The sequence below is a fragment of the Microplitis mediator genome, chromosome 6 (assembly GCF_029852145.1).
Source record: "Microplitis mediator isolate UGA2020A chromosome 6, iyMicMedi2.1, whole genome shotgun sequence".
Taxonomy (NCBI): Eukaryota; Metazoa; Arthropoda; class Insecta; order Hymenoptera; family Braconidae; genus Microplitis; species Microplitis mediator.
In genome coordinates, this window is record NC_079974.1 from 6,745,361 (window position 1) to 6,817,449 (window position 72,089).

The following is a 72,089-nucleotide window of genomic DNA, read 5'->3' on the forward strand; positions in this document are numbered from 1 at the left end:
TCCGAGTGCGACTTAGTGCATCAAGACCCGCTATAGAACGTGTATATGATGCACATGCTATCAATCACGATCAAACCGCTTACTTTGGAGGTGCGCACAAGACCAACTTGCCGAAGATTAAGCTGCCAACGTTCCAAGGCAATTATGACGAATGGGATTCGTTCAAAGATCTATTCACGTCGCTTGTCATCAGTGAAAATTCGCTAACTGGGTCACAAAAAATGCATTATTTGAAGACTCAAGTAAAAGGTGAAGCCGCTTCGCTACTCGCCAATTTACAGGTAACTGATGACGCCTTCCAACCTGCATGGGAATTACTGAATACTCGCTACACAAATCCACGTCGATTGCTCGACATGCACATCGATGATTTGCTGGATCGTCAACCGCTGACTAGTCGCTCCGCTGCTGAACTGGACGCTCTGTTGCTAGCCAACAAGAAGTCGCTGGACGCTATCGCTAGCTTAGGAATACCAATTGGTGAGTTGGATTCGTTTTTAATTCGCTTAACAGTACGTTGTCTGCCATCAGAGCTCAGAATCAAGTGGATGACGTCACTTGGTTTATCAAACGAATTTCCAACGTACAAACAGTTGCACGACATGCTTAAGGCAACAGTACGTGCTTGGGAAAACGCTGAGATTGGCGCAAGAGTGTCTTACGCTCGGTCAGCCGCTACCAATCGCTAAATTGTGTGTGCCACCAGCTCACTCTCCAGAGGACAATCCTGTCGACACCGTCGCCAGCGCTGGGGAGAATGTTCAGTCACGAGCTTAATCATTTTGAAAAGCTTCGTGTACTTTCGCTACGTACGGGAGCAGCCGAACTCGCTACTGACTTGAATGTCAGAATAGTGCCGGGTCACTCGCTATCTGGGCCCGACACCTGCAATTTCTTACTCATGACCGTGCCACGTCGTCATGAGAACCCGCTACCAGCCGGCCAATCAGAGAAATTGGCGGCTAACTATTTCCTGTTGGCGCGCTTTTAAGCCAATGGGAAAATTCGTTACTGCAGCCATGCTGCCACGTCACCACCGAGCAGCCACGAAGGAAGAAGACGACGTCTATTTCCAATCTACATCGATCAGTACGAATACAGCTTTCCATCTAACCGCTTCGATCAATATATCACTAGTGTGATATAAGTCTGAACCGCTCCGCTAAATCTCCGCTTTACTATTCTCAATAATTAGCTAGTATATCAAGGCTACTAATTATTGAGTATATATTGAATTGTTGCTCGCGTGTTATTAATTATAAATTAATTATCGCGTCATTAACCGCTCTCGACCACGTGTCGAAACTATACGCGTATTCTTTTACAGTCGCATTCGCTATCGCGTATTGGTAGTTGCATTCGCTATTTTTCTCATAGTTTTAGTGTACATATTGTTTAATAAAGATCTATTCTTTTATCTGTAATTTGTGTTAATTGTTAGTTATTGAATTAACCACACCTACACCAGAATCCCACAGAGCATTCGCTCATTTTACAAAATAAAAGAATATATTGCAATAAAGAGAAAAATAAGAATCAATAAATATTGATTTATGAATTCGACTCCAATGCTTTATGCGTGTTGCTAACTGCATTGGAAGTCATGAAAAATATATATATATAAATAATAATTATAAAAAAAATATTGATTCAATTATGACCAATGAAATAATTGGTATAATTAAATAATTATTGGAAGGGATGTTACTACCTGGTAACAGCTCTTCTGGAAATCGAAAAAGATTTCAGTTTCCTAAGTGAGCTCATTCGTCATTGACGAAATTTTAATTATTTAAAGGCAAAGTCCTTAATTTTATTAAATCATTAATAATGGTGATTTAATTGTTTGTAAACTGAATTATTAAGATATAATTCAGAAGTTTTTATAAAATAATTGTTGAATTATTCAAAAGTAGTAATTCATTTAATTAATAAATAATTTTGATAAACATTCCATCGATTATCAAATCTAATTTGAATTATTTAAATATAATTCATTTAATAAATAAAATTTAATATTGATAAAATTACATCAATTATCAAGGGTTGAGAAGGAAGAATAATAAATAATAAATCAAATAAATAATTATTGATAATAATAATAATCATCAAATAAATCAAGGTAACAATTTAATTAAATAAATAATTAATAATAAATTTAAATAATAAATTGATTGTTTAAATAAATTAAATAACAAGTGAAATCGAGAGCTAAATCATTTTATAAAGCGTTAAAAATTGTAAACCGCATTTAATTGTCTAAATCAAATTTAATTTTGTTTTGTAATAATTTTTAAATAATTGTTTTGATTTAAATAAATTTGGAAGTTGTTTTAATTTTGCTTCTATTATTTTACTAAATTAATTAAATTTTATTTTACTTAATTTTTAATAATTTTAATTATCTCTTAGACAACGAACCGTAAGTATTTTTATTTTGATTTTATTTATAATAAACAGTCATCCTTATAGCTCCGTCCCAGTTATTTCGCTCGGCGAAGGCTAAACAGGAGCACTACTCTTAATATGTGTTATTTTGACGTAACACTAATTTTGCACATATAAATGTGATGTAACTGAAGTTGCGACCGGTCAATTGAACGCCAATATACATAATAAGAAAAATAGTAAAAAGAGACTAAAAAGTTGTGAGTGACATTTATCCTCAGAACAAAACATAATAATTGTGTAAAGAAGCCCTAGGTAATCGTATCCCATTAATTTCACAGCCATCGAGTGTCCCCGTATGAAAAAACAATATATGGTTAAAATATATAAAATCATATATTTTTGCAACAAAAAATATATGATATATTATATTGTTCAGTATAACAAATCATTTAGAGATTTTCGTCGATTTAATATAAAATTATAAATGTATATTATATGTTTTTTATATTGAGCTATATATACATCTGCATTTACCTTATAATATATTGTATCGATATATTTTTTGTTATATTCAAAAAATATAAAATTTTTATATGAAATGACATGTATGGTAGCATATAATTTATATTATATATGGCACCATATATTTTCTTTGTTATATTTAAGCATATATTTTACTCGGTATATGCATATGTATATGGGTATATATTATAACACAAAAACTAGACGCTAATCTCTGCGCTATAACTTCGTTCTCTGCCTTTAGCCTCCAGTCTCAATACGAATAGGGCGCCAGGTAATTTTTATCACTGGAATCACCAAACCAGTAAATCATGAAATTTTGGATAATTTTTGATCTGTGGAATTATCACCGAAACCACGCAGAAGCAAAACCAAAACTAAAACTTAACAAAATGCTCAGAACTTATTAGCAAAACAAAACGGAGACTGGAAAACTAAAAACAGAGTTACGGTATGCCATGGTGTCGCTCAGCGTGTAGGTTTATGGAGAGAGGGAGTGGTCCGGGTTACATCATTCCAAAGTCATGTAGATTCATTTTTGAATTTGCAACTTTTATTTAACAACAATAATCTCAAAACTCTATTTAACAATAAATAAAATACGGTAGCTCAGTACAAATAATATTTTTCTCTATAACGAATGCTGAATATAATAAAATTAATCTTAACAGAAGGTAAATTGACATCTAAATAACACGTATCGATATTTTATAAATAAATTAATTAATTAACTAGGACTAAATGATAATCAAACAATATTCGGTAAACTAGAACAATAATTATGGGTTCGATACTCTAGAACGTTCTCTTTAGCCAAAATCGTAAAACTAACGTACATGGGTCTCACTTCGATGTTAATTAGACAATAATTGATTCAACAATCAAACATGTTTCTTATAGCTCTTTTTTAAAATAATATTAACAATAAAACGTGATCGTGACTCTAAAATGTAACACTAATCTCATAATTCTCTCAGATATTAAATCTTTTCTTCAATTAAATCAGGAGCATAATACCTCAAGACTTTTGACTCGAACTCGATTAATTATTTATAATAATTATTTCATACCTGATGTCTGGTGAATAAATATCAAGTAACGTCTTACACCGTTTTTAAATAATACTTCTGTAGCAATAATCTCAATCTATAGCTTTCCACAATGCCTTGAACTGTAGCGCCATTACTGCACACGTCTACTCGCTTCAAGCGACTAGAGTCCAATGCTCACGTCCATACTCCTCGAAGGTTTCCCTTCGACTCCTCTCTCTCAATTCTCAATTCTAAAACCCAAACTCAATCCTATCGTTATCAATAACTGACCTCTATATTTTAAATTCTTAAATCCAACTCATTCTTTACTATAACGGTAACTGGAGGCTCAAGTCCTCACCAAACGTACTCACTAAACCCATTCTGAGTATGGATATCCTTGGCAGTTGCTCTCCTGGAACAGACTTCAGCTGGGATCATAAAACTTATAAACTAAGTGACCTATGACTTCCTCAGCGGTACAAGTGGTCATGACTTGTCCTCTGAGGCCTGTCAGACTAATAATTTAAAAATGACCAAACGGCTTCCACAACAGCAACGGTCACAAAATTACTGTTGAGGCCTGCCAAACCAAACCTCCAAAACTGACCCCATTCTGCATCCGTCAAATTCCTTATATACTGAAGCACTAGCATCTCAGCTAGACCTCTGCAATCAACCAAGAAGTCTCAGAGGGATAGAACTAGGTTCTATCATCAGATGACGCCGGGTGACTAATTTAGGTCCCGCTCTACGGTAACACTGACTCGTCCACATACTCAAAATACTAAAAATCCAAAACTCAAACAATCATTTTCCCAAACTTTAATCTCAAATCATATCCCACAATAATTTTCCATAATTCTGATTGTAAAGTGAGCGAATGCGCAAAAAGGATCTGGTTTAGGTGTGATGGAATTTTAACAATTAAAAATTACACCGATTTTATCAATAAATAATTAGGTTATTTATTTACACTTTATACAGTTAAATATGGTGAGAATTAACATTAGATAGCGAATACGACAAGATAGATAAGCGATAGTAAATGCGACAAGTAAAGCAGTTAAAAACGCGTGGTGGTTAGTAAGACTGCACGATGTAGATTAGATATTGAGACGGCGTCTTCTTCCTTCGTGGCTGTTCGGTGGTGACATGGCAGCATGGCTGCAGTAACGAATTTTCCCATTGGCTTAAAAGAGCGCCAACAGGAAAGAGTTAGCCGCCAATTTCTCTGATTGGCCGGCTGGTAGCGGGTTCTCATGCCGCCGTGGCACGGTCATGAGCAAGAAATTGTATGTGTCGGGCCCAAATAGCGAGTGACCCGGCACTATACTGACACTCAAGTCAGTAGCGAGTTCGGCTACTCCCGATCATAGCGGAAATGCATGAAGCTTTTCAAATTTCCTAAGCTCGTGACTGAACACTGATTCTAATTCTTATTTTCTTTATCCAAAAATCCATAACTGTAGCCAAACGTTACTCCATAATCAATTCTTAAACTTTAACTTGATCAAAAATCTGTAGAAAAATCGGAAATTACTATAAGCTAAATTATAAGTCTTGAGTTACCATGCTCGTAAATACAATAAAATTCGTTGATGTTTGTGACGTTCACTTTGATTTGACCCCCATACGAAAAATAACGTCACAATATATATATATATATATATATATATATATATATTAGGGTGGCTCATTTGAAACGACTATTTTTTTTTTTTTGTCCATTGACAGAATATTGTTCTAGACATAAAAAAAAAAATTTCCACAAAATTTGAGCCCTTAATTTTAATTTTAAAAACTCGCTAATTGAATTTGAAATTTTCCCATTCATTTAGCAGGTAAAGTGGAGGTTTTTTTTTTTAATTATCTATAGCTCTGCTGCATTTCACGTTTTTTTACTGTCCATAGGCAGAAGTTGTAGGCAAACCTTTATACTTCAAAAGTTCCTACAGTAAAATTTATGTGACAGGAACGGGGTCAGAGTTAAAAAATGTAAAAGTCGATTTTTATCGATTTTTGCGTATTTTTTGAGTTTTTCGTAGAAAATATTGTAGTTACCGAAAAAAGGTAAATGACAAAATTGTAGGAAATCAAATTTGCTACAAAAAAGGTCCTGTAAGCCAAGGCTGTAAAATCTGTTGTTTCTGAAATAAATTGAATTATACATATGAAAATTCAAGATATCTTTGCAGTATATGGTTTGTTAAATTAATAATTTAATTTTCATTTATTAAATGTTTTTTTTGAACATCATATTACTTTTTCATGAAAATATAACTTAAAAAAAATTTATCTATATGGGGCATTCCACGCCAAATCGGACGGTGTCAGAAATTGATTTTTCCGATTTTCTTCGATTTTTGGTATTTTTTAGTACCCCTCAAAAGAGGCTTCCCGGTAAATTTTGAGATCTTTTTGATTAATGGTTCAAAAAATATCGAATTTTCAAAAAAACCGCTCATTTTATGGTTTTTTGATCATAACTTTCGTAAGAATGGTCGAAATTCAATGTTTTTTTATTCAAAATTTTCGTTTTGAGTTGGCCTTTACAGACAAAAATGCATAACAAATATACGAAATGTTTTTTATCGAGATTTTTGAATTTTAAGTTTTCAACCGTGTTCCAAAATTTTATATAATTATTTGAAAAAGCGACGAAGCTATATTCACTAAGGAGTCCTCTAGTTCATAAAACAATCGTTAATGTAAAATTTTCGAACGAACACGGAAATAATTAAAAACGTTTGTGATACAGTTTTGTCGCTTTTCCGAATAATTATATGAAATTTTGGAGCTCCTGTAATGATCTTAGCTGTATTGTATAGCAAATCTAATGTTTCTTTTGCTTCGAAATAGTTGCTTTTTAAAAAATAAAAGTACTTATTATAACAGCTTATAAATAGCATTAACTTTTACTTACTGCTTTTAAATCCCTACTGAGAACGAAAAAATATCGGAATCAATTTATAATATTCAAGAAAAACAAGTGTACAATGTCAAAAATCGGTACTGATAATAATTTATAGCAAAAAAAAAATTTTTTTAATTTCGAAAAATCGAAAAAAAATAGTAATTATGGAAGGCCCACTACTGAACCGGGCTTAAAAGTTGCAGAATGGATAGAAGTTTGAGATAGGAAATTTTCAAGAAAATCGAAGGATACACCCTTTTTTAAAAACACGGTTGAAAACTTAAAATTCAAAAATCTCGATCAAAAACATTTTGTATATTTGTTATGCATTTTTGTCTGAAAAGGCCAACTCAAAACGAAAATTTTGAATAAAAAAACATTGAATTTCGACCATTATTACGAAAGTTATGATCAAAAAACCATAAAAAGAGCGGTTTTTTTGAAAATTCGATATTTTTTGAACCATTAATCAATAAGATCTCAAAATTTACCGGGAAGCCTCTTTTGAGGGGTACTAAAAAATACCAAAAATCGAAGAAAATCGGAAAAATTAATTTTTGAAACCATCCGATTTGGCGTGGAATGCCCCATATAGATAAATTTTTTTTAAGTTATATTTTCATGAAAAAGTAATATGATGTTCAAAAAAAACATTTAATAAATGAAAATTAAATTATTAATTTAACAAACCATATACTGCAAAGATATCTTGAATTTTCATATGCATAATTCAATTTATTTCAGAAACAACAGATTTTACAGCCTTGGCTTACAGGACCTTTTTTGTAGCAAATTTGATTTCCTACAATTTTGTCATTTGCCTTTTTTCGGTAACTACAATATTTTCTACGAAAAACTCAAAAAATACGCAAAAAATCGATAAAAATCGACCTTTACATTTTTTAACTCTGACCCTGTTCCTGTCACATAAATTTTACTGTAGGAACTTTTGAAGTATAAAGGTTTGCCTACAACTTCTGCCTATGGACAGTAAAAAAACGTGAAATGCAGCAGAGCTATAGATAATTAAAAAAAAAAACCTCCACTTTACATGCTAAATGAATGGGAAAATTTCAAATTCAATTAGCGAGTTCTTAAAATTAAAATTAAGGGCTCAAATTTTGTGAAATTTTTTTTTTTTTTATATCTAGAACAATATTCCGTCAATGGACCAAAAAAAAAAAAATAGTCGTTTCAAATGAGCCACCCTAATATATATATATATATATGGGGCATTTCATACCAAATCGGCCACTTTTGGAGGTCACCCCCTCCGATATTTTTGAAAAATTTATATGTTTTGGAGGCTGATAAAAAACGCTCTCATGAATTTTTTCAAATTTTTTTGACTACTCGTTTCTGAGATACCGATTTTTTTCAAAATACGAGGTTTGTTTTTTGAAACGGTTATAACTTCGCGAAAAGTACACCAATCGGATCGTTTTTTTTTCAAATCTTCGTTTTTGAATGTTCTTTCTAGAAAAAAACACGTTTTTATTCTTAATCAATTCCTTCATTGTTTATTTTAAGTTTGAAGCAAAAAAAATGTTTTTTGGAAATGTATGCCCCCTCCGATTTTTTTGAAAAAATTCTCAAAAAAAACTTGGATGAATTTAGAAAATTTTGAGGCCAATCCGATCGTGGGCAATCAATTCGTTTTATTTTTTTTCTTAATTCGAAAAAATTTTTTTTCCCTAAATATTATTTTTCGACTTAATTTGACCAATGAACATTCTCAGATCGGTCTATTTAGATGCTATGATTTTTTCTTAAATACTGTGCCGTTCGGAGTATACTATTTTTGGAAGTTTTTCTACTCATTCAATAAATGAATTTTAAAAATCAACTAAGAACTACTTATGAGTTATCTTTATGACCTAGGAGAAATGGTACGTGGTATTTGGTATCACGAAATGAAGTTTAATGGAATAGCAACTACAAAAGGACTTCAAAAACTTCATTGTGTGATACAAATTGACAATGGAAGTTAACTTGTGAAACAATACTCAAATTCAACTGAATTTGAAATTCACAAATTGTTTAAGCGTCAAAAAAAATAAACTTCGTTCATTACTTAGGGGTTTAAATTCGGATCAATTTCATTTACTATCCTTTCCTGGATTTTTCTTGTTCCTTATTGGCTATCGTCCCAATAAGGCCACGTACCACTTCTCCTGGGTCATAAAGATAACTCATAAGTAGTTCTTAGTTGATTTTTAAAATTCATTTATTGAATGAGTAGAAAAACTTCCAAAAATAGTATACTCCGAACGGCACAGTATTTAAAAAAAAATTATAGCATCTAAATAGACCGATCTGAGAATGTTCATTGGTCAAATTAAGTCGAAAAATAATATTTAGGGAAAAAAAATTTTTTCGAGTTAAGAAAAAAAATAAAACGAATTGATTGCCCACGATCGGATTGGCCTCAAAATTTTCTAAATTCATCCAAGTTTTTTTTGAGAATTTTTTCGAAAAAATCGGAGGGGGCATACATTTCCAAAAAACATTTTTTTTGCTTCAAACTTAAAATAAACAATAAAGGAATTGATTAAGAATAAAAACGTGTTTTTTTCTAGAAAGAACATTCAAAAACGAAGATTTGAAAAAAAAAAACGATCCGATTGGTGTACTTTTCGCGAAGTTATAACCGTTTCAAAAAACAAACCTCGTATTTTGAAAAAAATCGGTATCTCAGAAACGAGTAGTCAAAAAAATTTGAAAAAATTCATGAGAGCGTTTTTTATCAGCCTCCAAAACATATAAATTTTTCAAAAATATCGGAGGGGGTGACCTCAAAAAGTGGCCGATTTGGTATGAAATGCCCCATATATAATGCATGAAAAATATAAATGTAATGAAAAGTGCATCATAACTTACAGAAAAAGTTCCATCTACGTAAATTTCACGTGCTTCAGACAAAGCGTTCAAAAGAAATGGTGTTGAAAATATCAAGGCGATACCACCATCCTCAGTGGTAACGATTCCTTGATAGAAATTTTAAGTGGGCGCGTATGTAATTAAAGGAATCGCAAGTTCATTTAATGTATTAGGAAGCGGAGGTAAAGTTCGATTTCTTTCTTGTGCGAGAGTCGACCTAATACGATGAAAAGACAATAATCCGCCTATTTGAGGATCTCTAAATGCATATTAATAAAGATAAAGATAAAATTTTGAATAACTGCAATAATCCTGATTATAAAATCTCATCAATAAAATAGATTCTCATAAATTTCCATAGAGATTTTTTAAAAATGCATGAGTTCTATGAGAAGTGCTGTAGTTAACTAGAGGCATTATACATACAAGTATAAGAATCTGTCAGATTTTTTTAGCAGTAAGTATAACGAAATAATTTTAAGACGATTTATTATATTTGGCACTTACGTTCGGCACACATCATCAAATAACTGTTTAATCGGAACCGTAGTCTCTCTACATCGTCTTTTCATTTCATCAATTAATCTCAGTTTCTGAAGATAATTAAAATCAGGAAGATGGTCATCATGATAACCATCGACTCGGATACCATCTTCAGTATCATATAAAATCACACGGCAGCCTAATGACCGCAGACAATTTCAACGATAGATGTAGCGATTTCTTGGGTCAATATTGTAGCAATAACCCCGATAATAATACTTTTTAGTATCATTATGTCGTCCGGGAATTTCAATGATATCTTCTCTACGAATATCCCTTTAGAAAAACTTTAAATTGAAGACGAATCAAATAATCGCAACAGATTGATTAAAAAAATATGTTTGTTAATCAAGCTTTCTTCTGTTAAAAAAAAAAAAATGAAACGCAATCAACTTATTTTAAGTGTAACTTCATTAACTTCAGTGTTTTTTTACAGGTGATCTATACGCAATTCAAAAATTTTTTGTGCATGTTGTAATCGTAAAGTTTAAAATCTATCTATCTGAACAACTTTCAGTAATTTAAAAGTGCGTTGAGATCTCAATTTATTTCGGAAAAACGCCGTTCAGAAAAATTCTACATTTTTACAATCAGTTCCTTTATAATGTTACATTAATTATTTGCATGTGGGAAATAAAAATGTTGCAAGTTGTATTCTCGAACTTTCTTTAGTAAACGAAAAATTGATTTGAAAAAAAATTCTATTTTTACTACGCACTTTTGTATTTTAAACTTGATTCAAATGATTTTGATGGCTTGCAGGCAAATCGTCAAAAGTGATGATTTCAGAAGTATACCAACTTCAGAAACTCACAGTTACGAAGGTAAAAAATAAAGATGGTTCATAATTCAGAATGAAAAATTATCACCTTGTCAAAAACATCGAATCTCTAATCTTCATATCAACACATACTCAGAATTTACAATATTCATTCTTTCGTAATGAAGAATTAACAATATTTAGAATGACAATATTTCAGAAATCCAATACTTCCGAAATATTCGAACTACGAACGCCAATTCTTCAGATTTACATTTTATACGAAAGACCATTTTAGTAAAATTTTCTAAGCTTTGCCGACAGTCGGTATTACAGACTTTCCATATGAATTTACCATTATCATGTGAGTGCTTTGGCGGATTGATTGAGTTTAAAAAATTTGTATGACTCGTTATGTAATAATTATATATGAATTTAACGAGTTTAATTTGTATGAAACGATTAAATTGAATGTACTTAATTAAGATAGAAGTGCTATTTGTGGCCAGCATTTCATTTTTAGACCTTTAATATTTAATTTTAATAAATGGAGAAGTATAAAAAAAAAAAAATTCATTCTAATACAGTTAAAAAAATTCCCTCTGAATGAATTAAAAAAAATTAATTATGTCATTACGTACCTTGCGTATTATTTTATTAAAATTTTTGAAGTAACCAAAACTGGGACTGAAGTGGCCAAAAATGGTACTTCTATCCTATATGAATTATAAAATAAAATTCAAATAAGATATTAAAAATAATACACAAATCAATGTCAAATAGAATAAATTAATTATTCTTGAATTATATTTATTATTTAAGATATTGGACCTAATAAAACATAAACATATATGTTCATTATTAATTTATAAATAAAAAATACATCTGGATTTGATTTAGGCTGTTTTTTTATTCATCACACAAGCATTAATAATAATTAAGTTACAATAATAATTTAAGTTTCATAATATAATCGTAAAATTAGTCACATAATTTTTTAAACACATGTTAATAAACAATATAATGTTATGTGTTTAAAAATAGTTTATAGATTTTGAATATTATCAATTTAAATAAACTAAATTTTAATCGAAACTAATCTTGATATATATACGTATGTAAACACTTTAATTAAGAATTATTTATGGGTATATATTAGATATATTATTTATAATAATTGAGATACAATAATAATTAAGTTCTAATAACTGTCTAAACATGAATAAGTGAAAATAAGTGAACATTTACTAATTCCAAGTGTAAACTGAACCACTCATTTCAAAAAGTGGTTCGGTTGGCACTCAGAATTAGTGAATATTGACTTATTCATGTTTAAAGAATAGTTGAGTTATAATTATTTAAGCTTCAACATAAAATCGTAAAATTAGTCACATAATTTTATTAACACATACTAATGAACAATATAATCTCATCTGTTTAAAAATAGTTTAAAGATTTTAAATATTATCAATTTAAATAACCTAAATTTTAATCGAAACTAATCTTGATGTGTATCAGTATATACCCTGTCCAAAAATTCTTTTAGAATCCACTCAACTGCGACAAAAACCGCATAGAATCCTATAGACTGTATTGGTTTCAATGCCGTTTTTGTCGCATGTGATTGGATTCTATGGGAATTTTTGGATTATTATTATTGTAACTTAATTATTATTAATGCTTGTGTGATGAATAAAAAAACAGCCTAAATCAAATCCAGATGTATTTTTTATTTATAAATTAATAATGAACATATATGTTTATGTTTTATTAGGTCCAATATTTTAAATAATAATTATAATTCAAGAATAATTAATTTATTCTATTGGACATTGATCCGTGTATTATTTTTAATATCTTATTTGAATTTTATTTTATAATTCATATAGGGAAGAAGTACCATTTTTGGCCACTTCAGTCCCAGTTTTGGTTACTTCAAAAATTTGAATAAAATAATACGCAAGGTACGTAATGATATAATTAATTTTTTTTAATTCATTCAAAGGGAATTTTTTTAACTGTATTAGAATGAATTTTTTTTTTTTATACTTCTCCATTTATTAAAATGAAATATTAAAGGTCTAAAAATAAAACACTGGCCACAAATAGCACTTCTATCTTAATTAAGTACATTCAATTTAATCGTTTCATACAAATTAAACTCGTTAAATTCATATATAATTATTACATAACGAGTCATACAAATTTTTTAAACCCAATCAATCCGCCAAAGCACTCACATGATGATGGAAAATTCATAGGGAAAGTCTGTAATACCTACTGTCAGCAAAGCTTAGAAAATTTTACTAAAATGGTCTTTTGTATAAAATGTAAATCTGAAGAATTGGCGTTCGTAGTTTGAATATTTCGGAAGTATTGGATTTCTGAAATATTGTCATTCTAAATATTGTTAATTCTTCATTACGAAAGAATGAATATTGTAAATTCTGAGTATGTGTTGATATGAAGATTAGAGATTCGATGTTTTTGACAATGTGATAATTTGTCATTCTGAATTATGAACCATCTTTATTTTTTACATTCGTAACTGTGAGTTTCTGGAGTTGGTATACTTCTGAAATTTTTACTTTTGACGGTTTGCCTGCAAGCCACTTTGATGAGTAACGATATGGTTGAATGTTTATCTTTCAATATCAGAGCTATTCTGAACAAATATTCGCAACCTAGTTATGTCAAATTGGTTGTTCATTCATTAAATAATTTTATTACAGTTGAACATAAAATCATGTTGATTTCCCAATAATTGTAGTTGAATAATACAAATAAGTGACGTAGATGTAGCTAATCTACAATTTTATTTTGATCGATAAGATTGACACTACTGTTTAATTAATAATTTTGCCGCTGGTGGCGTTTGCTGTCACTGGTACAAGACTGAATTACCGACGTCTCACTGTCCTACAGCTTCTTAAATATCTTTGTCTTCTAGCTCGGTCTGATTTAATTTTAGCAGCTGTAATTCTTTTATCAACATTCCTTTGCGGTGTTTGAGCATTATCATCCGAAATAGATGGTGTTGCGGGGACATTACTAATATTTTGAAGGCAAGTCGTTTCCTACGCTTTCTTGCTTTCTTCTTCCATCCCTTGCGTGCCTTACGTTGGTCTATAGGAGTCATTTGGTCGACAGATTTGTCACAATATTTGAATATCGCGGCAGTTTTACATCAGGTCGGTGGGCAACAGATGGCAGCACACGCTGCTCCCACGTCTCACCTTCCATTGTTGTTATTATTGTTTTATTTACATTTACTATTTTCTTTTAATTACTGTGTCTATATTACATAACATATTTCTTAGGTATAAATTACTGCAGAACCAGAAAAATTTACTGATTACGTTAAATATATAATTGGATCATTGTAATGCTGTCATAAATAATTGCGCATTTTATTTATATGCTTATGATTATTTAGGCCGGTTGACGCATGCGCGGTGGCGCAACAGTTGGCAGTAATGAATTTATTTATTTTAAATAAATTTAGATACTTTATGCATAAATCACAGCCTGATTTATTATTAACTCGTACTAATAATTAATTATGAAATGGACAATTGGTCAGTTAGCGTCGAGAATGGGTTAAATAGCACGGCTCAAAGCTGGCATTATGTTGGTGATTCTGGAAAAATAACATGCGACAGGTATATATCCCCATTGGTTAAAGGGAGATAGAAAATAAAATGGCGTCGGCCGGGGTGCCGGCGTGAAACTCACGTGCTGCCGTGGTCAGACGTGGATAAACTGTTGTAAGGGTAGCGTGTGTGCCTTTGCTGTTAAAGAAAAATTATTATTAACGTTGTTTGTCGCCATTTGGTATCGTGACATATTATGATTTGATCGCCATTTGGGCAATTTGTTTAACTAATAAACTAATTAATCACCTAAGGTGAATTAAATTGAGATGTCGTCCAGACAATAGAGGCCTGTTCGTGCTTTGTTCTACAACGACGAATTTAAGTACCTTTAAGCTGAATTCATTGGCGTGTAATTTTCTTGCTCCCGCGTTGGTGACCAATTGTTAGCTCTATAGGCGTGAGTGAGACAGACGGTGGCCAAGGGCCAGGATAGTGATAATCGTAAAATCAAATGCGTAATTGTTAAATTCAGCGGGTATTAATTTAACAATTTTAATTATCTGTGATTATACTTGATGAATAATTGATTGTCATCTATTATTGTGTGCGATTATTAAGTGTTATTAGTTGAGAATTATTAATTATTATTTTATATTACCAAGTAGTATTTTTTTTTGCGGTAAATATTTAAGTATTCACAATTATTATTTATATTACACGAGATAAATACTATTTATAACTATTTATTTTTTTTGCGATAAATACTGGCGTATTTACAATTATTATTTGAAACACGCGAAATAATTGCTAGATACGATTATTTATTATTATGCGGTAAATATTTAAGTATTTAAAATTATTATTATACTACACGAGATAATTATCATTTACAAGTATTGATTATTTTGCGATAAATACTGGTGTATTCACAATTATTATTTATATTACACGAAATAATTATTATTGACAGTTATTTATTATTTTTGCGATAATTACTTGCGTATTTACACGTTTCATTTATAGTACACGAAATAATTATTCTTTACAACTATTTCTTCTTTGGCGGTAATTAATTTATTACTTACAAGTATTATTTATATTACACGAAACAATTGTTATCTGTTATTATTTGATGTTACAGTGGGATTAGTATGTTATATTATATAGTTATCACTTATTGTTGCAAGAAATAATTATAAAGTTGAAACTATAATTTGTTATTTATGATTCAAATATACTTAAGCCATAATTGGTCACCAACCCGGTATTTTCTTCTATAAATTTATTTAATTACTATCTCTTTCTTGTTATCCCTTTTCTTACTCTGAAACTGCTCTCTGATCATTTTATTATTTCATTTTATTTTCATTTTCATTTCATTTGAGTTAATTTTGTTCGTAAGGGTACACGAACTGGCGCCCAATTCGGTTTCTAACCCAGCCTGAGTCGAGCTGAGTGTCCAGTGGAGATTTTGGGTCATCTCCAAAGGAAATTTGTCGTGTTTATTATTTTATTTTTAGTTTTTCACCATCGGAGGGCCATAACGGCTATTTTGAACCAACCGCACTCCGCCGTGGGTCATTTAAAATAAGAGAGAACGTTATAGATTTTATGTCTTTTTGCTTTCTTCTTTAATTATTTGTCCTTTTCTTTTTGTTAATGTATTTCATGTTTTTCTGGATCATTGTTAATTTTTTGATAACGTAACCTCTCTGCTTGACGCTTTTTCTCTAATTGTTCTTCACGTGGTTTTTTGCTCGGTGCCATGTACTGTAACAATTTTATAGCCAGTAATAAAATAACAATATATCATTAAAATCAGATAATAAACAAAGAAATAAGCCGCGCAGACACATTAAAAAACATCCCAGATTAAAAAAAGGAATTGAAAACAACTTAGAATGAACTGAAACGAATTTACTCAACGCAATCTGTAAATCCATATACTCCATGATATGCAGATGTACAGTAATAATTTTTAATTCTATTACTTTTAATAGAAGTTGAGAACGTTAATTATACCCGAAATAGAACGTTATTTATATCTGAATTAATTTGTACAAGCATCTAATGACCCTCATTACCTCCCCTGGTTAATGAGTATTTCCCCTGGTAAATATCTTGCCCCTGGTAAATACAGCAGGGGAGAGATGTTTTCTTCACTAACTTAATTTTTTTGAGTGACATTGTTGGAGAAATGCAACGATACAAAGTGAGTGGAGTTACCGAAGGTAGGTTTTTATGACCCTTTTGTGTGCCCTCTGAACTCAGAGGCCCAGCAGAGAGACCCGAACTCATCAGTGTCCTTCCGACAATTGTGACGACCACTACTCCAATATACAGTGTTCATAATAATCATTCAGATACAGTACATTAGTTATATCTTTTGTCATATTGTAAACCTCTATTTAATTACTGCATATTATTAATAAAGTGACTGATTACTTAATAGTTAATAAACTAAAACCTTAATATCCTATATTCTCTGTTCCACATATTCCTGATTCCAACAGGTTATGGGCCCAGACCCTCAGAGAATATAGTTATATTAGCATAAAAGGTTTTGAAGTGTTAAGTGTTAAGTGGTGAGACTTTAGTGAATCAAGAACTAGGACAATATCAATAAACAAAATGTCTGAAAAGTTTTTCGTTAGTAAGTTAACTAATGACAATTATGATACGTGGAAGTATCGGATGGAATTATTGTTAATGAAAAATAAAGTGTGGTGCGTTATCAGGGATGATCCTTCGACACCCGTCACCGCGGCGTGGACTGAAAAGGATGATGAAGTACGTGCGCTAATTGGACTTTCAACATACGATAGTCAACTATCGCACATTTGAGGTGAGGCAACAGCGAGGGGTGCTTGGAATGCTCTTAAGAGCTATCATCAAAAGGCATCGTTATCAACTAAGGTATTCTTGTTAAAAAGAATTTGCAGGATGACGGTAGCGGAAGATATCAACGTTGAGATGCATATATCGCAAATGCAAGATCTTGTCGAAAGATTAGCAGCACTAGGAGAGACACTCAAGGACAACATGGTAGCAACAATGATGCTGAGCAGTTTGCCGGACTCGTATGGAACTCTAATTACAAGTTTAGAGAGTAGACCAGAAGCTGATCTTACATTAAGTCTCGTCAAAGGAAAAATTATCGATGAGTACAAGAGACGTAGAAATATTGGGATCAGTAGTATGGAAAATGTTGAGACGGCAATGAAAATCAAGGAGAAGAAATTTTACAAGAAGGATATTACTTGTTTTTTCTGTAAAAAATCAGGACACATGAAAAGAAATTGTACTAAGTTTCTTCGGTGGAAAGAAAATCAAGGAAGATCCAAGGCTAATCAAGCCACAGACGATTTATGCTTAATGATTCGTGCATATACGGGGCTGTCGCATAAAACTGAAGATAGTTGCTTCAAGGTTAAAAATGAGAAAAAGGAGCAATCTTGGTTTTTGGATTCAGGGGCGACCAGTCATATGGCGTGCACAAAGGATAATTTCGTATCGCTTGATTATAACAAGAAAGGTTTCGTAAGTCTAGCAGATGAGGAAGTTAAAAGAGAAGTACAAGGGGCTGGAAACTGCATCATAAAGTGCCTTTTAGGCGATGGGAAAGTTCAAGAAATCACACTCAAAGATGTGTTGTACGTACCACGGCTTAGTTCAAATCTTATTTCAATGAAAAAACTGGCAAAGGGTGGCCATAAAATTATACTTGAAGATATGAGTTGTAATATTTACAAGGACGGAGTACTTAAAGCTAGCGTGAGACCTCATGGTGAGTTATATGAGTTGCTAACAGCTGAAAAGGCTCTGATAACAACGACTTCAAGCAAAAGATGCAGTGACAACTGTATTCATTTATGGCACAGACGGTTTGGCCATCGAAATTAAAGTGCAATAAAAAGCTTAGCCGAGGAAAGGCTAGCAACCGAAATAACAATTAAAAATTGTGGTGAAACTACAGATGTTTGTGAGTGTTGTGTGAAAGGAAAAATGTCAAGAAAAACATTTCCGAAGGAATCGAACAGTAAACCCCATGCGCCTTTTGACCTTGTCCATACAGATGTTTGCGGGCCTATGCAAACAATTACTCCAGGTAATGAAAGGTATATGTTCAGTATAACAGATGATTTTAGTAGATATACGAAAATTTATTTATTGGAAACTAAGGATCAAGCAACGACATATATTAAAAATTACGTCGAAGTTGCCAAGACGCAATTTTTAAAGAAGCCAAAAATAATTCGCTCAGATCGTGAAACCGAGTACGTGAATAAGCAGCTTCAAAGTTATCTGAGAAGCGAAGGTATTGAGACACAGTTGACTGAAGCTTACTCACCACAACAAAATGATGTTGCAGAAAGGAAGAACAGGTCTCTTATGGAAATGGCTAGGTGTATGTTGATAGATGCAGGTATGGAAAAGAAATACTGGGGTGAAGCAATAAATACGGCTAATTATCTTCAGAATATATTACCGACAAAAGGAGCGAGAAAAACACCATATGAACTATGGTATTCGCAAGTCCCGGACGTGGGAGGTCTCAAGGTTTTTGGATGCGAGGTTTATGCGCATATACCTAAGGAACAGAGGAGAAAACTGGATCAAAAGGCCAAGAAATTAACTTTCGTAGGTTACTCTGAAGAGTCAAAAGCTTTTCGTCTGCTAGACAAGAATACAAGTAAGATAGTGATCAGTCGTGATGTTATCTTTCTAAGTGAAAAGCATAATGACGTAAGTAGCAAAGTTAATAAAGAAGCAGTTTCTCTGCCGGTGGAAGATACAAATGAAAAGGACGTCACATGTATTGAAGTTTATTTCGATCCTCGAGAAAAAAAAGGAAATACGTCAAGATGACGGACAACCGCAAGAGGATAATCAAGAAGACATCGGTAACATTGATGCAATGGATGTCGTCATACCAGAGAATAACACCATAGATGACGAACCAAAACTCAGACGCTTTGAAAGAGTTAATAAAGGTGTTCCGCCAGATATGTTTGTGGCAAGCGCGAAAATGACGATCGAAGAACCCAAGACCAGAGAGCAAGCCTTGTCAGGACCGGATAAAAATAAATGGCAAGAGGCAATGGACGAAGAAATGAACTCTTTGATAAAAAATAATACATGGGAAATAGTGCTGATGCCAGAAAACAGAGACATTGTGAGTAATAAATGGGTATTTAAAATTAAAGGGGATACTCAAGGCCAGGTAGATAGGTATAAAGCAAGACTAGTGGCCCGAGGTTTCTCCCAAAAATACGGAACGGATTACGACCAGGTATTCGCACCGGTCGTTCGACAGACAACCTTCCGAGTGATGTTGACAATTGCAGGTCAACTAAATATGCCCGTAAAACATTATGATGCCAAGACTGCATTTCTCAATGGAGAACTTAAGGAAACAGTTTATATGAAGCAACCGGAGGGATATACAGTGCCAGGAAAACAAGAGATGGTTTGTCGACTCATTAAAAGTCTATACGGTTTGAAACAAGCAGCAAGAGTTTGGAATGAACAATTAGATGAAATTCTTCAGCAATACGGATTTACCCGAAGTCGTGCAGACCCATGTCTGTACATTAAGATAACTGAAGATGAAATAATCTACATTGGAGTTTACGTTGATGACTTTCTGATTGCCGGAAAGAAAGTCGACCAAATTGTTTCAATTGCCAGCAAGTTGAATCAACACTTTCAATTGACTGACTTGGGAGAGTTAAAACATTATTTGGGGATCCAAATAGAAAGAAATGGGAATATATTTTCTATTTCTCGAGAAAAATACATTGAAAAAATTCTAAACGATTTATGTTTACAGGATGCTAAAGCGTCTAAGATACCTCTTGACCCAGGGTATCTTAAGATAAGGACAGAGCAAGAAACGATGCCAGACAATAGCAGGTATCAGATACTTATTGGGGCTTTGTTGTATATTGCTGTCAACACTCGCCCGGAAACTGCAGCCAGCGTGACAATCTTGAGTCAATTCAATAAGCAACCGTCGACTATGGATTGGACCGAAGCAAAAAGGGTCCTACGCTACCTGAAAGGAACAAAAGAAAAAAGATTAAAGTTAGGTGGTGATAATGAAATGAGCCAATTAATTGGATACGCCGATGCGAATTGGGCTGAGGACAGATCCGACAGAAAATAAAGTAGTGGATATATATTTAAACTATTTGGAGGATCTGTTAGCTGGGGATGCAGAAAACAAACTTGTGTTTCGCTGTCATCGACTGAAGCAGAGTTTGTGGCACTATCTGAAGCATGCCAAGAAGGAACATTGATAATTCGTTTGTTGGAAGACCTGCAGCATAAGAATCATCTCCCCATTATCATTTTTGAGGACAACCAAAGCTGCTTGAAGATGATTCAAAATAAAAAATTCAGCCACAGGACTAAACACATTGACACTCGTTATTATTACGTCAATGATCTTTATGAAGACAAGATAATGACATTCGAATATTGTCCGACTGAAGAAATGGTAGCAGATATGATGACTAAGCCACTGAAAGAAATTAAATTGAAGATGATGCTTCAAAAGTGTGGTTTATCAGAGTAGCTGCCTTTCATATCTATTGTATCGTTGAGGAGGGGTGTTGGAGAAATGCAACGATACAAAGTGAGTGGAGTTACCGAAGGTAGGTTTTTATGACCCTTTTGTGTGCCCTCTGAACTCAGAGGCCCAGCAAAGAGACCCGAACTCATCAGTGTCCTTCCGACAATTGTGACGACCACTACTCCAATATACAGTGTTCATAATAATCATTCAGATACAGTACATTAGTTATATCTTTTGTCATATTGTAAACCTCTATTTAATTACTGCATATTATTAATAAAGTGACTGATTACTTAATAGTTAATAAACTGAAACCTTACTATCCTATATTCTCTGTTCCACATACTCCTGATTCCAACAGACATACATTAATGTTCGATTGATAATATGTCACTCTTCAACTATTACAAAATTGTTGAATTGGAGCAATAAATACAAAATAAATTAAGTGAATTATAATAAATTTACGACTTACCAGTGGAGAGACACATTAACCTCGCGAAACAACTGCACCGTACTATTGCGTCACGCCAACTAAACAATGACAGCCATTTAACGCCTGGCTTGTTCAGTACTAGCACCTTATCGTTGATGCGTGTTCTTGAGCGCCATTTTTAAAATGGCTGTCTAATATTTCTGTTTGTTTTAGCGGATCAAAATTCGTCAGGGTTGAGACAATGTGAATTGTCTTCGTCGCCCTCAGCCTTGCGGTTCCTGTTTTTATCCGTCTCGTTGCCGTCTGATATTGTACGTCATAGTGCCGTGGTCACATGACGAGTCTTTACGTCGACGCATGTCCTTGAGAGTGAAGTAGGGACAAAGTTCATTGGAGGTCCGAGATCCGAAATTATCGGTACGACACTTCGATCCTGGATCAACTAGCGCTCAGACGTCTTAACTTTATTCAGTATCAATAATCAGGCAATCTTATTTGTATTATTTCTATATTTTTGCCATATATTCTTTTATTGTGTATTAATTAATTATTATAAATCAAGTTAGATTTATTAAATTTACTGTACGTTACCGGCGATCCACTCGCATATTAAATAATATTAAGATTAAATAATAAAATCAGTGTATTACACGGCGTTATTCCACGTGGTCACGGATTGCATATCCGGCGTTCCAACCAGGACCGCATTTATTGTACTTGGCGGAAACCTTACTGTAAGTAAATGAATTTTTGTTACGATTGGCAATAAACTTGCATAATTCTACAAAGTAAATCCTTTACATTATATCTTGCCTTTCATCATATCCTTATCCTAAAATACTGATAAGAATACCGAATAGTTTGAATTAATAATTATAAATTGAGTTACAAGTAGTAACGTGACTATGAATAAGTATAATCTACACTAATGGAAAAATTTAAAGGATCAAAAACAAATTCCAAATTTTTGGGCGATTTTCAACAGGCCCTAACTTTGAGAGAAATGGTCGTACAAGAAATAAAAAAAAAAGGAAATTATAGCTCTAGGTGTCTACTTTTTGGATTGGAACTTCAAAATTTTTGAGCGTCAGCGGTTTTAGAGTAATCTCAGAAAAACGAGCGACAAAAAAATTTTCAAATTTTTTTAATTTTGTTTTTTTTTGGTCTTCGGGCGTGGAAAACTTTTTTTTGGTTAACCAATATGAGAATCGGATACCTTCATTATTCCGCTTTAATTTATTTTTTTATGGACCTTTATACGTCCACTTCTCGCCGAGATATCGGTCTTCAAATGGAAAAGGTTCACTGCGTTTTGGTCCCAAAACATTTCATCCCCGACAACTCATCCCCGATAATTCATCCCCGCGACGATTCATTACAATGACAACTTACACTTAGACAAATAATACCCGATAATTTACCTGTTGGACAATTGATACTTCAATAAAAATATTAAATACAATAAACCAGCTATAAATACCCCCATGAAAATAACATATATTTTGATTATATATAAAAAAATATACCGTAAATATATAATTTTATAAAACGGCAAAAATGTATGTATAATAAAATATAATATTTATATAAATTCAAAGTTATACTTTGATTTATAATTTAAATTATAAAAAAATATATAAATATTTTCATAATATGTAATATAATTATAAAATATAATTTTTAACTTATAAAATTCATTATAAATTTACATATATTGGAATGATATATAATAGAATATATTTTTTTATATATTAAATATTATATTGTTAAATATATTTTTTTATATAATTGACGTTGGAGAATCTCAAGATATTGAATTGTATATTGTATTATATAATACATTATATACCTAAAAATATAAAATAAAATATGAAAAATAAAGACTTTCAGTTTGACGATGATTGTGAGTATCAATGAGAATATATTTTTCTTTATCCCTTAGTCGAAAGTACGCACTTCCCTCCCTAATTTTAAGGCCTAAAGTCTCATTTCCCTCTCCTGGTGGAGTTACACGCGCCCCACTTATATCGCCGGGAGCAAAAAATTTTTTCGTGCCTACGGAAACAGCCGGCTGCTGCCATCTACTGAACGTCTACCACTTTATCAATAAAATTTTTGACGATAACATCATAGATCATTGCTTTATTTATATATACGTCAGTGTTTTTGTGTCTCGTTGTGATATTTTAAGTAAACAGTGTACTTGCAATAATAAAATGACTGAAAAAGTATCATCTGATGATTCTATGGACGAGGATGAGGTGATAAAAGATTTTGATGCAGAGGCAAGGTTAATTATTGAAAGTTTGTGTATTCATTTATATATTGAGACAAATCGCTTATTATCTTCGCGATTTTCACCAGCAGCCACCAGAATTCGCGGGTTGAACCCTGGCTTAGGCTGGCCTCTAACAAATTTTATTTTTATGCTGGACAGAGCAGTGGGCTGGGGTTCTTGCAAAGCAAAGACCCGCACTTATTCAAACTCGGCAACGTATATAAAAAAAAACCTCATCAACTTACCTCACGGCTGATAATTTTTATGCTGCTTTCTTACAGCTAACTTACTTATTATTTCTAACTTAATTAATAGTAATTTATCGTATTAAATAATCTCACCAGTATAGTAAAATAGGGATGGAATAAGGTGATGAATACAATAAGGAAATTATTATGACAATGTGCAAGTTTATTGCCAATTATAATAAATTCAATTACTTACAATGACGGTTCACGCAGAATACAATATTAGTGGTCCTGGCTGGAACGCAGGATACGCAGTAGTGGCCACGTGGACTAACTCCTTATCGTACACTGATTTTATTATTTAATTTATAAGATTATTACCGCGAATATCTCGCCGGTAACGTATAATATTTTATGTGGTTAAATTCGATTATAATTAATAACTTATGAACGGTACAAATAATACTATTCTGCAAGTGAATTGCCTGGAAAATTATGCGGTTTACAAAATACAAAATATCGCAAGTATGACAATTAATAACGTCTGAACGTTAACGGATCCAGGATCGAAGTGGTGACGGATAATTTTTGGGCATAGGGCTCGCTCCCTGACTATCCCCACCTCTTCCTAACCGGCATGCGTCAACGTAACGGATTGTCATGTGACCACGGCACTATGACATCAACGTCAGACGGCAACGAGACGGATAAAAGCGGGAACCGCAAGGCTGAGAGTGATGAATGACAATTCACATTGTCTCAATATTTTTTATTGGCAGGAAAAAAAAACTTGTTCATAGGCATAAATTTATTTCTTCCGAAAAAAAATAATTTTTTTTTATTTTTTATTTTTTATAAGTATAATTATGTCTTTCTTTTTGTTTTGTTTTTGATGCCTGCCCCCGCCGACCAGACGCACTCGCTTCGCTCGTGCTTTCAAATGTCGCGGGGCAGGCATCAAAAACGCAAAAAAAAAAAAAGAGAGACAGAAAAAAATTAAAGTTTTATTTATGTCCGAAAGAGGCGCATCAATAGGGAGCAAATAAAAAAAACATGGCCGACCTTTCAGCTGAAGGCAGAACGTGGTTGTGTTGTTTATAGTATTCAAAAATGTAATTAATAAACGTACTATTGACCAGGTATAAAGAAAAATCGTATACACCACACGGGAAGATAGTTAAAAGCCCTGCCCTGTGTGTCATGATGCCTTCGGCTTCGCCTCGCGCATCATATCACACAGGGCAGGATTTTCAACTTTCTTCCCTTGTAGTGTAATATACTATTATTCGAGTAAATTAAGTATGTAGATCGAACTTGAAAGGAAGTTTGTAGAGAGAGTCGTTATGACTATAAATTTTCATTTATATGATTAATTTTTAATATAAAAAAATAATTACTCAAAATAAAATAAGTTTTAGAGGATACCGAAAGAGCATTCATGGAACTGAAAATTTTTCGAAGCACAAAAGTGTCATGTATATCTTTTAATATATACAAGCTTATATACGAGCATTATATATTATATTATACTGTTAATAATATAATTTGAATTATAAAATCATAATATATATAAACCTATAAATTGATATTATATAATGACATATATTTTTTTTATATAATCTAATATTATATGGAGTTTTTATAATGATAATATATGCCAAAATATAAAATTATATAATATATGGATATACTTTTAAAATATAAAATTTTATATTGAAAACGGTAAAAAAGTAGTTATTTTTAAATATATAATTATTTATATTCTAAATTATACTATAATATAATAAATATTATATTATCTGATATAATTTCAGAGTATAAGTTTTTTTCATGCGGGTATTGTTAATTATGAACATTTTATCAATATAATTTTAATAAACACTTTCTCATAACCACATCATTTAGCACCATAGTACATAATCGATCGTTAATAATTATTCACTTTATATTAATAATAAAATATTATCTCTTAATTACTTATTAACATTAATTTTTATTGATCAATATAGTTAACTAATTAGTATCACAATTGCTTAAGGCACTTATACAAAACAACTGAATATACAAGACAACATAATATCCAGAAGTCGCGATACTTGACTACATTTAAATGATCTTTTAGATAATATCGTTATTATTATTGTAATTATTCTTATTATTATTATTATTGTTGTTTCAATTAAATCATTGGGTTACTAAACTCAAAGTTACATAATATTCGGTTGATGGAAAAAAGTATAGATAATTTTTTTCATGGATTTGATGTGCTTGATAATAGTACAAATATTGATTAAAATAAAAAATGATTAAAAATAATTATCAATATAAGGTAGATTGTCATGGTTAAGATGTCGTAAGATGAACAGTCGTCGGGATGATTTATCTCACAGATATATTGTCGGGGATTAATTGTCCAAGGATGATTAATCGTGCGGATAATGTGTCGGGGATGAGCTGTCGGGGATGAAATGTTTTGGGACCAAAACGCGTGACACCAATGGAAAAGGATCCTTTTGTCTTTGATTATCGACATCTCAGAAACCAATGATCGCCGGAAAGGTAATGGTGGGTTTTAAAAACTTGAATAAATTGCCTTCAACGATTAGCCATTGATTTTTGCAAAAAAAAAATTTTCCCTATCGTTACATGAATTTAAAAATGCAACAAAAAAAGGGCTTTTTGTGGTATTTGGGAAAATCAAGCGCTGAAACGAAAATATTGTGGAAATCGATAATGTCAACTGTGCATTTTACAGTTCAATATGTCCACAAAAACCTTACAAAGAGCCAGATCAATCCAACTAGCCGTTTATTTGTTTCACTCGATCAAATTTTTAGAATAATAAAAGGATCACGTTTTTCGCTCTGAAAAGCTCATAATCTTTAACAAGATGAAAACCAACATTTTTTTGGAGCTTTGACCACAATTTTATTGTAGACAGTGCTTAAAATTTCCAAAAAAGAAAAAAGTTTTTTTTCAAAACAAAATTTAAAAAAAAAAAAATTTTTCAAAAACATTTTTTTTTGGAATAAGTTTAGGAAATTTACAAAAACCAACTCCCAATCGTTTTTGACACGTTTACGTCGCTGCATTCCGTGATTTTACTGATCTCTCAATCATTAAATTCAAAAAAATTGATTTTTTTAATTTTTATTTCGAAAAAAAAACTTTTTTCTATTTTGGAAATTTAAGCACTGTCTGCAATAAAATTGTGGACAAAGCTCCGAAAAAATGTTGGTTTTCATCTTGTTAAAGATTATGAGCTTTTCAGAGCAAAAAACGTGATCCTTTAATTTTTTCAAAAATTTGATCGAGTGAAACAAATAAACGGCTGGTTGGACTGATCTGGCTCTTTGTAGGGTTTTTGTGGACATATTGAACTGTGAAATGCACAGTTAACATTATCGATTTCCACAATATTTTCATTTCAGCGCTTGATTTTCTAAAAAACCACAAAAAGCCCTTTTTTGTTGCATTTTTAAATTCATGTAACGATAGGGAAAAATTTTTTTTTCAAAAAAGCAATGACTAATCGTTGAAGGCAATTTATTCAAGTTTTTAAAACCCACCATTAACTTTCAGGTTATTGACCTCGTTTTGACTCAACTTCAACCTTGAATAACTTTCGAAGGAGTGAATTTAGCAAAAAATGTTAGAAGACCTTTTTTGTAGAGCATTAAATTTTCTTCAAGAATATGAATCTTGCGTAAAAAAAAAATTTAATATTTCTAGTAGTTACAAAAATCCAAAATAGAATCAAAGAATTAAAAAAACTAATCAATGTTTAAGGAACGGTTACGAGGAAACGGCTCGTTTTACGGCAATTTCTTAATAGAGATTTTTTGTAGGAAATTCAATTTCTTTAAGACTATACATTGCTCAAATTTTTCAGATAGATGATTTACGAGTTTGAGGTTATACATGAAATTTCTGTCATAAAAATAGTCGTAACGATACACCTCTTAATATCAATATTAAGGACTCAAACTTGCACAATAATTTTTTTTGGTCATCAGGAATAATATTTTTACAGTATCGAAAAAAAAAAAAAAAATAATCGATTATTTTGGCCCAGTCTATTGTGTATGCTTATTCTTTACAGCATACACACCTATCGAGAAAAAAATCATAATAAAAATGTATACCCCAATAATTATTTTCTCTATACTTCGAATAGAACTTGAAATTAATATTTTTATAATAAGGAACTTCGTTCCTATCTGGTGTCCCACGACACCACGCAATTTTTTTTTTATGTTCAGTACTCAGTATCGTATCTTTATTACGAAAGGTTATAGCGTTATTGGTTTATGAACGATCTTCACGGTGCACCGTAAAAAAAGACAAATTCACTCTAACAATAATTTATTAGCTGTTAATAAATATTTGTTAACTATTAATAAATAGTTTTTAACTGTCAATAAATGTTCTTTTATTCTAAAGAAACATTTATTAAATGATAACAAATATTTATTGATATTTAATAAATTCTTCTATTAGTGCATTAAGATACGAATAAAAGTTTACTAAATCTTTCACGATTTTATAAAAATTTGGAAAATCCAAAAGTGCACGACTCATAATGCTCATTTGTTACGAAATAATAAAATAATAATTAAAAAATGGTGGGAAGCACGAATAAATTTTAAATATATACAATTTTCTTCCATTAAAATTTGTTTTTGGTTTTTCTTTATTATATTAGTATTTTTTTTATAATTATAAAAGAACTTACTATAAATATCTCGATTAATAACATTAAAATTAAACTATAAATTAAATCTGCAAGTCTCCAAGATGACATTTATATAATCATAATATTTTTTTTTCACTTCCACACTTGAACTCGATGTCGACTTGTCGGAAAATTCCAGCGCGCGCATTAAATGATAACTTTGTTTTGTCGTTAAATAAATAAAGATAAATTTTCTCAAAATTGAATTTTTATTTCATTGTGTCAACTATACTACAATTATCGTCATAGTATTTTATAATCATAATACTAATTATTAGACTGGGCCAAAAAAATCGACTATTTTTTTTTTTTCGATACTGTGAAAATATTATTCCTGATGACAAAAAAAAATTATTGTGCAAGTTTGAGCCCTTAATATTGATATTAAGAGGTGTATCGTTACGACTTTTAGTTTCTTGACAGAAATTTTAGTTTTTACCCAAAACTCGTAAATTATCTATCTGAAAAATTTGAGCAATGTATATTCTTGAAGAAAATTGATTTCCCTACAGTAAATCTCTCTTAGTGAATTGACGTAAAACGAGCCGTTTCCTTGTAACCGTGCCTTAAGCATTGATTTGTTTTTTAAATTCTTTGTTTCTATTTTGGATTTTTGTAACTACTAGAAATATTAAAATTTTTTCTAGTCAAGATACATATTCTTGAAGGAACTTTAATGCTCTACAAAAATGGTCTCCTAACATTTTTTGCTAAATTCACTCCTTCGCAAGTTATTCAAGGTTGAAGTTGAGTCAAAACGACTTTAATAACCTGAATAACTTTCGAAGGAATGAATTTAGCAAAAAATGTTAGGAGACCTTTTTTGTAGAGCATTAAAGTTCCTTCAAGAATATGTATCTTGACTAAAAAAATTTTAATATTTCTAGTAGTTACAAAAATCCAAAATGGTACCAAAAAATTTAAAAAACAAATCAATGTTTAAGTTACGGTTACAAAGGAACGGCTCTCTTGACGTCAATTTACTAAGAGAGATTTTTTGTTAAAACTTTCGGTGTAAAAATGAACCCGGAAAACTTTACACGGCCGTGTAGTGTCAAATAACGGTGTAAAATTCTCTCGATGTAAATTTTCCATCCGCGTAATGTTAGCACGGTGTAATCAACTTTTTTTACACCATTTCGTGTTACTTGTTGTAATTTTGATTAATGAGCAACAAACGATCATTGAATATTTTCAACTACTTAATCAATAACTACATGAATTTTATTTAGATATTCAATAGTATCTTGAATACTTCAATATGTTTATGATTAATTTTCTTTAACGCAAAATTATCGTGAATTATACATATACGTTTGGCGGTATAAAAATTTTAAATTCACACCGCCTAAATTTAATTAATTAATAAAAATACCGTGCTAACTGTAGTGATTGAGTAAGTAAAAATATTTACAAAGTTATTAGTATATTACATACCTAGGCCAGTAAAATAAGAAAAGTCTCAGAGCACATGTAATTGTTGGCCGAGTCTGACAAAGATGTGGTCTGAGGCTTTCTTTTTTACTGGCCAAGGTGTGTATACTATTTTTCTGCTCGACAAAGCCGGAAAGTTGCAACTTTGTTTAGGGCAGCGGCTCGAAAGTTGCCACTCCGGCCGGAGGGCAGAAAAATATTTTAACACCTGTAAAGAATATTTTCACTGTCGGCGGTGTTATTTTAACATCGCTTCAGATGTTAAAATTTAATACCGAAAATTTTAACATCTACACCGTTTGGACTTTTTTTTTTGTCATCGTCATGTTTTCATAAGTGATATATTTGCCAGATTTCGGAGCGGTATTTGATAGCTTGGAATGTATGGATCGGGTCTCAGGATTTATCGATTATAAAGTTTGTAAATTTTAGATATTTTTCAAACTGAATTGTTTATTATGTTAAGTAATCAATAGATCATTAAATACATTATTAATTATAATGACTTCAATAATGATACAGACAAGTTAATTTATTATGTTCGTTCGTAACCCACTTCAGGACTGACATCCGAACATGTTAGATAATTAAAGTAATTTTTCCTACAAACATATCCAGAGCAGCAAAACTCGGTTGTGCACTAAAATAAAATATTAATTAAATAGTCACTTGTGTGTTTAAAAATTGAGTTTAAAAAAATATATTACGTTACGAATTCCAAAAAGACACATTTTCATTTGCCCTTTTGGCTCTAGAGAGCTTTCTAGAGCCAACAGAGCGTGTGATTTTTTTCTTCATTGTCAATCGAGTTGGAGACTTTTTTTAAAGCTAACAATTAAAAAAAAAAAATTTGAATCCTTAAGGGTGCATGAAGTTACATATCTTTTTGGCTTTCAAAAATTTTTTTTTCAATTTTTAGTTTAAGACCTGGGTTGAAAAATTTGATCTGTTTTAAGAAGGTTCGACCGAATCTAATGTAAAAAAGATTTTTCAACTTTAAGATTTTAAACTTAGTATACGTGTAAAGAATTACTTTATCTATGTATTCTCAAAATTTGAATATGATCCACCGTCTGATTTTTTAGAAAAAAATATTTAAAAATGACATTTTTAAAGTTCTTATATACAGACTCTTATGGCGGACAAGCTTCCGTCATGACTTATTAGATTTTGTTCATTATTAACCTCCCAAGTTTAATAAATAAAAGAAAAACCACATGCCATAAACTTGAATATTTTTAGAATATGAAGATTTTAACAATGTAGTATTACCGTTGTAATTATTTAAGTAATTCAAGTTAAACTTTATTATTTAATCTCGTTCATCGACAGAGATACAAGTTATTGAGGGTTTGGCAAAGTCGCGGAAGTAGCTGAGAGAAAAAAACAAAGATAGAAATACATTAATAAGAGAGACGAGATTAGAAATTAATTTTTCCCGCTTTAATTTGAATATCGATGTATAAGAAGTTAGAACGCGCTGTTACCAAATCTTTTTATTAAATCATATGAGTCAAAAATAACTAAGTAATTTCATTACTTTCTTTAATTAAGTATGTAATAAATATTCATTTATGAATTCGTTATGTTATTATAAATTAAAATAATGAATTTTTATAACTATTAGGAGAATTCAGCGAACGATAAAATTCAAATACTACTTTGACTCACTAGTTTCGGTCCAACCTCCCTATCAAATATAAATTTTAAGTTATTTCTATTGAATTTTTGAATTTTACTATTTATTCGTATTTAATTAACACGTGAAAATTTAATAGAGCTTTGCCTGTATCATTTTAGTCTGGTTTTGGTCAATTCTAGACCAAAATCAGACTTTTACTGCCTATATTTTTGTCAGTCTGTTTTTTATCATCGCTAAGATAGAAAATAACTTAAAAATTTCATGAAAATTTAAAGACAGCCTACTAAGTCCAAATACAATCTAATAAGACTAATATCAGATCTAGTTTTTTGACCCGGGTATAAGTCTCAAAAACGATTGGTAATAAAAAAATATGATACGTCCTTTTGGCTCTAGGGAGCATCTAGAGCCAAAGGAGTGAATAATAATGTCTTTTTGGAATTAGTAACACGATATATGTATATATTATCTAGAGAAGAAATGGGCGATTCAAAATTTTGTTAAATATATATATATATATATATATATATATATATATATATATATATATGTATTTTTTTTTAAATCTCAATTCATCCCTTTGCTCCGAGACCCCCAAGCTGTAAAGAAATTAAATAGTTGAACAATGTGATTTCGGGGTTTGCGAAAATTTAAAAGTTTTAATTAAAGATCAGATGAGGCCCCTGCCTATATAAATATTTAATTTAATAATGAAAAATAACTCACGTCCGCTCCATGACCTACACAAGCGTTTGCTCCGACAGCAAACAATGCAACCAAACACATGAAAATAATTAACTTGGACATTTTTATTTGGCTAAAAAAAAAGTGAATCAATTAATCGTCTCTACTACAAACGCAAGTGAATATAATTAATATATTCAATAATAAATATATAACTCACCAACAAATAGAACAATGAGCAGCGAAAAAATTACTACTCTTGACTAATGATATCGTTGAGTTGAGATGTAATTTATATCACTCGACTTTTCTCGTATGTGAACTTGATCATCATCGAAAAAAAATTCCATTTATTTACATAAGATAACTGACATGAACATATTACATAAGCGGTGCTCGTGATCAAGTGGTCAGCGAGCTTGTCTTCGAACCACGATAACTGACATAGTAAAGTTGCATCGAAAAAAATGATACTGAAAATTTTAATAGTTTATAGTTTACTTTTGACTTAAAATTAGTATATTCGACACTAATATCAAACCAAGATCATTACATATATTACAAAATGGCTATTATTTATATTAAAATTCGATACACATAGAAGAGCAAAATTTGTAATTTCGTATATTATAAATAATATGAAAAAGAATCGATAAATTGGTATCTACAGTTATTTATTACTATTCAAATAAACATAGAAAAATTAATAAAAATTTACCACTTATTTGATTTATGTATATTAGGGTGATCTAAAAAATAACAAATTTTTTTTTTTTTGGCGGAAACAGGTTCAAAAGTTTTATTGAGATAAAAAAAGATGCCTGTGAAAATTAGAGCTCTTAATATTAACATTAAGAGGTTCCTCATCAATTTTTTCTATTTTCCATAAGAATAATATGGAAAAAATTTTTTGTACGTTTTCTGATTTTTACAAGTACCTAACGATGCGTCATGGGAATAATTAGCAGGCATATTTTTGTAGGGAATTAAATGCTCTACAAAAAAAGATTCTTATTATTTTTTGAGGAATCTATTTGTTCAAAAGTTATTTGAGGTTGAAGTCGAATTCGTATTAAATTTTGAGATTTTCTTATTTTTCCGGCGAAACTATCAGACCTATTACAAAATATCATTGGACCTTTTTTGTAGACAATTTTATTCCCTAGAAGTTATTGCGAATAAAGTTTTTCCGAATTCCGCATTGTTTTCTATTTATTTTTATTTTAATGTCATGCTCATAAAAAAAATAGTCTTCAGATCGATTTTAAAATGTAAGTAAAATAATTAAAATCACTATTATAAAATATTTAAAAAAAATTGTAAACATTATAAATTGTAAATCATTATAGATTTGGTCTGAAGATGCTGGTGCATGGAACCAGCGAAATATTACCAATCAAAATTTTTTTAACATCGAATAAGATCGGATGTACCTTTTAAATGGTGCCGCGACTACATATCCGCGGACAAAATAACCGCGACAAAATATCCCGGACAAAATAACCGCACGACAAAATATCCGTGGACAAAATAACCACACGAAAAAATATCCGCGGACAAAATAACCACATGACAAAATGTCCTCGGGCAAAATTATCACACAACGATATATTGATAAAAAAATGTATATGGTGATGGTCATATTGTTATAATCACACACACACAAAATTTGTGAAAAAACGGCGCTATTTTTCACGGCTTTTCTGTGTGCGGGTATATTTATGTAATTGTACAAACACACAGAGTTCGTGAAAAAAGGGCGTTATTTTTCATAGTTTTTTTGTGTGTCGGCACATTTTTGTAATCGCACACACACACAAAATTCGTGGAAAAAGGGCGCTATTTTTCACAGCTTTTTTGTGTGTGGGTATATTTTTGTAATTGCACCCACACAGTGGTCATAAATGACTATTGAAATGTAATTTAATCATGACAAATGTATACTCGATCATTTGAATGAATTTATGAATTAAAATATTTATGTCATCAGATCATTTGCAGATCATTAATAATATTGTTATATATATATAAATTATTGTTGTATACTTCAATAATAAAACTTGTCAAAACTTGCTTGATAATTCCTAATTAATCATTATTAATTAGTTATTCAAATATATCGATTTGACGTTTTTTTGGTAACTGATATTTGACCGTACAGTTATTTTGTCACGGTTGCTTCGTCAACTGATTTAGTTTTTCCGGTAAATTTTATCGCGCGGATATTTTGTCCACAGATATTTTGTCGTCCGGTTATTTTGTCGTGTGGTTATTTTGTCTGCGGGTATTTTGTCGCGGATATTTTGTTACGGAACCCTTTTAAATTACTACCAAATTACAAGTACCGATCAAAACAAATGTAAATGTTCTAACAAACATATACATTTTGAAACTTAATACAAACTAAAAAAATATGATAAATTAATTTATAATAACGAATAAATAACATTTTATATTAATTATTAGTCAATGGGATAGAATTTATAAAATACAAGTTAACAGTTTTCGGTATTTTTATGAGGAAAAAATCAATATCTAGTGTATTAATCTTTCATTTTATTATTTACCAATATTTATAAATGATATTTTAGGCGAATAATTGATCAGTGTAATCGAATTTATGAAAAATTTGTAAATATAAAAGTGCACGACTCATAATGCTCATTTATTATGAAATAATAAAGTGTTGCGTAATTACAACTACATTCAAATTTGAATGTAGTTGAACTTCCGGCAAATAGAGGCAGCACCTACTGGGGCCTAGTGTCTATCTATTCAAACTTGACTTGCGCTGTGCGACGCATGCGCAGGGATTTTTACTGCCTCGTGGCAAGAAGACCGACGCCATTATCTATTCGTTTTATATAATTTCAAGTGACACCACGTGTTTTATATAATCTATTAAAATTGCGCTCATCTCGAGTAACTAATTAAAAGTAATCAAGAAACTACATCAAGGGTTCATAACTTTATATAAAAATATAATTATTTTTATAATCGCGAGCTCCAGAGCTCATAAAATAATTAATAAATAACATCAAGAAATCCAGTGTTCTACAACCTGTTCCTGAGGAGGTTATTTTCGACGGAGAATCGTACAGGTGCTTGATTTCTACCTTATAAATTAATTCAAGTGTTCATCAAACCAAAAGACTCAGTTTTGTTATTTATTTGATTAATATTATGCTCAATTTTTTAATTAAACTAAAAGTTATTTTTCGCTCAGTAGCCTCTGCTATCATGCTACCACGTGTTCACCAGATAAATTAAAATCAGTGTAATTTATCATGGGCTCATTAAATTCAATTCAATTAAGTGATCATCACTATTAAAAACTCAATAACAAAATTATTTATGTATTCAGTGCTATTAAAAATAGTAATTACGTGTTCAAATAATTCACTTCGCTCAGTAATCTCTGACATCATGTTACTTATTATCATGACAATTTTGTAATCAACTTAGTGTTCAATTTAACTCAACTTGATTATTTTTAATTCATTATTTACTCGAGCTCAACTCAATATTTTGTATTTAATCATTCACGTATTCATGAGCTCAGACATTTAACAGTATTTATAAATTAAATAAACTATTTAATTTGCAACCCAGTGATATTTTGTGCTGTGACAAATAAAAATATTGTTATATTTTTAAATATGCGTATTTTTCAAACATCCCAACCACCAACCAGTCCTGGCATGTCTTTATTTAATTAATAATACAACATAAAGTAATAATAAAAAATGGCGGGAAGCACGAATAAATCCGGAGACACGGCAGTGTCTCGCGCCAAGTACACGTTCAAACACATATGTGTGTGCGTGTACATGGGCGGCGCGAGCTCGCCCAGGTAAGATCTCCTAACGCTCATAACTGGCCCAGGCGTGGCCCCGTTATTTAATGCCAAGCCTTGGCGACCAGGATTCGCCCAAGCCTTGGTCAAACTTGAATGCCATTGCTCAGCCAAGACCAGTGTATTAAATTTTTTTTTATATACTCATTATTGTTCTTATCCTCAAAGTGTCTATTACACTCATTCAATTTAGATGCTCGTGATAAATGTAGATATTTATTTCGGATTACAGTAAAAACATTCTGATTAGTTTTAGTTGAGGACAATTTTTTCTTTACTTCACTCTGGAATAATATAAAACATCAGTTGCTTCTTATATTTTTTTGTGATTTTTACTATTTTGATCTGTATTATTTTAAGTCTCGTTTATCTATAAATCTTTAATCCTTATTGGAACGAAGTTCCTTATGGCGCGTTGCGGAGGGGTACCCTACCCGGCAAAAAACGTCCGTAACGCGAGAAAAAAAATCGTAACCTTTTTATGTATAATCTATGTATGATGGCTATACACTGTCTAATGTATAGTCTATGGGATGACTGTTATTATTATTGCCGTTTGCTATTATTATTATATCATTCGATAATTACACCATCTGGTGGTCAAAAGTGGAACCATCTGATTATTACTACTACGTTAAACGCAGGGAGGCTATACACAGGGTTGCGAATTCTTTAATGAGAATATTTGCAATCAAAAATTGAATTTTCAATCCGTAATTGAAATTATATCGATTAAAATTACAAAGTTAATTTTAAATTTAACAACTTGACTTGAAAAATTGAAAAATTAATTTAAATATAAATACGTGGGATTAAGAATCAAAAAACCAATTTTTAATAAGAGAAGTGAAATAGAATTCTAAAAAAGTAGTTTTTAAATTGACACGTGGGTCTAAAATTTCAAAAATTAATTCTAATTCAGATACGTGGGATTAAAAATTAAAAAATTACTTATTAATTCAAACACATGGGATCAAAAATTGAAAATTACTTTTTAATTCAGATTCGGTACGCCATCAAATACGTAATCAAGACAAAAAATTTGACAGCACTTATAACAGGAAAGAATACTATTTTACTTGATCTTCAAGTTTGAATATTTCAGGTCTATGCCTTTGGCTTGACCTTCCGGAGATTACCTCCCGCACCTTTTGCGTATACTGGTCCAAATTTTAGTTAAATTTTGCCACTAGAGGGGCTTCCAGAGGGCTCTGACCCCCTCCTGTGCCCCTTCTAGAGGTTGTGACGGCTGGTCGGATCGGCTCACAGATCCGCTCCTCAGTACGCTTTCGTTTACCGAGTAGTGTATATGAGTCCTTTTAACGTTGTGTAACGTTTGTAATTTTAATGTGATTTGTATGAAAAACGGATATACATAAGGAAAAGGTAAGGAAATCTTCGACACTAATATTTTATGTTTCAGAAAACACTAGTAATACTTTTTCGTCGAGCAGTATTTGTTTCGGCTCATTTGTGAAGGCTCATGAGGTGCAGCCGTGAAGGCTCGCCGAGTTTGCAGCTGAAGGAAGGCAGCCCGCCGGGCTCCTTCCCTCAGCCAAGGTGCAACCGCACCCACAGCCGTAGCTGCAGCCGGGACTCAGCTGAGACGAAACTCTTAGCTGCGGGTCACAACGGCTCGAGGCGACTTTATGCGCAGCATAAAGGCAGACTATCTGACTATCTTCGCCCTCGCAGCCGCAAGTATAAATACAAGGCAAAATAATGCATGAAATCAGCTCGCAGACAAACTATCTCGAGCGTAATATCTAAATCTGAATCGAGAGTATCTTCTAATGATACTCTAATATTTTTCAGATGGCTGAAGAACCTCAATGGACAACGATGGAGGAGTTGCTGGAAATAGCAGCAGAGACGGTTGAGGGAGACAGAGTTCTGGATAGGATAAAGTTGCTGGCCTAGGAATCCTTGCCAGTAGGTTGGCAAAATTGGAAAACCTTGGATTTTTCCAAGGAAAGTTTGTTCGGCAACGAGCAAGATGTTGATCCTCAAATTTTAAATAAATTGCGGTTTGCCTTACCAACGGTGGGATTAGCTCAAGCTTTCAATCCAGGGGCAGTAGACTTACCGGAAAAACATTATAGAGATCTTAAGGTCTCTATGTTAAATTGGTCGTTTTGTAGAGCTCTGATCATGAGTCCTCCGGCCCTGGTAAACAAGCTTAAAGGCTCGTTAAGGCAAGCTGAAATTTTCTTGCACGCAATTGAGCTACTAACCATTGCCACGGAAACTTCTCTCGCTTTCCTTGTCAGTGTATGTGCCATTTTCACTATAAGGGGCAAGCTGACCTCGAAAATTCTCAAACCATTTCCCTTGAAAAGGTGGAAGAACTTATTTCAGGTTGAAAGGGAAACCAGGAAACTAAAAGAAAGACGTGGATAGACATGGGATATCTAGTGTGGAATCGTGAACGGAAACTTACCAATCGTGGGATAAAATTTTCTTGGGTGGCCCCCATATTGTCTGATCGTCCGCAATATCTCTATTTTCCACCAAACCCGATGAGATCTGACTCCATGAAATCGTCTACACCCAGCGAAAAACCTATTTCTCCGCCGTCACTCAAATCGCCTACACCCAGCGAAAAATCTTTCTTTCTGCTGAAAGTTTGTACTGAAATCGCACCAGCAGTTAGAAAATCGTCAGGGCGAAAAAAGGCCAAGTGAGGATACCAATAACCATTCGGTGGTAAAGAGATCAAAGGTGGCAGCACTACAAGACCAGATGAACCATATGTTCGAGATCGTCTTAAAGAAGATCCAGAAGATAGAGCAGAGAGGAAAAGAAAGGGGGGAGGAAGAATCAAGTGAAGAGGGGGAAGAGCTTGAGAGCAGCTCAGAGCCATCAAGTGATGACGATTCTCTCTCGATTTTTTCATCGGCTTGGACCCCTCCGGTAATGAAAGATCCTTTAATAAACCGGCCGACAAGTCAGCCAAGTAATCCGTCAGTACAGCCGATGAACGATCTCGAGGCCTTGTCATTTGATCCGCAGATTAGGGAAAAGGAACCATTGATTCCTCCACCAACACCTGAAATTAAAGTTCAGGGAATCGCCTGCCAAAAGCTTGGGTAGGCAAGTTGGAATCAGATCAGGTACAAGGAAGTCCAAAGGAAGCTTCAAGCATCTCCAGTATTCAATTCACTGAAGATCAACACTCAGTTGGAGGGCCTCGTTTCTCAGTCCTACTATCTCACGCTTTTGGAGCGTATGGACGAACTAACAGAAACCCTGACTCATGGGTTGCTAAAACAGCGGCAATATTTTATGAAAGGGATGAAATCCATAGCAACTAAACACCCGGAGGCTTACAACCACATAAAAGGGGCATTCTTAGGAGATTCTCGGTTTAAGGAAACTTCGGATGACCTGCTTCAGTTTATGTGCGCTAGAAGAGCAGAAGTAATCGAGATGCGCCGAAAAGTCTTTAAACCCAGCGAGCAACATCACACGGTGAAGTCGGCGGAGATTCCGCCATCAGAAACCCACTTATTTGACGAGGAACTGCTTTTAAAATTTTTAGACCAGCGAGGTGGATTGAGCAAGGTTTTTCCTCAAAGTAGAAAGCCACTTACAGAGAAACCTCCTTTCTATGGATTGAAGAATAGATCCTTTCGAAAATCGGGTGGATCTGGGAGTTCCTCCTTCAAAAAGCCCAAACCACAGCCAGGGACTGGCGCTTCTTCTCGTAAGCAGGGTGCAGAGGAGCCAAGGAGAGAGCATAAGAAACGTGACTACGGTAAGAGAGATCGTAAGTCACTCCGAGCATGACTGCAGGTTTCAAGCGGGCCAACTTCAATTCTTTATCCCCCAATGGCAAAAACTAGATGCTCCGAACCATGTCATGAAGATTATTCAAGGTTATACCATCCCGTTTGCCCAAAAACCAATGTCAGTTCCTTTCTCAACGCAAAATATCAGGCGATTCAGCACAAAAATATCTCACCAGATGTCAGTGGAGATACAGGAATTATTGGAAATGAGAATCCTGAAAGTGTCTACACACTCAATAGGTTTTCTCTCTCCGATGTTTCTAATCCAAAAACTAGATGGCAGCTATCGTCAAATTTTCAACCTGCAAAGGTTAAACAAATTTTTACATCCAAAGAAATTTCGCTTAGCGAATCAGTCCAAGGTTCCAAAATTTCTTCAGAGAGGCGATTTTTTGGTCAAGGTGGATGTTTCTCGGGCATACTTTCACATCCCAGTGAAAAAGAGCCTTCCTTTCGGATTGGCGAGTGCTCCACGGGATTTTACACGAGTAAGCAACTGGTTGGCAAGTCTCTTTCGCCAAATGGGGATGAGAGTCCTGGTATACTTAGACGATTTCTTTTTCGCCCATCAATGCAAGGACATCCTGAGAGAGCAGATCAAAACAGCAATTCAATACCTTCAAAGTCTGGGCTGGATGTTGAACTTGGAAAAGTCGGTAACAGAACCAACGAGAGAGTTGGAGTTCTTGGGAATAAAGTGGAACACGAGACTAAATACTATGGAATTGCCAAGCAACAAAAAAAATCGCATTTTCAGGACCTTAGACCAGATAAAGTCATCGGGGAAGTGGAATTGGAAAATGGCGGCTTGCCTATTGGGTCAGCTGAATTTTGCAACACTAGTCACTCCATTGGGTCGTCTTTTCTCACGCGAGTTACAGAAGGCTTACAGGAAGTTACCGGAGGAGAAGCCAAGGAAGAACAAGATCATAACACCAGGAGGCACTCTGGAAGACTGCGCATGGTGGCAAGAGAACATCAACAATTCCAACCCAATTTTCGAGGACGACCCAGACATCTTCCTGACGACAGATGCATCCGATACGGGCTGGGGTTTCCACCTGGACAACGAAACGGAGGCAGGTGTTTGGAAACCGGAGCAACGTTAACCGGAGTTGGCACGTGAACCGGAAGGAACTTTTCACGGTTTTAATTGCAATCGAGAAGTTCAAGGATCAATTGAGAAACAGGTCAGTATTACTGCAGACGGACAACAAGACGGTAGTTGCTTACATTCAGAAACAGGGAGGGACCCGTTCCCAAGTCCTTCACACCTTGTCCAAGAGGCTGTTATTAACAGCGCGACAGTTTCAGATCCGTCTTGTTCCGTTTTATCTTCCAGGCCAGTACAATTGTCTTGCGGACAGGTTATCCAGGAGATTACCTCTGACGGACTGGCATCTGAAGAACAGTCTGACCAAGTTAGTCTTCGAGAAATGGGGAACTCCCCAGCTGGACCTTTTCGCAACAAGCAGATCCAGAGTAGTGCCAAAATATGTGACAATGGAGGTCAACGACCGGGGAGCATGCTTCATCAACGCCTTCAGCAGACCATGGACACTGGATTTGGGATGGGTATTCCTTCCACCACCACTGATACCCAAGGTATTACAGCACCTGAATTCAGCAAGAGGGATCTTCTTGGTGGTAGCACCCAGATGGGAGAAAACCTTTTGGAGCGGAGGTATCAAGAGCAGGAGTACTGCAGCTCCACTCCAACTATGGAACCTGGAGAACAATTTGGTGGACATGGCGACAGGGCTGCCTCCGCAGAATGCCAAGGACCTCTGCTTGGAGGTTTGGAAAGTACGGGGTGGGGTGAACTGATTTCGGGCTTGGAGGAGCAGGACATTACCCTTTTATCTTCGGCATGGAGAGGGTCGACCTGGAAGACTTACTCGGCAGCATGGAAGCAGTGGTTGGATTGGAGTAAAGATAACGGAGTTTCTCCAAGAGATCCATCACCACAGAATCTGGCAACCTACTTTGGTTACCTGTTCAGAGTCAAGAAGTTGGCATACAAGACTATCCTGGTTAGAAAATCAGTTATCAACACCTTCGTAAATCCGGAGGGGAAGTTATGCTCTCACCCTCTGGTGAAATCGATACTGAAAGCAATTGGCACTAGTGAGGCAAAATCGTCGACACCACGGAAAGAAATTTGGAATATCGAATCCATGATCAGCTGGCTAAAGAATAATCCTCCTGATGAGAAGAGTATTTTTCAAGTTTCGAGACATACTGCCGTTTTATTACTGCCAGCGTCAGGTAGAAGAGGTCATGACCTTACACTGCTGTCAATTGATCAAAGTAGAATTGTCTTGGAAGATGATTCGGTAACCTTCTGGCCGAGCTTCGGATCTAAAACGGACACTCCGAATCACCGACAATCAGGGTGGAAGCTGACGAAATCAGACCAGGCTGAATTTAATATCGTGTACTGGATTAAGCAGCTGATAAAAATATCAGCGAGCAGAAGAAGAGCAGTTCCTAACCTAATGAACCTCTTTATTACTACCCGGGGTAAAGTAAAGGCGGCATCGAAGGCAATCATTGCTGGTTGGTTAAAAACCATTTTCGCTGCAGCAAAGATTAAGGGGAGCCCTGGGTCATTGTGATCGGCGGTAGCTTCCTATAACTACGAGAAAAACGTGGATTTGGACGAGATATTGAAACGGGGAAACTGGAGTGGCCCTAAAAATTTTTTCAAATTGTATTGTAAGTTCGTAAAAAAACCAGAAACTAGTTCTAAAAATATATTATTTTCATCGTTTAAACCAGTTTAAAAGATAAGTAAGTACCAAAATTGATTCTGTTTGTATTATTATCTAATAATAATTATTTCTTTATCGTAGAGTAAGTTTATAAGCTGTCTATTTTAAGGCTTATCAAATAAATTTGAGTTTTCAGTGTTCAATAATTAAACTCTAATTTCTGTAGTGTAGTGTCCTTTTCCTTAATAGTATAGTTTTCAGGTCACAGTACGCCATAGGTTGTAAGCCGGCAGATTCCAAACATCTCTCCGAAAGGTCAAGCCGAAGGCATAGACCTGAAATATATACCGTTTTCTATCCCGAAAGGAGGAAAACGATTATTTCGGGTCATGCCAAAAGCTTGACCTGAGGAAGGCCTTGCCGGCTACTTCGGAGCAGTACGGAGGAGCGGATCTGTGAAGGGGGTCAGAGCCCTCTGGAAGCCCCTCTAGTGGCAAAAATTAACTAAAATTTAGACCAGTATACGCAAAAGGTGCGGCAGGTAATCTCCGAAAGGTCAAGCCTTTGGCATGACCCGAAATGATCGTTTTCCTCCCTTCGGGGTAGAAAACGGTATATATTTTTAAACTTACTGTTGATCGTCAGATATAATAAAATTCGAATTAAGAAGATCATGCATAGTTAAGACATTTGAGCATTAAATTTTTTGAATAATTTTCAGCGTAAGCAGAGAATTTAAAATTAAACCAACACCAATCCGATGTTCGTAATTAAAAATATTTTATTTTATTTTCTTATTCGAAAATAGAAAATTTAGAAACAGAATGTAGTTTTCTAATCCCCTTTAGCTATGGCTAATTATAATTTTTGATTGACTTTTCAATTATTAGATATGGAATTAGAAATTAGAAAGAAATTTTTTAATCTGGTTTTCCGAATTGAAATTTTTTATTTAATGTTTTATTTAAAAACGTAGATTTAAAAATTAAGCCATTACATTTTAACGATACTTTACGAATTGAAAATTTGAAATTTAATTTTTAATTGAAAAAGTGTTGGATTAAAAATGAAAAATTTATTTTCAATTCAAAGATATTCAATTAGAAAATTACAAAATCATTTTTAATTTGTTGTTTTTGGATCATGAAATATAAAAAAAAATTTAATTGAAACACTAATGCAATTATAAATTTAATGCGCTATTTGCAACTCTGGCTATACACTATATATAGGAATGTATTAGACTGGGCAAAAAAAATCGACTATATTTTTTGTTTTTCGATACTGTGAAAAAATTATTCCTGATGACTAAAAAAAATTACTGTGCAAGTTTAAGCCCTTATTATTGATATTAAGAGGTGTATGGTTACGACTATTAGTTTTTTGACAGAAATTCCATTTTTTACCCAAAACTCGTAAATCATTTATCTGAAAAATTTAAGCAATGTATATTTTTAAAAGAAATTGAATTCCCTACAAAAAATTCTCTTAGTAAATTGACGTCAAATAAGTCGTTTCCTTGTAACCGTGCCTTAAACATTGGTTTGTTTTTTTAAATCTTTGATTCTATTTTGGATTTTTGTAACTACTAGAAATATTAAAACTTTTTTTTTATGCAAGATTCATATTCTTTAAGAAAATTTAATGCTCTACAAAAAAGGTCTTCTAATATTTTTTGCTAAATTCACTCCTTCGAACGTTATTCAGGTTATTGACCTCGTTTTGACTCAACTTCAACCTTGAATAACTTTCGAAGGAGTGAATTTAGCAAAAAATGTTAGAAGACCTTTTTTGTAGAGCATTAAATTTTCTTTAAGAATATAAATCTTGCGTAAAAAAAATTTAAATATTTCTAGTAGTTACAAAAATCCAAAATAGAATCAAAGAATTAAAAAATAAAATCAATGTTTAAGGAACGGTCACGAGGAAACGGCTCGTGTTACGGCAATTTCCTAATAGAGATTTTTTGTAGGGAATTCAATTTCTTGAAGACTATGCATTGCTCAAATTTTTCAGATAGATGATTTACGAGTTTGAGGTAATACATGAAATTTTTGTCATAAAAATAGTCGTAACGATACACCTCTTAATATCAATATTAAGGACTCAAACTTGCACAATAATTTTTTTTGGTCATCAGGAATAATATTTTTGGGTGATTCTGAAAAAAAGTCGAAAATGGCTTTATCGAGTTGATCAGTTTTTTTTTAACTAGTGATCGAATTTTTTTTTGCTCAAGTTGTAGTATATGTCTTGTTTGAGGAAAATATTATAGTGGTCCCCAAATTTTTTGAGTTTAAATTGAGTATAAAAATCTTTAAAAAATTCGAAAATGAGGGAATGACAGATTCGTGAGGGAATGATTTTTAATATTATTTTTTAATAATTAAAAACTCTGTAATGCACTAATAATTTATTTTATTGCATAATTATAATAATTAAATGATTTTATTGCCGAAATATAATAATTAAATATATTAAAATAATGAACAGAGAACATAAATTGCAATTTTACTAATCTAATATTATTTATCAGTTATCAGTCTCTATGCAATCTAACCACAGTTGGCTTTAGTTATTTTCACTTTCTTAAAGTTTTTATTTTTGCTCATCGACTTTTTTAACAAAATAACAACCTCGACTGAGTAACTTTGGGGGTTCAATTATTCGAAGAACTTCAGACCAAGTATAAAGTTCTTCATCTTTAACTGTCGGCCATTTCCAGCATTTTGATCCTTTCTTTATACACCGTACCAAAGCCCCATCATCAGACAATGAAAGAATTTTACCAGGATAGACCTCGTTATTCCATGTTATAAAGACATGGTCATCAAGTTTATATTCATAAGTATTTTTTTCAGAAGGAGTAATCTTCGATATCTTCACATTACTTTCTACTTTAACTTCTTTTCTTTTGCGTCGCGTTGATACTACAGGTGTGTCCTTATCCGATACTTTAAAAGTTTTATAGTAACCAAGATGAAAATGTTGGCATTTTCCAACGCAGTCAAAACAAGATAGAGTTCTAAACTCTAGCACATCATTTGAGAACACAAATTGTCTGATTTTTTGAGTGCCAGGAAACGTTGAAATAGACTTAGATTGGAGTGACACTGACAGTGAAGGTTATGATGGTGAAAATGAAGAATTTTTAGAAAAATTCGATGAAGTTTTAGATTTTACATCGAGTTTCGGTGGAAACAGCAATGATTCACTGCAGGCTGAAGATAATAACGTTGCACATTGTGATATTAGCACTAACTCTGAAATATCATATGACTCGAAGACCGATGATGAAAATTTGCCAACAGAAGCAAGAAAATCTGTTGTTGATTGTTTTATCTTATTTATTGATGTGAAAATTCTGACAACAGTAATTAATTGTACAAACACACACATATCGGTCGTTCGTAAAAATTTTTCAAGAGAACGTGATTGCCAAAATACTGATATCGAAGAAATAAAAGTTTTTATAGGTCTTTTGATACTAGCTGGATTACTTAAGTTCAATGTAAAATTAGATGATCTTTGGGAAAAAGGCGGACTTGGTACAGAAGTTTTCAGGCTAACAATGAGTTTGCGAAGGTTTAAGATTCTTTTACGGTATGTTCACTTCACCAATTCCAGAAAATTTAAAATGATTGATCAAGATAATAATTGTAACGAAATTGAAGAGATTATAGAAAAATTTATTGCGAATTGTAAAAAAAATTTTGAATAAAGTTCTGACATCACTGTTAGCAGGAAATGTTTAGATCATAAATCTCAATCTGACAGACAGCTAAACAAGATGGAAACATCTTCGGGCTTAGTTGTTTACACTATTATAGATTCTAAATACTGTTACGTGTCAAATTTGGAATTTTATGAAAAAAAAAACTTAATAATTCCCAAAAAAATTCTTCAACTTCTCAAGATGCTCTTTACTATGTATTACAATTACAGAAAGAAGGTAGTAATGTTATGTTAGATGAGAGCTGCAAAAAATTTGATTTTACTCCAAGTGATTCCAATTATTTACATCAACATATAGTTAAAAATACTCATGATTTCACCACTGATGCGCTTTTAAATAAATATTCGATGCTTAAGCACACAAACAGGTTCTTACTAAAGCTCTGGTTTTTTATGATTGATATAGCGTGCTTAAATAGTTTTGTTGTTCATCATACTGAAGTAAACCACACATTGTCTCGAAAAAAATTTCTAAAGCAGCTTGGCTTAGCTCTTGTCAGAAATGAAATAAAAAAGCGTGCTACTTGTCAATATTTACCGAAAGAATTACGTGATCAAGTTGCTAATTATCTGTCACTAACATGTGCACCAATAACTTTTGACAAAATTAAGAATAGACCTGTCAGATGTATTGTTTGCCCTCGGAAAGCTGACAAGAAAGTTCGTTCCTTTTGCTCTAAATGTGAAAAACCAATGTGTGAAAGTAATTTGATTTCCTTATATACAGATTGTGTCAATATTTCATAAAAAAAGTCGACATTTTTTTAAACTACTGATAACTCAAATTGATATCTCTCCGATAATCGTAATCAATAAAAGAAAAAAAAATAGTAATCCATTAAACCTAAAAAAGGTATTAAAATGTTTGAAAATAAAAAAGTTGGTTACAAGTTGAAAATCTATCCACAGAAACTTCAGATTTATAAAATTGTTTATTCGATCAGAAAAATGTTCACAAAAATTTACATTTTGATAAAGTAGGTTATTACTAAGGCTACCATTTTATGATAACATAATTTCACAACTCTAGTATCTGATTATCAGGTACAACTTTTATTTATGTGATGTAACATATCAAGTTTAAACTATTTATGATGTTTTCAAAGCTATAATTGGAAGGAAAACGTACCGAAGTTTTGTTAATTCAACAAGTGCTGTTTAAATTCATAATATAATAATTGATGTTACATTTCTACTCAATAAGTTAAATATTGGTCTTATGATTTTATAATTAATGCTCTGTTTTTTACCATATAATGCAATAAAATATGTGTTTTAAGAATTAGTTTTATTTTTCTTGGAGTATCTTTTAAGTAAATTATAACACTATCTTACAATCGTTTATTGTAACACTAACACGACATGCATAGTTATAATAATGCAATCTCATTACTCAAATGGAAAGCTCTACAAATAATGCTACATAGTTCATAAAATTGAGCTTATAAAATGTTATTTAATTACTTATTTCTAGCGTTATTACTTGTTTCAGGAATTACATCAAATTTTTCGATCATATAATTATCTCAAACTAACAAAATTTGAAAAATTATCGCAAGATTCTTTATAAAGTAGTTTGTGTGTTTTTTTTTTACTTTTACGCTATGAGAATTATAGCAATTGATAGAATAATTAGAACGTTATCACATTGTGATCATCATTCTTTTCACGTAAAGTTTCCCCCTTATTAAAAGAAACCATTTGAAACGATTAGAAACAAAAATTTTAAATACTTTAACTCCTTTTGAATCGCGCTTCTTACGGACATTTAACATTGTAAATTATTTTGAATCATTTCTTTTAATCAGGGCCATAAATGCCATTTACAGAATATTCTTACTTATTTGTGATATAACTCGATAAAAAATTCTTTTTGTATAGTGAAATTATTAAATAAGAAATGTCTTATTATTTACAAGGAAATATATTTTAGGTGCGTGAAGAGAACAGAATTGATTATTTAAAATATTAAAAGAATTTAATAAATGTTGTTTAAAAAATGTGATTAAAGACCTCTGGTAACATAGGTGCAGAAATTTAGATGAATATCTGCTGTGTTGCCTTAAAAAAAAACATGTAATTACTTATAACTTGAGAGCCAAAATATATTTTACGTGTCAAAAGACAAAGACGACAAAATTTTTAATTTAAAATAATACTTATCGAACTAAAACTCTTTAATAATGTCTTAACTAAAAAATATTAATTTCTCTATTTAAGAGAATGAAAAATAAAACTTTCCTTTTGAAAGTATTCATTAAGCAAAACTGTTTTACATAATTGTAACATTCTGTTAAAATTTTCAGAGAGTTAAAGATAATCTAGAGTGAGTTTTTCTCTATAAATTAAAGGACAAAAATTAAAGTAGTTCATTTCACATTTATATATTAATTTACGTGAATAATTTATCTGTCGCGTGGGGTATGAATATACACACACGAAGTATTCCTAAATTTATCGAAATAGAATACCAGCGATTGGCTTATTCATTATCAATAACTTGAATGTAAAATATTTTCTCCAACTCACATTGTGAATATCACATAAACAAAAAAAAAAAATAAATTTTTCATCCTTCAAGGAATAATGACTATCTGTACAAACTACACGTAGCAAATGAAAAAAATAAAAATAACGGTCGCGTGGGGTATTAAGTTATCTTGACTTTTCATAAGCTGAAATCATTTCCATATATCGCGTTACAGATGCCATAAGGGCATATACCGGCAAAAGGTCCTGGTGAAAAGCCATAAGGGCATATAAAAAATTTTTTTTCGGGAATCGACGTAGTTTTGTCCGAAATGTGGAGAAATGCTAAAAAAAAATTTTATATGCCCTTATGGCTTCCGTGACCCACTTCGGATGCCAGAAGGGCATAGCAAATAAATTTTTTTTCGGGAATAGATGTATTTTCATCCGAAATGTGCAGAAATGCAAAAAAAATATTTTATATGCCCTTATGGCTCCCGGGACCCACCTCGGATGCCATAAGGGCATATAAAAAAAATTCTGTTATTTTTTCTAAGTCCAAGAAAATTTTTAGTTAAGCGAAAATTTTTTTTTCGCATTTCTGCACGTTTCATACAAATGTACGTTGATTCCTGAAAAAAAATTTTTTTGCTATGCCCTTGTGGCTCCCGGGACCCACCTCGGATGCCATAAGGGCATATAAAAAAAATTTTTTTTTGGGAATCAACGTATTTTTGTATGAAACGTGCAGAAACGTAATAAAAATTTTCGCCCCAAATCAAAAAATTTTTTTTGGACTGAAAAAAAATAATTTTCAAAATAAAAAATCTTAATTATGAGAAAATATTTTTTTGTAATTCTTTAAGGTGCAGGCAAAAATACGTTGATTAACGAAAAATATTTTTTCTTTGTAATTTGAACTTTTTTTTTCTTAAAACGGAAAGAAATTCATAATTAATTTATTCTTGAAATGAAAAATTTTTTTTTATCAACAAATTGATATAGTTATGATCTTGATTCATGATGTCAAAAAATAAACAAAAACTAAAGCAAAAATATTCTAACTGTAATGTCTTTTTTGATTTTATTCATAGATTTAATTTTTGAATTTGAATTTTCGCGCCAGTTAATAATGTTATGGCGGCTATCTGCGCGACCTCGGCGCGCAATATTATTTTGCACTCAATTGTTCCCAATAGTTTTTGAATTTTGAATTCTCATTTTCCCGTAAAAATTATGATACTGAAGTTAGCAGACGTCTAAAAATTTTTGATTTTTTTTTTAATTAAATTACAACTAAAAAAATATTTCTAAAAAATTGCACTTGTAGTTTTTCAAGTTTTTGACATGTGACAATTTTTTTTTTAATTTTTTAATTGAAATTTTTTCAATAAAAAATTTCTAAAAATTTTGAAATGTCAGCTAACTTCATTTTCATCAAAAATTTTGATTGCTATAGTAGCTCTGTAACCCCTGTATTATGTTTTTAACATGCGTAGTACAACTTTTGTTTTTCCTTAACTTAAGCATTCGCGCTCGCGGCCATCTTGTGTTCTGTGCGACTCTATCTATCACCTACGTAACTAAGTTCAAATGATTTGAAATTACAGCAGTGTTGTTGACAAAAGTACTTTATTTTTTAAAAAAAGTTTATTCATATATTCTTATTTAATTACCTAACTCATAAAGAAATTAAAGTTTCGTTTAAATTCACCGTTTGTTACAAACATATTTTTGTAGACATCTGATATTCAATGTATATAGTGTCAAAAGTGTAAATATTGTAAATAGTGAAAATAATGTAAATATTATAAATAGTGTAAATAGTGAAAACAGTGTAAATTGCATAAATAGTGTAAATAGTTAAAACAGTGTAAATAGTGAAAACAATGTAAATTGTTTAAATAGTGTCGATAGTGATAGTTACATGCAACTGACATTTTTTTAGTGTAGTTTTGTTTGTGTTAATTCGAATTATTATTATTATTTATTTATAATTTTTGTGTAACATTTCATTGTAAAATGTCAGAACTGCCTAGGAGTGATTCTTCATTTTTGGTTGCAAGAATCCCTCGTAAACGACAAAGAATTGACTCCAACTTAGAGGATAATGTAATTGTGAGAGGTGACGAAAGTGACGAATCATACGTAGAAAGTCCTGATATGTTCAGTGATGATGACTATGATTTTGTGCGTGAATCATCTCGTTTATGTTTGAGAGAAGTTCAGGATTATGATTCGAACAATAATGTCAACAACGATGAGTTGAATGAAAATTTCATTAAAGAAACATCTTCAGAAAGTTCTGATTCTGAAGATGATTTAAATGATGACTCGGAATTTGAGGACAATTTAGACATCGAAGACCCTAGCTCTTCTGAAGAAATAAATGATCAAACTCCAGTACCTGAAGAAGCTGAAATAAATCAACCTTCTTGTTCAACTTCCCTACCGGAAACTGTTGAAGCTGAAACTAACCGGAAGCGGAATAGAATTGCTCAACCTTCAAAATGGTTGAAAAATATTAGAATTCAGAAACGAAACCATGGACTTGAGTACACGAAGGTGACTGGGGAAATACGGCCTGCCAGAAGAATGAAATCGCCATGTAAATGTAAAAGTAACTGTTCTTCACTGATACCTGAAGAGCAGCGGAGACAAATTTTTGAGTCTTATTAGGAAATTGGCAATGTGAACCGTCAACGCGACTTATTGGGAAAATTAATGATAGTAAAACAAACAAATAGCAAAACACGCCGGAAGTAAGTTTTTAAATTTGACTCCGTAAATTCGTTTCTATAAATATCTGACCTCCTGACTATAATGTCATATAGGAAATTTTCTATGCACAAAAAAATTTCACTTGAGCCAAGAAAATATTTTTCTCTCCAATTATTTTCTTAAGCAAAAAAAAATTTTTTTTTACACAAAAAATTTCACTTATTCCATTAAAATTAATTCTCTTGCTTTACAAAATACGTATCTTGATCCAAAGAAATTTATTTGAGTCAAGTTAATTTTTTTATCAGTGTATCTATTTATTTGTTTAATTATTTTTCCTCTATCATTTCAGATTTTTCATCGAATATCGATTTAAGGTTAATCAATCTTACATATCTATATGCAAAGATTTTTTCTTAAGAACACTTGATATATCCCCAAAAATGACCCGAATAGCTTTAGAAAAAGAACGCCGAAGCCAAAATGGTTCATTGTCACCAGATCGTCGAGGTCGCCATGAGCCTGCGAATAAACTTTCCGCTGAAGATATTGCCGGGATCCATGACCATCTTAATCTCCTTCCGAAAGTACCAGCTCATTGGTGTAGGCGAGACACGAGCAAAATATTTTTGGAAGGTTTCAATACAAAGCGTTCTTTATATCAACTTTACATTGGTTATGCTCAAGAGCATAACTTGCGTATAGTGTGTGAGAGGACGTACCTTAAAAAGATTGCTGAGCTGAATATTGGATTCCATCAGCCCAGAAAAGACCAGTGTTGGTGTGCTGGATTTGATCGAATCTCCGCAGATGACAAAGCGGAAAAACAAGAAGAATATGATCTTCACCTTCGCCGAAAGGTAGCAGCTCGGAATGAAAAAAATAAGGACACCCAAGTATCGAAAGTAACTCCTACAGCTCTAACTGCCGTTTTTGATATGGAAGCAATTTTGTACTCCCCATTTTTTAAGACCAAGGAATTATTTTATAAGCGGAAATTAGCCACACACAATTTCACGATTTTCAACTTAAAAAATAATCAAGGTAAGTCAAAGGCCTATTTTTCAAACGAAGTTTTCTGCACAGTAAAAAATTTTGCGTCATTGCGTCAAGAAACTTAGTGCTAAAAATTTGTTTGTTAAATATTTAACACTCTTATGTTTAAATTTAACACTTATTCTGTTTAATCAACACAGAAAATTGTTAAATATTTAACACTAAATTTTTTAATGCAATGACAAAATTTTTAACTGTGTGTAAAAGTAGTTTTTTTTATACTGAGAAAAAATTTTTCTTAAAAAAATAGGCATTGTTGTGTCTAGAAATTAATTCGTTGAAAATTTTCGACGAATTAATTTATGCCACAATGATGTCTACTTTTTTAAGAGTAAAAAAAAAAACTCTAAACAAAAAACATCGTTTGAAAAACTGGCCTTCAATTTATCGAATAAAAAGACAATTAATAAAAGGAAAATTTCTTGACTGGAGAACAAAATTATTAGCTCAAGAAAATTTTCGGGTGTCTGAAGGAAGACTGAAGTTGTGTTGCCCAAAGTAAAAATTTTTCTTGAAATTCTATTCTTGATGGAAGTCATTTTTTCTTAATTCAAATTATCAAATACTTGATACAATAAATTTTTATATTTGATCAAGATGTTTAAATACTTTAGGAAAGCAGTGCGACCTACTTCAGCTGAGAAAAAAATTTTCTCAGCTTGAGAAAACTTTTCTCTTGAATATTTGATACCCATTTAATATTATTGTAGCGTGCAATTATACATGTTGAATGAAAAAAAATGATGAAATATTATTTTATCTTCTTATTTGTGTAAAAAAAATTTTTTTTTCGCTTAAGAAAATAATTAGGAAGAAAAATATTTTCTTGGCTCAAGTGAACCTTTTTTTTCTGTGCAGAAAAAAAAAATTTATTACTCAAGGATAAATTTTTTTGTCCCAAAAAAACTAAAAACTTTTTAAATGTAGTCGAATTTTCTTGAACCAACTCCAAAATAACAGATTTCTCAAACATTTTCATAGCGCCATAGTTTTGTTTCTTTCTGTATTTATTTCTGAAATTTAATATGCAATATTTGGTGAACATATATCTTCAATAGGTTATTGTTACATGTGGTCTGAAGAACATGGTAACAAAGGATCACAAGAAGTTGCAACATGTGTAATGAAGTTTATTCGAGAAGAGGTTCCTGATGGAGTGAAAACATTGAATTTATTCGCTGACAACTGCGCAGGTATTGAATTTTATTAATGCTTCTCAGGTAAAAAAAATTATATATGATTCTATAGAATTTAATTTATTTGAAGGTAATCATTTAATTTATTAAATTTTAAAAAATATTTTTCAACAGTTAATAAATATCGTGTTGAGTGAATTTGTTTTGCCTGCAATGTCATGTGATATGAAGATTGCTTATAAACAAAAATCATTTTCATTAATTCCTAGGAATTCCTATTTTATTTGACAATTATAATAAAAATTGCATGACTCGTAATGCATTTTAGAGAAAATGAATTTCTTGATTCAAGAAAAAATTACTGATCTAAGAAATATTTTCTCATGTGTTAAATTAACTCACAGACGTGTAAGAAATTTAACATACACGGTAAAAAATTTTTCGTCATTGTGTAAAGTGTTAAAATTTGTGTGTAGAATGTTACACTCTAGTGTGTAGAATTTAAGATTCTCATGTGTTGACTTAATGATTTAACATATGAGAGTGTTAAATTCTACACACTAAAGAGTAATATTCTACACACAAATTTTAATACTCTACACAATGATCAAAAATTTTTTACTGTGTATTAATTATTCTATTTCTTACTGCGTAACTAACTAAAATACTAAAAAAAAAAAAATTATAAATTTTGTACTCCTTCATTTCCCTTTACCTTTTAGGCCAGAATAAAAATTCGATTGTTGTGTCGATGTTGGGTGTTGCGGTTCAAGAACATTCAACATTAGAAGAAATCAATTTGAAGTTCTTAGAAACGGGCCACACATATGGAATGCGACACAATGCATTCAGTGATTGAACGTGCTTACAGAGATAAAAAAGTGTTTGCTCCACAAGATTGGGTGAAAATTGTTCGTCAAGCAAAACAAACTGGAGCGCAATATAATGTCCAGGTTTTGCAATTTAACCAATTTTTAAATTATAAAGATTTAAAGGACAAAGTAAGTATTTTACATTGAGGAAAAAAATTTCTTTCGAAAAAAATGTGCATTCTTGTGACAAGAAATAAGATTACTGAAAATTTATTTCTTGCCACAACAGCGCCCATTTTTTTTTCAAAAGAAATTTTTACGCTCAATATTCAAAAACAAACTAGATGTTTCTAATAGTCTCTCTTGCACCAGACTAAGTATTTTATTAAATTCGGATATGAAATTTTATCAATAAATTATCACTATATCATTTTTATGATTGAAAAACATGATAAATATATTTTTCAGATGATACCATCTAATCTGCGCTTTCGTGATGGCTCTAAAGTTCTGTGGAAGTCAGGAAAATGTTTTCAAGTAAAGCGCAGTCAAAAACGGTAAGATTTTTACTGCACTGATAAAACAATTAACTTGGCTCAGGAGAAAAATTCATACATCAACAATACCGTTTTAAAGAAAATTAATTTTTTGATTCAATACAAAAAATTATACATTTATGAACAAAATTCTTGGATCAAGAATTATTTATTATTTCAACGATTTTTTCTTTTAATGAAAAAAAAAAAATTTCTTAAGAAATTGTTTTCTCGGTTGAAAACTTTTTTTTTTTAGTTAACTTTTTTATCAGTGTGAAAAATTTTTATTCAGATTAAGTTTTGTAATCAAATTTTTTTAGATGTATTTATATCAAAAATGAATACTGGGAAGATTTTAAAGTGGTAATTTTAAATAAGTCATTTAAAATTAGAAATGTGGATCAATTACATACTGAGCTAATACCAATCTCGACAGCAAAGTACAAAGACTTGCAATACTTTTGTGAGTCAAAGACGATACCGAAACATTACCACAAGTATTATAGAACTTTACCACACAATCAAGGTAATTGGAGCTACTTTTTTCATACCACTTAATAGTAGAACAAAAGAATTGTATTTATTTGATGCAAAATTAATATGATACTTTATTCATTTCTTTCAGACGACAATAATGATGAGGCAGATAATGATGGCGTTGGTCAAGCTCCAAAATAAATTAAGAAATTTTTAAATTTAGATTATTTCTCGGTGTAGAAAATAAAGAAAAATTAATAATGGCCAAGAAATATATTATAATTAAAAAATTGTTAAATGGTATTAAATTTATAAATGAATTGATTTGAATAACACTAAAGAGAGTAATAAAACCATTCAGTGTTAATATTCAATTTTCGAATTCAAATTCCCATCTTCTTGACTCAGTTTCAATATTTGATAACTTATAAGGTTTATAATTTAAGACCATAACTGTATCCCTTAAATGAATTGTTTTATGTTAAAATTGACTTCACTGAGAACTCGAAGTATGACACAAACGGGAACTTAAAATTTAAAAAATTTTTTTCTTCAAAAGTTTCACAAAAAAATTTTTGATATAGGGAAAAATTTTTTTTTGCATTTCTGCACATTTCGGACAAAAATACATCAATTCCTGGATAAAAATTTTTTTGATACGCCCTTATGGCATCCGAGGTGAGTCCCGGGAGCCATAAGGGCGTAGCAAAAAAATTTTTTTTCAGGAATCAACGTACATTTGTATGAAACGTGCAGAAATGCGAAAAAAAAATTTTCGCTTAACTAAAAATTTTCTTGGACTTAGAAAAAATAACAGAATTTTTTTTATATGCCCTTATGGCATCCGAGGTGGGTCCCGGGAGCCATAAGGGCATATAAAAAAAAATTTTTTCGGGAATCGATGTATTTTCGTCCGAAATGTGCAGAAATGCAAAAAAAAAATTTATGTGCCCTTATGCTTCCGGGGTGCCATAAGGGCATATAACTTGTTATATGCCCTTATGGCATCTGTAACGCGATATGATCCAGAAAATAAAACAATATAAGTAACCATATTAGTCATTACTCTTAAAGTAAATATATGTGTTTTCATTAAAAAATAAGACGTCCATCCCAGACACAAAAATTTGTTGAAAACATAAGAGTTTTTCCGCAAAAAGTTAATATTTTATGTTGTGAAACGATTCACCTTATTGCATTTTCTTCGACGTTCAAAACGCTCTTATTATTATTATTTTTCGAAAACTTTTTGTGGTCTTTATGTGCGACAAACTTTGTATGTATACTAAAAAGTAAAAAACGAATATTACAAATTCGAGTCGTCAAAGAAATAGTAATTTTAACAAATCAACTACCAAATTCATTTTAAAAAATTTTGAGTTTTTTTTTCTTTTAATTTTTTTGTTTTTTTAAAGATTTATAAATAATTTTAAATCGTATAAAGTTTTTATTTAAATAACGCGTAAGAAATATGACGCTGCGCCATCTATTAATATTTTTCGTAGGCACATGTACATTAATAAAAAAATAAGATAACCTAGAGTAAAAAGAAATCCATCTCTATTTATCCTATCAAATATCATTTCACATTTAATTTCAGGTGAGTTATACATTTCACTTGCTTACATAATTATGGAGTTGAACAAATGGCATATTTTTATTTCCCAAATGACTTGACATTTTTCATTGCATTATTGATTTTTCGTTTCAGCTTTTAAGATTCGGTGATAAAGAGGTGGTACTTGGTGATACTTTATGATAGATGTTAATTTTTTTTAAGTCAACATGCCTCGCAAGCCACTTTATTCGGCTGATGAGATATATGATAAATTGAGAAACTTCCAATTTATGGAAAATGGCAAGTATATCAATTACAGTGATGATATTTGGAAGCAAGCTACATAACAGTTACCTGGAATGACACTAGAATACATTTGGTTATACATAATAGAGAACAGGAACAAAGTATCTGAGCGCATTCACGGACCGATTAAACAACGGAAAAAAAAACCAAAAATTAATAATGACCCTAATTGGTCAAAAAAAAATGATGTCTTAAATTTGCCTGAAATACAAGAAGTTTTTCGTCTACAAGCAAGTGATTGGAAAAAATTAGGGTTAAATGTAAAAAAGTACAGTGACGGTCGAGATTATGAAGTCTTCGAACCGGGATGGACAGATAAAATTTACAATTCGATATGGCATAATCTCAAACTAACTTGTCCTTTTGCTTTTGAGACTCCAAAAATCAGTAGGAATAGTGCAATTTTTTTATCACTCCGAGTTAAATGCAGTGAATGTCATAATGAAATTCATCTGTACACTTGTGAAGAACCTTTAAAAAAGCGTTATTGATATTCATGTTTCGACTTATGATTTACGGCAGATCACACATGGAAAGAAACGACAACTCCGTGCACCTCTACGTCAAGCTGATGTCAATGAAATTAAAGCTAAATTTACCTACATGTGGCGCCGTGTAAAAGCCCACGATATTATGGACTTTGGAGACGATGAGCCTGCTAATTTGCCCAATGAAGGAGCCCTTAGGAATGCCAAGTATACTGAGAAAAAGAACGACTTAAAGCTAAAAAGTTTCTCGCATCCGATATTAGGTGTTCATGATATGAAATGTGACCCACAGTATTCAGGAACCATCAGAGAAATAGCTATTGATAAAGCCTATGTAATGTACTAGTTGCCAGAGCAAATTACTTTATATAAATCCTTCATCACTAATGATCCTGTTGGTAGTATTAGTATTGACGCAACTGGATCTTTAGTGCGGAGCTTACCAACGGATGATAACTCCAAACGAGTAATACTTTACTATCAGGTTATAGCTTCTTATAACAATCAGTCGCTACCGCTTATACAATTCATATCGGAGAAACACGATGCTAATACTTTAGCATATTGGTTGCGTGAATGGCTGCGCTCTGGAGTTCGATGTCCAAAACAAGTTGTCACCGACTTTTCATTAGCTCTATTAAACGCTTGTGCATTGGCCTTCCATAATATGTCACTGAACCAATACATTGACGATTGTTATGATGATATAGTTAACAATCGAAAAATTAACAAAAAAACTATTTTAAGATGGATGTAGCTCATCTTTCAAAATTTGTATCAGATTGGCCTTGCTTTAATAAACAAATTCGCATCAGAAGGATTTTTATATGAGATGTCTCAATCTATTGCGTAATTCAACAAGGTTCGTATATTTCATAAGTATCTTAACCGCCATGCTAATTGTTGCTTATTCTAATGATTTTGATAAGGACGAAAGTTACTTGTGTAATATTAGCAGAAACAAACTCCTGAATATTATGAAGATGAGCCCAGACCAATTACCGGAATTTTCAAGGAAGGATCATTTATTTGCTGACTTTTCGACTACTAATTCGGAATATATTGACGATGAAGCAAAAATATCAGATAAAAAAAGCACCTGCAGACCAATTAAAACATTTTTATTAGAGCTAAAATTCAAATGTACCATCAACAAAAAAGGTAGCATTCAAAATGAATACTCAAATAAAGATTTCGCTGATAGATCAATAGACTTGTGCTCCTATTTTATAATTTGGACTGCTATTGTGCCAGTATTATTTTATGGAGATGCAATAAAAAATATTGCCTCAATTTTAACTGCTACCTCAGCTATAAGTGAAGAATACTTCAAAGATATGAAGATATGAAGAGTCATATCTTTTGCAATGAAAAAAATCACCAAATTGTATCATTTCTCAAAACGCATATTTTGGCTTTAAGTGGAACAACTAAGTTGATAGCAGCTGTTGATAACAAAAAATTGAACATCAATACTGGAAACATCACTAGTTCGCTTGATGATACTACTCAGATTACAACAACTATCAACTCAGACAATAATAATTCTAGCGATTTAAATAATCAAGTCTCGAATAATAATATTGAAGATGATTACAAAAATGCAGAACCAATTAATCTTGTGACAATTTTAGACGGATCAATAGAAGAAACAAACAACAATTTAGAAAACAATACATCGACAATCCATAGTCAACAGCCTTACAGTCTTTCAGGTGATTTAGAACGTGATAAAAAACCAGATTTCAAAAATAATCAAGACAAAAATCGTGATATGACAGCAACTCAATTTCGTACAACGATTTACGGATTACCAAGTCCTCAATTTTCATCAAAATTCTATGATGTGCCAGAATCCGCACCATTGTCTGATATAAGTACACAGTACCACTCTAACTACAATAAAACTATTAAAATGATAGATAACACTTATTCGACAAAATTTAAATACAATTACAAACCAATTCTTACTAACGACGTTAATAATAATGGTCTAGGTCATCCTAATTTAAATTATACAAATAACGTGTCAAATACTGATGCTCAGTTTCAGAAAAATAAGGCTATTCATAACATTCGGAGTATAGTTAATTTTACGATTAGTGAGGAAGATATAAGTATTTCAAATTGCACCGATAATAGAAACCAGCACGGATATTTAAATTTCCAGGACGAATGGCGAGGACTTTTAAAAAATGAAAACCAGAATAACTATTCAAAAAAACAACCAGACCTTGAAAATTTGCATAAGCGACCGAAAACTCGTAAAAAAATCGAGTCAGTAATTAACGGGAATTGCTTGGAACCAATCACAAGTACTAAAGGACTTGTAAAATTGAAAAATACTTGTCCCATTGATTCTATTATTCACTGTATTCGTGGAGGATATATTGATTGGCATAAGTACCACAATTATGTGGATGAACATAGTTCAAAAGCGTTTGAGATTATAAAAACTATATCGTTGGAAGGAATAAAAAAAAGAGTTTACCAAAAACGAGCAGAAGTGATTTTAAAATTTAAGAAGATTAAAGATGGTGAAATAGATTGTAATTTAAATATTAGTAATGTGCTAACAGATATGTTATATGATGTACCGTCGATTACAATTACCAGCTCCTGTTTAATATGTAATTCAGTTGAAAATAACCTATCACCAGTCATAAGTCCAGATTTAAGACCACTGCAAAAGGGTGGAATAGAATACTTGCAGGATTCAATTGATAAATATTTCTCGACATACAAACGTCGCTGTCCGAAGTGCTCTCATCCAAAAGTTATTAAATTTCAATCAAGCAATCACGCTTTTTTTGACATCGAAGCTATGCAAACTTACGTCGATGATGATAGTGAAAATATTAAGGATAATAATAAGCACATTCTACTTACAAATATACCTCAACAAATACGTATTTGCAAAAGCACATTTGCTTTAGTTGGTGCAGTCGAACGTATTATGCTAGGTGGAATAGGCCATTATAGACCATACATACGACGATTGACGGGTACATGGGAACTCCACGATGGAATTTCGCAAAATGCCAAAGTAAAAAAAGTGACCAAAAAAGAATTGAAAAAAAGTCTTAGAATACATATTCTATTCTATGTTATAAAATAACATATATAAATATATATTTTTATAAAATAATATATAATGTTATTAATTTAATTAATAAAAACATTTAAAAACGTATTCTACATCAACTGAATGCTTCCAATAATTTTAATAAATATTAACGTCTAAAAAAAAAAACTTTGGACATGTGTAAAGGTAGCATTGACGCTGTCCAGCACTGTCATAAATATCTTGAAGCATATTTGGGAAAGAATATATGTGTAGAGTGATAATTCTAGAGCTCTCTTAAAAGTTCATTTTGATTCTAATCAAGATTTAGTAGTTATTCGAATAACTTCCGTAATATCTATGACAAAGCTTCGAGATGTCAATGCTAGCTTCATAGCTTTAGATCCTGAAATATGCGGATAAATTAACGTATAACAATAGTATAAGATTAACAACAGCAGTTTAAGAAAATTTTCTTGCACTACAGGTTAAGTAAGGTTTACCGTTATCCTTGTTGTTGACTGAATCCATTTTCTGCCGAACTACAAACAACTGCGAATGAATAAAAGTTGATCTGGTCAATGATCAGATGGCTGGTCAACTTCATATCTCAAGGAGAATGTAGTATGCAAAAGATTATAGTTTTCAGATAACCGACTGTTTGATTCTATATCACATTGTTTGTAGTTGATTATACTCGATGAGCAATTATCCCAAACTGTATTCTAACTGAAGTTTTGAGGACTGTTCCGTATCTCCAAATTGATGAACGACTTTTCTTTTGATATATTGAATAAGAAATAATGCCAGGTGATGTATCCTGTCTTCTGTTCTTTTCACTGAGACACTCACGCATTAAATCTGTCTGACTGATATAACATTATTAGTATAATTTTAGTTAACACTCTAATTGTCTCAAAATTTGAGTGTTTTAGGCCAGAACTAAGCTTCAGACATATTTACAAAAGTTTTTTGCAAATACATTTTAAACTACATAGGATTTGAGATACAAAATAAATTTGCCCTCCCTTTATTATAACTTATAAGGGCCAGGAAGTTCGCCCTCAGAATTCTCGTAAAATCGAAGAAAAATTCTGATTGGCTGTTGATTTGTTTATTCTAATTCCGTATTCCGCGAGTTTATAATGTTAATAGCCAAATTCATGTGAGTCAGAGCTGTCAAAGCAAGTTAGACGTAACACGTGGATAAATACATCATATTCAGGTTACATATAAATATGTTTTGGATTAATAACATTATAAACGTTTAAATTAAAAAGAAAATTTTTTGACGATACATAGATTTTTTTTGAGAAATGGAAGAAAGGATTATTTTTCAGGTTGAATTCTTGACTCAATAAAAAAAAAAAACAAATTTTTTTTTTTTTTTTTTTTTTTTTTAAATGACTAACTCTGGCAGAATTTAGGCAATTTTTAATTCACAATTTTCGCTCAAATTGGACGAATTATAAAGAATTATCATTTTTTTTCGAATTTTCGAATCATTCTTGAACTAATATGTGAATTTACAATAAGTATATAGAAAAAAAAATTCTCTTACTGGCGACGTTAACCGAGTAGTTAAAGGTACACGGCCTAACTCACCGACCAGGCGTGGGTTCGAATCCCAAGCTGGTCTTAGAAACAAGCTTGGTTGAGATTTGACCTTCGCCGCGTAGGTTAAAATTTTCACAACCCCAAAAGACTTCAATGTACCACTCCTCACAGTTAAATTCGTTGATATCACCACAGCAGTTAAAACCGACTCCAAATAAAAATTAGATAAATAAATAAAAATTCTCTATAACAAAGTACTTTTGTGTTTTTCACGTCAGGCGAGCAGCGTCACCAAACCTACGTGGCATCTTTAGGTTGAATTGTGAAAATGGAAAAAATTGTAAATTTATTTAAAAATTTTCAGGGCATTGTTCAACTGATATGGAAATTGACTATAATCATAGAGAAAAAAATTATCTACAACCCTGATTAAAAAAGAGAATCAAAAAGCATTAAAAAGAATTAATTTTTCAATATTTTTAATCCTTTTTAATACTGACAATCCTATCTTAAATGGCCCCGTTACATGGCTCAATCCTTTTTAATTCTCTTTTTTAACCAGGGAAAAAAGTACTGACCCTCGCAAATTTGAATCACGGTGGAAACACCGTAGAAGTGTAAACACCGTGGATCCACCGTGGTTACACGGTGGGTTTGTTCCATTTCACCACCGGATATACACAGTGTATCCACTGTGATTACGCGGTGTATCCACCGTGCTTCCACGGTGGCTTGACCACTGTCTATACACGGTGTTTCCACTGTGATTACGCGGTGTATCAACCGTGATTCCACTGTGGCTTTATGCTATTTCACCACCGTGGTTCCACGGTGTCTCCACCGCGTAATCACGGTGGATACACCGCGTAATCACAGTGGTAAAATGGAACAAACCCACCGTGTTTCCACCGTGATTCAAATCTGCGAGGGGAGATATTTTTTAGGTCAATCTAGTCTAGACAAAGTTACGCCGCGTATTTAACTAAAATTTAAAAAGAAAAAAATATTTCGAAATTTTTTTTTATACTTTCACGGTATTGTTAGTTTTACATGCGAATAGACAAAACTTATAGAAAAAAAAAATTCTCTATGGGAAAGTACTGAGATAATTTTACGTAAGCTAGCCTAGACAAAGTGTGGCGACATTTTAGCCTACGATTTAAAAAATTAGTAAAAATTGTGATTTTTTTTTTCAAATTTCGAGCTAATAATTATACTAATCCGCGAAAAAATGGAAATTGTAGAGAAAAAAATTGTTACAAAAGAGTAATGAGACGTTTTTCAACTCAGTCTAACCAAAAAATGTCAATGATTTTTATATGTTTTATATATTCGCGAAGCAGTATAATTATTCGCTTGAAAATTGACTAAAAATTCACAATTTTTATTAAGATTTTAAATTCTGGTCAAAGATGCCGCGTAACTTTGTCTAAGCTAGAATAAAGTAAAGAAACATCTCAGTACTTATTTGTTGCTTTTATTTTTTGCTATGATTCTCATTAATCAGCGGAAAATTCAATATTCATCTTCAGAATTTACAATTTTTACTCATTTATTCGATTTTTGTCAAAGATGCTGCGTAACTTTGTCTAGGCTAGACTGAGGTAAGAAACATCTCAGTACTTTTTTGTTGCAATTACTTTTCTCTATTATTCTCATTAATCCGCCGAGCGATTAAATAGTCCGCTAAAAAATCAGATGAAAAATTTACAATTTTCACTGATTTATTCAATTCTGGTCAGACATGCTGCGTAACTTTGTCTAGGCTAGACTGGAGGTAAGAAACATGTCAGTACTTTTTTGTTGCATAAACTTTAATGTGGTCTACAGACATTGAAATAATTTTTTTGGCGAATAACTTCCATATGAACCCGATAACTTGCTCATTCAGCTTCAATTCCTTCTGTTTTAAAACCTTGATAAGACTTCTTCTTGACAAAATATTGGTGATTGAATCGAACAAAATCATTATGTCTTTAATTTAGGGATAGAGAGTTACTCCTCAAAAGCCGCTCGCTCCTCGATAACTCCCCACTCCTTAGGAGTTAAACTCATTGTAGGATTCGGACGCATGAGTGTTTAGATGCCTAAACTCTCCCTACTCATCGCTCTGATGATGAGTAACTCTAACGAAGAGCAAGAGAAAGTAACTCGTCAGGAGTAATACTCCTTCTACGAGTTACTCACTGAGGAGTTTTTCAAGAGAGACTCCTCTAGCAAAAACTCCTGAAAGGAGCGAAACTTGGATGCTTAAATCGAATACTCTTTAAAATTGTGGTGGGGTAAAAATTGAGAAATAGCTATTTGGGAGCGACTTCTACTTTATCTACACTGAATTCTACTATATCTACACTGATGAAAATTTAATATAATTTTCTTAATAAACAGAAAATAGTTTTTAATATATTTTTTTTTAATTTATGGGGCGTTGCAGTTAATAAAAAAAAATTGTTTTAATTTTGAAAGATTTATTTATTTATTTCTGTAGATAAAAAAATATTAATTTTAAAACAAACGATAAATCATACATATGTTTTTTAAACTATTAAATATATTAGAAAAGTGGAATAATTTTATTTATCAAATTATTGATGATGTTTTTGTATGATGTTTTTTTATACGAACAAAAAAAATTTGTATTACAATAAAAAATGAATATTTTATTTAGCGAATAACTTATAGAATCAAAAATAAGAATGTTCTGTTTATAATCTATACTTGGTAATTGAGCCAAATTAGGCCATTATTTTTTAATTTTTTTTCTTATATGGGAATAAGAATTCATATAAAAATATAGAATATAGTTAATAATTCTAAAATATTTAATTACTTTTAGATAATTATTTACTTCAACAATTATATGATAGATAAAATGATTTTATTTTTCTTATTTACGAAATAGTTCCATAAATCATCTATGTGGGAAAAAGGGGCACGATGAAAAATCTCAAAAAATTGCAAAAAAAAAAAAAGTGTGTGTGTCAGCTCCGACGCACGATTGGAGTTTACTCCTTCAGATCGACTGTATAAATAGGCACAGAATTAAAGGCTTACTAGTCTAAGAAAAAGATTAATACCATATCAAATGGTTAATAAACGAATCAATGAAAATACCTAAATAATGTATTTTTATTCTATTTTAGTCCAGTCGAGAAGTTGAGTTCCTGCTAAAAATAGTTACAGGTCTCCTAAAAATATAGTTGATGGCTTAAACGATCTGGAATGGCGTCTAGAAAAAGAAGTTTTTTGTTTTTTTTTTTTGGAAAAATAAAATTACAATTGTTATGAACAAAAAACCGTTAAAAAAACTAGCCGTCCAGCTTTTTGGCAAAATCTCAAAAAGTATAAGCGTTAGCTCAAATATTGGATAAGTTTCTGAAAGAGCAGAAAATTTTAGTAAAAAAGTTCTCGACTCCACGAATTGTAGTTCCAATATTTATAATTTTTATTTAACGTTGAAAATCAGCTTTTGCGTGGCAGTTTCGGCATGCGCGCGCCACTCTAGTGAGCGCAGTTTTTAAATAAATTTTTTTTTGCAATCAAATATCAATAAAAAAATTCGAAAACAATCTGGAGTCATCTAGACACTTCAAAGAATATGATTTTGCGGTAATAAAAGTTACATCACCATTTTTCAAAAAGTTATTCAATTGTTAATCAACATTTTTTTTACGTGTTTGTGTTGTCATAAAAGGCGGCATAAAAGTTTAAATAATTAATCTAATCTAAAATGATAACAAAGTTTCAGCGAAATCGAAGGGGGTCGGGTCAAAACCGCGGTGATTTGGCATGGAATGCCCCATATACAATATATATAAATATTATTAATAGTTATACTTATGGCTAACTGTTCATAAATTTTCGTTTTTGACTTTAAACATTAATGAATTGAAATCTGTCGAATATTTTGATGGTATATTCGGTACATAGTTTCTATGATTCTTCCTCTACGAAATAAAAGTTATTAGATGACCTGATCCTGTCAGCAGTTTTTATTTTAGAGCCATTTATTTCCGCGGTCGCATCGTGAAACGCATTTTTTTGTTAATAAAAAGTAGTCGCGTAGGGTTTTTTGTCTGGTAACAAATTTTTTTTTCCCGTTGAATTTGTAGTTTCAAATGACCTCACAAAATTTCAGAACGTTTTTGACCTCATGAAAATAAAATGTTCGCACAGTAAAATTTTTTTTTTTATTAACAATAAATTAATAATTTTTAAAAAAATCATCACGACAACATTTTCAAAATGAAGTTTTTTTTTTTTTTCATTACGGTAAGTCAATAATAAAAAAAAAATCGTCTTGACAAGTAATACATGAATCGAATGAAAATTCCGATTCATTTATACATTGTCGGGTCGATTTTTATATAAAAGTTTTTTTTTTATTGATAATAATATTAATAATAGAATAAGTAGTTTAATAAATGAATGATAGAAAAAAAAATTAATTTTAGTTGCATAATCGTTCTTGACACGATAAGTTGTTTATCCATTTAACGAAATTCACAACTTATTGATAAACACATTGTCGGATCGATTTCTTAAAAAATTTTTAAATTATTGCTCATACAAAAAAAGAAAAAAACCTTTTGTGAATATGATGAGAATATGAGAAAGAAGTTGAAAGTTATGATGACGAAAAGTTTAGGGCGCTAGCATATGGCGTTTCATTATGGTAAAGCAGATATAATACCTCTCTCCGTATAAAGAGCTTAGAAAAGAACAAAGGTGGGGGGAGTTTTTGGTCAAGCGTCTTGGACCGACTCGCTCCTCTCAGGAGTAACTTCATGAGTTCTTGCTCTCACTCGACTCGCAAGTCGAGTATTTCTAAGGAGTCGACGAAAAACTCCTGAGTGGAGCGAAATACCAAAAATGTCTTTCGCTCTTACTCGGAGCTCAACTAGATGGAGAAGTAGTGGGGATCGCTCGCGAGTGGGTTTAGGCTATTCAGTCACAGGAGTACTCGCTAGAGGAGTTTTTTGTAAAAAGAGCAAAACTCCTACTCCCTATCCCTGCTTTAATTACAACTCAGCTACATATGATCGCACAAAAAATTGCGAGTACGGTCTGAGGAATGGACTTTCTACGGGATTGGTTATTGAGATATTTTTGACCTAAGTTTGGCTAAAAATAAATCGCGCTGAACAGTTAGTAAAAAATTGATATTTTTTCGAGGGATTTGTTTTCTATTTTTAAACTTTTTATATATGATCGCGAGCCAAACCACGAGCAAGATCAAGAGCAAGACCGTGAGCGAGATCACGAGTGCGATCATGAGCAAGATCACGAGCAAGATTGCCAGCGAGATCACGGGAAAGATTACGTGCACGACTGCCAGCGAGATCACGAGCATGACTGCGAGCAAGATCACGAGCACGATCACGGGCACGACCGCGAGCGAGATCACGAGCAAGATCACGAGCAAGGTTGCCAGCGAGATCACAAGTGACATGTAAAGACCACTTTCAACAGTTGAATATGGGACAACATTTTGGAGCACTGGAGCATCAATTCAAGATATATTAAAGCGAAGAAAAATTTAATATCAAAAGAATTTTTGTACTTAGAACAAGACGAAAGAGTTTTTCAACATGATTTTTTTAGTTCAATTTAATTTATTTTTTGTATAAACAAGTTAAACAAACCACATAAACATGATCAGTAACAACATATCATATCTACGTAGATGAAAGTCCACATAACACGCAGTTATGCGAATATATATGAAAATTCAAAAGTAAAAATTAATTATCCTGTAAGTCGGAACGTAGTAATAAAATCAATGGATTTAATTGACACACAATGTTTGCCAAAATTAAGGGTAAAAATAAAAGTTCTAAATCCTTTGGCTAAAAAAAAGATTATAATTTTCTTTTCTCCGTTAAAAATCGGCTTTCCGTTTGAGAATCACGATCATATGATTTTTTCATGTTTTGGACTCGTAAGAATTAGGAAAAAAATCATCATCGATTAATTCAGAATTTTACTATAAAAATAAAAATAATTTCGAAAAAACAGGTTTTTTTGAAATTCTCGAATACCGTTTGAGTTAAAGAGCTAAAAATTGAGGTGAGTTATTTTCATTCGACACCAAATTAACCCCCTAAGTTTGAGTCAAAAAAGCAATGGGGGCAGAATTCCCATATTAATTCGGCTATGCCCTTTTAGTTAAATACGCCGCGTAACTTTGTCTAGAGTAGATTGACCTCAAAAACATCTCAGTACTTTTTTATGGAGATTTTTTCTCTCTATACTTATTGTCAATTTTCATATCAGTTGAACAATGCCCTGAAAATTTAAAGACAAATTTACAATTTTTTTTTATTCTTAAAATTTAACCTAAAGATGTCACGTAGCTTTGGTGACGCTAGCTTAACGTGAAGATCAAAAAAGTACTTTCTTATAGAGAATTTTTATTTATTTATTTAATTTTTATTTGGGGTCGGCTTTAACTGCTGTGCTGACATTGCCGACTTTAACTATAGGGAGTGGTACGTTGAGGTCTATTAGGATTGTGAAAATCTGAACCTACGCGGCAAGGGTCAAATCTCAACCAAGCTGGTTTCTAAAACCAGCTTGGGATTCGAACCCACGCCTGGTCGGTGAGTTAGGCCGTGTGACTTTGACTACTCGGCTAACGTTGCCGGTAAAAGAATATTTTTTTCTGTATACTTATTGTAAATTCACATATCAGTTCAAGAATAATTCGAAAATTCGAAAAAGAAATGATAATTCTCAATAATTCGTCCAATTTGAGCAAAAATTGTAAGTTTGAAATCGCTTAAATTCTGCCAGAGTTATAGTAATTTAAAAAAAAATTATTTATTGTAAATTTTTTTTTTTTATTGAGCCAAGAATTCAGGACAAACTTTCAAAAATGTCTTGAGTTGGGTATAAAAATTTTTTTACTGAAACACTTGAACCTGAAAAATAATTACTGTATCATTTCTTTCATTTCTCAAAAAAAATCTGTGTATCTTCAAAAAATTTTCTTTTCAATTTAAACGTTTAGAATGTTATTAATCCAAAACATATTTATATGTAACCTGAATATGATGTATTTATCCACGTGTTACGTCTATCCTGCTTTGACAGCTCTGACTCACATGAATTTGGCTATTAACATTATAAACTCGCGGAATACGGAATTAGAATAAACAAATCAACAGCCAATCAGAATTTTTCTTCGATTTTACGCGAATTCTGAGGGCGAACTTCCTGGCCCTAATTATAAGATACGAATGATTATTACACTGTTCCAATCTAGCTACTTTGACTTTCTTAGCGTCCTCCGATGCTTAACGATAATTATTGGTGCTACAAAAAAATGAACTTTACTACATTTATTAGTACCGTTTGTAGTTTCCGAGCAAGCTTCGTTATTCCCTATAGCTATGTTATTTTATAATTTTTTCGACATTTCATGAATCATATAGAACGAAGATTTATTGTTTCATTACTACAATAAACTACAATCAATTGAAAACACATTAGAAAACATTGAAACGCAATGTTGCTCAAATTTGTTGCTGTGAACAATATTTATTTTTTTTCCTGGGTAAATTTTGGTGCTACAAAAAAATGAACTTTACTACATTTATTAGTATCGTTTGCAGGTAAATATGAGTGAAAGACCTTACGGTTTTTCCTAAAGCGGGTTCCAGCGTGATGGAGCCCATGTAGTAAGAATGATTTCAATGTCTCTTCTAATACTAAAACAAGTTCCTTCAAAGTAACAGTTATTTCCTTCTTCAAAGGTTTCCGCACTGTTTTTATCTCACCATTTTTTTTTATATGTTGAGTTTTCGTACATCCAGTGTCGGTAGGTAACAGTTTTAGTAGCTTGAGATAGGTTGTATTCTAGAGCCTTGTCTCTACAATTTATACATTCTCTAAATAAACATTAAGTACAGTAGATATCACATGTTATACCAGATAACAAACTTGGAATATTATTATGTAAGATAACTTTATTTTCATGTTATTTTGAAATGATTAATTCCATGTTTGCGTGAACGACGCATTTACACGTGTCTCGTTCTTTAAGGTTTGCTCAAGTTACCCAAAAAGGCCTGTACTTACAAAATGTTGACAAACTTATTTTGTAAGTAACAGAGTTTGAAAATTTTTTATGCAAATTGCGCATATTATCAGTTAACAGACGCTTTTGCTTTAGTAATTTTCCAGATCTAACAAAATCTCTCTTTCCTGGACACATTCGAGAGTTTTCACCTTTCTCCAAGAAATCAATAATATTGTGTTTTACTTTTATAATTTTTGATTTAAGTTTTCTGTTCCTACTTGTTTTGTAATTTTGATTTTTAAAAAAAGGTTTTAGAATAATGCATAAGTTTGTGTTTTTTTAAAGGATCTAAATTAAAATTTTTATAATATGCTTGTTTATTTTTTTGGGTCTTTAGGTTGAGACAATGTGAATTGTCATTTTCTCCCTCAGCCTTGCGGTTCCCATTTTTCCCCGTCTCGTTGCCGTCTGAAACCACCTAAAGCTAGAGTCATAGTGCCATGGTCACATGACTAATTATCACCTCAACGCATGACCGTGAGGGGAAGTGGGGAGCGAGCCCAAAAACTCAGCCCTAAGACCCTACGGTGATTGAACTTCACTTCGATCCTGGATCAATTAGTGATAAGACGTATAATTTAGTTTTACTGTCATATACGAGCAATTTATTTGCGACCTTGTTAATACGGATAACTACTTTGTAAATCGGGAAATTAACTTGCGTTATAGTTGTATTACTAGCAATTCTCTTGCGATATACTTTACTGTCCAAGTTTACTGATTATTATAAACAAAGTTAGTTCAAATAAATATTACTGTACGTTACCGGCGATATACTCGCGATATAAAATTATACTGTGCCACGAATCTGTCTACATTATATCCAGCGCTTGCATTTTCTTGTAAGTAATTTTGATTATTATAATTGGCAATAAACTTGCAGAGTATTCTGATTAATTCCTTTTATTCCATCTATCACTGTTCATCCTACTTATTTCCTATTTTACTGGTAAGATTATTAAATAGTCTGATAAAATAAATATTAATTAAGTTACAAATAGTAATTTGACCATCAATAAGAATATTCTATAATTTTATAAGCCGTGAGGTAAGTTGATAAATTTTTTCATACGTTGCCGAGTTTGAATAAGTGCGGGTCTTTGCTTTGCAAGA

At 31.9% G+C, this 72,089-nt stretch overlaps 1 protein-coding gene and 2 long non-coding RNA genes across 3 annotated transcripts in view; all 3 read right to left on the minus strand.

Annotated features, from left to right (window-relative positions):
• Nucleotides 1-13,610: 13,610 nt before the first annotated feature.
• Nucleotides 13,611-15,168, minus strand: LOC130670204 (uncharacterized). Its single transcript, XR_008990326.1, has 3 exons — nucleotides 14,947-15,168; nucleotides 14,780-14,835; nucleotides 13,611-14,684 (listed from the first exon to the last, which is right to left on the minus strand). It is a non-coding gene; the product is annotated as an uncharacterized LOC130670204 (long non-coding RNA).
• Nucleotides 15,169-30,730: 15,562 nt separating this feature from the next.
• On the minus strand, nucleotides 30,731-33,545 carry LOC130669570 (uncharacterized). The gene is made up of 4 exons (XR_008990218.1): nucleotides 33,336-33,545; nucleotides 32,838-33,090; nucleotides 32,660-32,750; nucleotides 30,731-30,931 (listed from the first exon to the last, which is right to left on the minus strand). It is a non-coding gene; the product is annotated as an uncharacterized LOC130669570 (long non-coding RNA).
• A 34,549-nt stretch (nucleotides 33,546-68,094) lies between these two features.
• LOC130670437 (testis-specific H1 histone-like) overlaps nucleotides 68,095-72,089 on the minus strand; it is a 4,749-nt gene continuing 754 nt past the window's right edge. Inside the window, exon 2 of the mRNA XM_057473843.1 lies at nucleotides 68,095-68,355. Coding sequence (XP_057329826.1) covers nucleotides 68,095-68,355 — 261 coding nt within the window. The remainder of the gene's footprint in view (nucleotides 68,356-72,089) is intronic.